Here is a 54,549-nt window from a genome sequence, read left to right as displayed (position 1 = left end):
TGGGAGATCAGCAGGATTTGTGTCCAGCGGCACCTTAGAGTCCAACAAGATTTTCAGGGCGTAAGCTTTCGAGAGTCAGAGCCAAGCTACAAGTGACACCTTACACAGGTTGGACACTAGTCGGCTTCCCTCAAGTTTTGATGGGAAATGTAGGCATCCTGGTTTTACAGCTCAGCTCTCCATTACAGCTGCAAGACCAGGACGCCTACATTTCCCATCAAAACTTGAGGGAAGCTGACAAGTGTCCAACCTGTGTCAGGCATCACTTGTAGCTTGGCTCTCAGAGCGCCCTTCTTCAGACACAGGTGGGAATAGAGATCCCTGGGCCTTTATATCCCAGCTGAAGGTGGTGGGATGTTACAAGGGAGGGCCTCAGGATTTAAAGATACAGTGCAGTTTGATTAAATGGGAGTGTGTAGCAGAGGAAGATGTCAGGATGTTAAGGTACCTCCTTTACAACATTAGAGCAGAAATTAGCATCTGTCGTGAGATAAGAATCTTAAGTCTCTGTTCAGAACTCCTGGAAAGGGGTGTGTGTGTGTGCTTGTTCTGAATTTGTGAATGGACTCTGTTTCAGCAATCTCATGTTGTAATCGCCCCTTGAAGCGTCTCTGTTTGGAGGACAACTACTTTTAGGTCAGCAATGGAAAGCCCTGGAAGGTTAAAATGTTCTCCCACTGCTTTTTGAGTGCTGTGATTTCGAATGTAAGGTTATGTCTATTTATTCTTTTGCACAGGGACTGATTTGTTTAATATAGAGTAGAAGGACATTGCTGACCCTTGACAGCATATGCAACATTGGAAGATGAACAAGTGAATGAACCTGAAATGGTATAATTGATGTTGTTGTTAGATCCAGTGATTGTGCTGTCAGAATAAATAAGGTCAGGGCTTATTTTCTGGGGAAAGAGGTGGTGGAACTCACTGGTACCATATGCATGCTCCAGGGACCGTTCAATGATGTCACTTCTGGGAAGTGAAGTCATCGTGCAGGGCGGAGCCACCCCCAGAGGATATAAAAACAAAAGATAAGGAGGCCGGGCTTGGCTTTCTGTGCACAGTTGGATTTTCGTTGGATGGACCTTTGACTTTACCTGTTGGATATGATATTATTATGTATTGTTTGATTAGATTGTGTGTATATTGATGTATTGTCGAAGGCTTTCACGGCCGGAGAACGATGGTTGTTGTGGGTTTTCCGGACTGTATTGCCGTGGTCTTGGCATTGTAGTTCCTGACGTTTCGCCAGCAGCTGTGGCTGGCATCTTCAGAGGTGTAGCACCAAAAGACAGAGATCTCTCAGTGTCACAGTGTGGAAAAGATGTTGGCAACATCTTTGAAGATGACCTGCCAACATCTTCTCCACAGTTTGACGCTGAGAGATCTCTGTCTTTCGGCGCTACACCCCTGAAGACGCCAGTCACAGCTGCTGGCGAAATGTCAGGAACTACAATGCCAAGACCACGGCAATACAGTCCGGAAAACCCACAACAACCATCATGTGTGTATATTCATGTTAATTGACTTTGCACTTTGGATGTTTAACACACTTAAAAATCCACACATCTTATAATTGTTATTTTCCCTGGCTGTGTGTATATAGTAGTCCTGCTAGTCCAGGGAACCCCCTCTGTTGTGGTTGTTAAGGACTCTTGTTCCAGCTTGTCTCTCATTGCTTGCTTTGGGAAGCGTATTCCTTCTCCTGCAGCCCCAGCACCTTCCACAGAGCCCCCTTCACCTCCTTGTTGCGGAGGCTGTAGATGAGCGGGTTCAGCATGGGGGTGATGATGCAATACAGCGTGGAGATCAGGGTGTCGATCTCCAAGGAGTAGCCCGTGCTGGGGCGGTTGTAGTTCACATTTGCCATCCCAAAGTAGATTATTACCACAACCATGTGAGAAGCACAGGTGGAGAAGGCCTTGCGCCGGCCAGTGTTGGAGCGAATGCGCAAGATGGCGGACAGGATGTAGACGTATGAGATGACAACGAGAAGGAATGGACTCAAGCCCACAAAGACACTGGCTGTGTGAAGGGCCATTTCGTTGACATAGGTGTCACTGCAGGCAATTTTCAGGAGTGGTGGGACATCACAGAATATGTGGTCAATCTGGTTGGCCCCACAGAATGTCAGATTCGTGGCCAAGGCTGTGTGAATGGCTGAGTCCACGAGCCCCCAGAGCCATGAAAAAATGGCCAGGGGGACACGGACCTGAGGGCTCATGAGATTAGTGTAGTGCAATGGTTGGCAAATGGCGGCATAGCGGTCGTAGGCCATGACGGCCAGCAAGGCACACTCTGATCCTGCGAACGTCATCAGGAAGAACATCTGCGCCATGCACTGGTTGTACGAAATAGTTGATTTCTGGCGAAGGAAATTTGTCAGGATCTTGGGGACAGTGACGGATGAGTAGCAGACATCCAAGCAGGACAAGTGGCTAAGGAAAAAGTACATGGGGCTGTGCAGGCGGGAATCCAACTGGATAAGAGTGACTATCATGATGTTCCCAATTATAGTAACCAAGTAGATGGCTAAGAACACGAGGAAAAGGAAGGCATGGCCCCTTGGGATACCAGAGAAACCGAGGAAGACGAACTCTGTCACCTGCGTCTGATTGCCACCTGCCATGTACTTCTGTAAGAAAATACCCAAAAAGCAACAGAAATTAATATGGGCAAAAGCAGGACTCACAATATTCTTTCTCTCTGTGCAATTCAATGCAGAACTGGTTGGTGATGATGGATGGCCGGCCTGACTCTGCCCCAGATGTCTTGGAGTGTGCCTTCGAAGCTGTGACTGGATGGTTGAAGCAGAGTGGGTTGAAATTAAATCCCACAAAGACGGAGGTCTTGCATGTGGGTCTGGAGGCCATGGGCACGGGACTGCGGCTCCCCGCTCTTGATGGAGTGCTATTTGCGCCGGTTTCGAGAGTGAGGAGCCTGGGGGTGATCCTGGATGTCTCCCTGACTATGGAGGCACAGGTCGCAGCGGTTGCCCTGTCTTCATTTTTCTATCTAAGACAGGCCCGGCAGCTTGTCTCCTACCTATCAACCATGACTTAACTGCAGTGATCCAAGCAATGGTCACCTCTAGATTAGACTACCGCAACTCACTCTATGCAGGGCTTCCCCTCGGCCTGATCCGGAGGCTACAGCTGGTCAAAATGCAGCTGCATGAGTAATTGCAAGGGTCCCAATTAGGGAACATATAACACCTATACTATGCCAGCTGCATTGGCTACCAGTTGAGTACCGGGTCTGGTTCAAGATTTTGGTGTTGACCTATAAAGCCCTATGCGGACTGGGCCCAGCATATCTGCAGTACTGCCTGTCCCCATATGTACCCCGAGGATGCTTCGTTCAACAAATAAACAACTGTTGGTGATCCCTGGCCCAAGGGAGGCCCGCCTGGCCTCGACCAGAGCCAGGGCCTTTTCGATCCTGGCACCGACCTGGTGGAACTCTCTGTCTGAGGACACCAGGGCCCGGCGGGATTTATTGTCTTTCTGCCGGGCCTGTAAGACAGAGATGTTCCGCCAGGCATATGGTGGAGGCTAGGTTGGGCCCCCACTGGCCACACTAAAGATCTGTCCACCACCCTACATATGAGCCAGGGCTTGAAAAGCAGTATTTTATCATCGCCATCTGAAGAGAAGCTGTATTGTATAAAGTTGTTTTAATGTTATTTGTATACTGTTTTATCTGTTTTTAACTGTATTTATGTAAATTGAAATGTTGTACTCCGTCCTGAGCCCGCCTGGTGGGGAGGGCGGACTAAAAATCTAATAAAATAAATAAATAAATAAACTGTACTCTCAGTACAGGACTATCTCTGTTTTTATGAAGAGAAGTATCTGGGACTTGTTAGTTAAGGGAAAGGGAATGGTGGGGTGACATGTCCAAGGGTTACCAACTTATGCATTGTGTGGAGAAAGTAGCCAGAGAGAGCCTTCTTTCTCTCCCTCCCAGAGAACTAGAACTTGGGCACCCTGTGAAGCTGGCCTTAGATAGACAGGCAAAAGGGAGTAACACTTCACACAAGAATACTTGTGGAATTCTCTGCCATGAGATGGAGTGATGGATGGCCGCTACCACAGATGGGTTTAAAAGGATGTTGGACAAATTTATGGAGGAGACGTCTCTTGTTGGGTAATTAGTGATGATAGATGGAAACAGAAAGATAGAGCTGGAAGGATCCCTAAGGGTCACCTAGTCCAGCCCCCTGAACAACATAGAAAATTCACAGATATCCCTTCCTCACCTCCCTCAATGACCCCTGATCTATGCCCAGAGGAAAGCAAAGAGCCTCCAGGATCCCTGGCCAGTCTGGCCTGGAGGAAGATCCTGACTTTAATGTGGCAATCGGCATTATCCTGGGCATGCAAGAAAGGGTCACGAGAGCCAAGCACCAGGTCGTCCCTTCCTGCCCTCCCTCTCCGGATATAACCAAAGAACCTTTTTTTTTGTTGTGTTTAGCATCTTTTGCAGTAGAAGAGCAAGGTTCGAGTCCAGTAGAACCTTAAAATCCAACAAGATTTCCAGGGCATAAGCTTGCTTTGACTCTTGAAAAATAGCACCCTGTTAATCTTGTTGGTTTTTAAGGTCTTTCCGGTGCCACTGGACTCGAAACCTGGAGGGGTGATCCTCCAAGCATGCTGGTCCTTGAGTATGGACGGCTTTAGACAGACAAGTCACAACCCTCAACTGAACCTAGTAGCAGAGCCCATTACAGTCATCCAGCCTTGAGGTTACGGATGGAAAGAGCAGTGTGGTCAGATCAGCTGAGAAGTGGAGAATATTTTCTAAACCAGATAGAACTGGGCAAAGGCCCTTTTTGGCTTGGATCTATTTCTCAGGTAGGGTTTCTGATCAGGCAGAAAAGAGGGATATACATAAAATAAATAAGGGGATCTCAATGCACCCTAAGGCACAGACTGTTGATCCCCAGATCCATCTCCTGCAGAACATCGGCTCTATCCATCAGCACTGCTGCCATCTATTCTGGAGCCTCTTTCCATCTGTTCTCCTGCCCCTTCCATTTGACCAACCACTTCCAAAACAATTTTTTGCCTTATAGGTCTAACTTTCCCCTTTGAACAGTGGATTCCCTATGCCAGACCCACAAATTGCTTTGGAAACTCCTCTTTCCCCTGTAGCCTGTGTATAGATCCAAAGTCTACTTTGCTGGTCAGCCCTTAGGTAGATCAGTGGGGCAGCTACCCTCCCTGAGCCCTGCTCTCCAAGGCCCTGGGCATGGTTGATCTGCCACAGGCTCAGCTGTACACCCGCTTTTGTTAATTCACACAGATTGCCCCTGGTTTCCAATCTAGGCACCGGCTGGGATTGCAGTTAAGAAACGCTGGGACTAGCAGGGGAGTGGAGCTGTCTTGGGTCCCTTTCTGAGGGGAGGCTGAAAGGAAGCCCCCCCCCCCCGGCTTGGCTTTTGCTAGGGAGTAAGCAGGAGGGGCCCACGCTGTGGGTGTCTTCTGGATGCTGGCGGGAGGGGGGCCTGATTCCCCTCTTCCTTGAATGCTGTGGGCAGGGGCCAGCAAGAGGAAGCGGCTGAATCCCAAATTGGAGCCGCAGTGGGGCTTACCTTTGAGGGAGCACGCAGAGGGTGGTGTTGGATTCTGTTGCCTTATGTTGCATTCCATATTATCTGTTGCTTTAAACATGTACTCCTGTATACTACTTGTTCTTCATGTTGTTTAATGTAAGTCCTAGAATTGATTAGGTTCTGTTTCAGCAATTCTTCAACCCCATATTGGATCCTTACTAATGCTATGTCTTTGTAAACTTGTATTTATTTACTTTGTTTATGCAAATGTCCTTGACACTGTATGGAAATGCCTGCCCTTGTCCTTGCCACTGATTGTACTAATCTCACACTATGTAATCTGCCTTGAGTCTCAGTGAGAAAGGCAGAATATAAATGACATAAATAAATAAATAAATAAATTGCTTGGCTTTCTAACCTGGGACATGGTTCAGTCCTTGATGTGGAATGGTGACTGTGGAATTTGCACCATCAAAGGCTGGAGAAGGCGTGGAACTCATGGGCCTACCCCTTGTGAGAAAGAAGCACCGCACGGCTAGGGTCTGTACAGCACCTGACACTCTGATAGCTGCTGATAGTTAAACCATCACTTCGGAACAATTGATGTTTATTCAGGCTGATTCACAGTGCTGTGAATTTAAAGTACGGTTACCACCACTAATACGACATGCCAGGATGACATGCCACGATGATGGACGACCCCCCCCCCCCGCCAAGTTTCAAAGGCTAACCCAGAAGGACTCTGCATAAAGAGGTTTTGCATGAGAGTAGGAGGGAACGGCTTCACTTGCTTGCAAATAACCTTCAGGAATATTTGGTCTACACAAACTGTTCAAGCCAGGCGAGGACAATCCTGAATGTTGAAGGACAAGACACAGAAAACCTTGTAGTACAATATTGGCGTATTTTCCTTTCAAGTCTAAAATTTACAGTGCTGTTAAAAATATACTATTATATTAAAGGAAGTTGGGGATTTGAGGGCACTCCGCTATGTCATGTTCTCCCTGAGCCTGATGTGTCAGGAAATAACTTCATCCATACCACTGATAAGGGCTTGGACAGGTGCCCTCCCTCCCAACTGAACAGCAGATTTCTATGCACTAAGAAAGTGAAATTTTAATTCTGCAAATGACAGAGAAGCAGACACTTCTATGAGATGGTGGAAGCACCTTTAGGGGTGCAGGATCTCTCTCTCTCTCTCTTAGGGGATCTGATGTGGGGCAGTGGATCTGCTTCCTTGTACGAGTGCCTCCTCGCCAACACCTGTGCTCTACTTGAATAGTAACTAATGCAAATGTTACAACAGTGCTACAAGAGTTCAATGCTTTCTTTCCTCCAAGGGGAGCCAGTCCTAGAACCTCTTGGTGCTCAGAGTGGATATAGAGAAGCCCAAGTTCAACATTGTAAACAGAGTAAAGCTTGACTACCCAACAAGGAAACTGGGTTTGACTTGGGGCCCATCAAAAATTAACCCCCTGGATTTTTTTCTATCTCCTGGTGCATTAAAAAAAAAACCCGTTAAAATTTGCCCTGAATTTGACCATTGAAAATGTAAAATGTCCATGTATTTCAATGAATCTGAATAAGCAAAGGAACAATTTCCCCCTGTGGCAAAGAGAAGCTTTCCTGGGGCTGGGAATCATGTTGCTGGACTCTCGCTCTGCTACTCACCTTTCCCCCTGTCAGCTGAAAGAAATTAGCAGGCTGCAGCTGGCTGAGTGAAGATGTTCAGATGGGGAGGTCTCTTCCGGTGGATTCCGGCAAGGAGGGAGCCAGATAGAAAGCCCTGAGATAACAGAACGATTGTCAAGTGGAGAGTCTGTTCCCAGGTTCCCTGCCCTCCTGCTGGGAAGTGGACGAAACTGTTCCTTGGAGCCTGCCCCACAGAAGGGTCTTCTTGGTTCCTTGCTGCCACCAGAGCTCCCATATCACACGCCCCAAAGCTAGGCTGCTTGCATGCTGCCTCGGTCACGCGAAGCCAGCATGGGCAGGACTGAGGGATTTTGCTTTAATGAAGACTGAGAGGTCCTTGGAGAGGAAGGTGTGTGCATCACAAGAACAACTGCGAAATAGTCCAGTAAATGAGATTGCCTCTTGGGGCTTTTTGGCTGGCAAGATTACACCTGAACGTAATGGATGACGACCCAGCCTGTGATGGGTTAGCAATGCTGGGACCTGAATCAGGTGTGTTTTGGGTCTGAGTGAAGACTCCCTAAAGTCCGCTAGATCCGTGATTTTAAAGCTTTTGGATATGTGGCCCAGAAGTCCAAATTTCCTTGGTCCAGTGACCCATCCAGGGTGGGCCCAAGGTTTTCTGGCGCTCCTACTGAAGTGTGACCTTGGGGCTCATCCAGTCCAGCCACCCACTTTCTACACCAGCCAGCCAGATGTTTTGAGAAACCAACAAATATCATCAAGCAAGTGGCATAGGAAGGCTACATTCCAAATTATTCCCTCTAATTCCCCTTAAGAGTCTAAAAAGTCTTTCTAATAAGCAGCAGGACACATTTTACTTGATCCTTTATCAATTAACATATTGATGTAGCGAAGAAAAAAAAATCAACTAATGTATGACATGGAGCCATGGACTCGAAAAATCCTACAGGAAGAAGAACTCAGTGAACACCCTTAAGCTCCGCATGAAGAGGTGGCATTACTGGTCAGATCTCCAAGCCAATCGCTCCTGTTTTCTAAGTATGGTGTTCATGAAAGGTGGTGGAGCATGACTACCAAAAGCAATTATTTGGGATATCAGCAAAATAGTAAAGAGTCCAGTAGCACCTTTAAGACTAACCAACTTTACTGTAGCATAAGCTTTCGAGAACCACAGCTCTCTTGGTCAGATGCAGAACTGTGGTTCTCGAAGGTTTATGCTACAGTAAAGTTGGTTAGTCTTAAAGGTGCTACTGGACTCTTTCCTATTTTGCTACTGCAGACTAACATGGCTAACTGCTCTGGATCTTGGGAGGTCAGCAGGATTTGTACTGAGGCCTAGTGGCTCCAGGGAAGCCTGTACTAGAGTGGCTACCGGGCCTAAATTTCCCAGGTCCGCTTTGGGCCCTTTTAATTGGTTAACAGGGGAGTTGGAGGGAACGATTGCACCAATAGAGAAGTAGGGGGGTAGTGCCTGGGAAGAAGGGATAAAAAGCCTGGCCATAGTGGGTGGGGTTCACTCCTGGGGAGCAGAGCTGGGGAGAGGCTGCTGCAGACGGAGGGACCCCCGTCTGGAAGGGATGAGTCACGAACCCTCGTCTCAGGCTTGGGCTGACCTTCTCCTACCCGGAGGTAAAACTTCTCCTCTCTAAGCCTATGAAGCTGAATACTGGACTGGGAAGCCTTTAGTAGCGTGGTTGAGATTTAGCTTCAACTTCCGGTTTTTTGTCCTGCTCTTCAGTAATAAGCCAGTTTGGTGTAGTGGTTAAGACAGAGCATGGAACTCTAATCTGGAGAACTGGGTTTGATTCCCCACTTCTCGGTTTGAAGCCAGCAGGGTGACCTTCGGCCAGTCACAGCTCTCTCAGAGCTCTCTCAGCCCCACCCACCTCACAGGGTGTTTTGTTGCGGAGATGATAATAACATACTTTGTAAACTGCTCTGAGTGCGTGTTAAGTTGTCCTGAAGGGTGGTATATAAATCAAATGTTGTTGTTGTTATAATAAGTAGTTACCCAGCCAAGTCCAAGTAAGGGAAATATCAGGGGTTTGCACTTCCCTTAAACAGAAACTGGCACACAAGGCTTGTGGAGATTCAAAATGAAACAGTAGGTTAATTTACAAGTAAGTAAGCATGTAGGCAGGTGCTTGAAACTGAAGTAACAGAAAGGTTTTTATACAGAACTCTGGTGTGAGACACAAAACACTTTGTATGGTTCTAAGCTGCTGGCTTCTTTGAGAGGTGTTGGTGTTGTCAAAGATTTTAAAATGAGTTCTTTCAGAGGTTGGCACTCCTTTTGCAAATGCTCCACTTTTGACACACAGACAGCATGGCTTCCCTTCTTCTGCAGACCGTAGCGTACTCAACGGAGTCAAACGCTTTCAGGATAATGGGCAGGCGTTATGCCCCAAGCTATAACCCTGTTCCTGGTGCCTAAGGGGAGACTCCCTTCTACCTACTTCAGTTCCCAGATCTCTTGTGTCTGTGCAGAAGTTAGTGCTGTCTTTCCCACTTTAGTCCCACAAGTGCTTCATGAACATAATGATTTTTCCTTAAAGGGTACACCTTCCCCTTCCTTCCTCTCACAGAGGACTCTCTGGTTGACCCTCTCTCCAACTCCCTCCACTCTTCAGTTTTCTCCAACTGTCAACCCTTCAACATTCCATCCCCAAACACCATTTCCGGCTAGGCACAAGGGGGGGGGGGTGCATGTCAATCATCCTCCCCTCTTTACTGCCCAGCAATCTCAGCATTTGAAGCTGAGTCTGTCACAGGGTGAGTCAGATTGAAGCCAAGAGACAGCTAGGAACAGTCTAGTTAGATGCATTAGGGTGCTTTATTTTGTTTGTTCACCAACCTTTACTATTCTCCTTATTCTACAAAGTTTGAACACCGGTTATTACTAAACCTTTTAAATAAAGTTGTTTATTACCCTGCCTGGGTCCTCATGCCTCATTCAGTCACACATAAAGTAAAACCTACTGGGAAAGAGTAAACAAAAATCGTTTGGGTTTTCTGGGACCTTCCAAGGAAACCTCTACCAGACTGGTGGCAGCATACAGAGAGCTTCCCTGGTCCCTTGCCTGTGGCAATAATTTTGCATAAGAAAAGTATACAAGCATTTAGGTTTTATACTTGGAGAGTATGAAATAATTTTTTAATCATTGGTTTACAAAATTTCCATCTCACTTTTCCACTCAAAATAAGAGATGGAGGATATTGACGCCATTGCAAATGAATGTGGTAGGCAAGCCCAATGTCAGAGTCAGCTTAACCTGGCATTGGCCAGGAATTGGGGGCCAAAATAGGCAGGGGGAGCATTCAGAGCTGACTGCTGATGGTGAAGAAGAGGAGGATCCACAGGGCTCTTGGCCAGGGTTGACAAAAAGCTGCTTCTGACCCTAAGGGTACAAATACTGACGAGTACTGCAAAGTTCTCCCTTACTGTCTGTGAGGATGTGTAGACCTTCCTCTGGCTTTCTAGACTCATCTTTAAGGTCCACTTGACCTCCTTGTTTCCAAGGTTGTAGATTAGGGGCTCGAGCGTTGGAATGATTATGCAGTACATGGTGGAGACCAAAGCGTCAATCTTTAAGGACCAATCAACGCTTGGATGGTTATACTTAAGTAATCCATTTCCATAGTAAATGATGACGACAGTGATATGAGAAGTACAGGTGGAAAAGGCTTTGCATTTGCCAGTGTTGGAAGGAAACTTTAAGATGGAGGACAAGATGAAGACATGTGAAAGAATGATGAAGAGGAAAGGTCACCCTCCACACTGTTGTGTATTGCCACAAGAAATTTTCATCAATGGTAGGAGATCACAGAAGATGTAATGAATCTGGTTGATTCTACAGAAATTGAATTTGAGGCAAGAGCTGTATGAAAAGCAGAATCTAGGAAGCCCCACCCCCAAATGGTAAAGGCTAGCAGAGTGTGCACCCTGGTGTGCATCAGGCGGGTTACAGATGGCAGCACAGCAGTCATAGGCCATGACAGACAGCAGTGCAGCCTCCGTCCCTACAAAAGACATCCGGTAGAACATCTGAGCCCACACTGGTTGTAGAAGATGGTCCATAACTGGTACAAAAAATGGCTGCTTTGGAAGATGCTCTGTATGGTATCATACCTTCCTGAGGTCCCTCCCCTCTGCAAACCTGACCCTCCCAAGGCTCCACCCCCAAATTTTCAGGAATTTCCCAACATGGAGTTGACAACCTTACTACAGAGATAAGTCAAAGCCGGAAGACATGGAAATTAAAAGACTTAAGACCTGTCAGAGGCATAGGACGTGATCATTCCTCTTATTGAATGTGACCCCTAAGCAACCTATAGGTGGCGAGAATTGGAAACTGGGTGGTTATTAGTGTGATATGGACTCTTGCTCCAGCTTTTCTCTCACTGCTTGCTTGGGAAAGTGGACTCCTTCTCCTGCAGCCCCAGCACCTTCCACAGAGCCCCCTTTACCTCTTTGTTGCGGAGGCTGTAGATGAAGGGGTTTAGCATAGGAGTGATGATACAATACATCGTGGAGATCAGAGTGTCGATCTCCAAGGAGTAGCCAGTGCTGGGGCGGTTGTAGTTCAAGTCTGCCATCCCATAGTAGATTATTACTACAACCATGTGTGAAGCACAGGTAGAAAAGGCCTTGCGCCGGCCAGTGTTGGAGCGAATTCGCAAGATGGCGGACAGGATGTAGATGTACGAGATAACGACAAGTAGGAATGGACTCATGCCCATGAAGGGCCATCTCGTTAATGTAGGTGTCGCTGCAGGCAATTTTCAGGAGAGGTGGGACATCACAGAATATGTGGTCAAGCTGGTTGGCCCCACAGAATGATAGATTGGTGGCCAGGATTGTGTGAATGGCTGAGTCCAGCATGCCCCAGAGCCACGAAAAAATGGCCAGAGGGACACGGACCTGAGGGCTCATGAGATTACTGTAGCGCAGTGGCTGGCAAATGGCGGCATAGCGGTCGTAGGCCATGATGGCCAGCAGGGCACATTCCGATCCTGCAAATGACATCAAGAAGAACATCTGCGCCATGCACTGGTTATATGAAATAGTTGGTTTCTCGTGTAGTAAGGTTATCATGATCTTGGGGACAGTGACGGATGAATAGCAAACATCCAAGCAGGATAAATGGCTGAGGAAAAAGTACATGGGGCTGTGCAGGCGGGAATCCAACTGGATCAGGGTGACTATCATGATATTCCCGGTTACAGTAACCAAGTAGATTGCTAGGAACACCACAAAAAGGAAGGCATGGCCCCTTGGGATACTAGAGAAACCGAGGAAGACGAATTCCATCACCTGCGTCTGATTGCCACCTGCCATGGACTCCATAGTATCCACCTGTAAGGAGAGAGCCAAGAAGGAACTGAAATCAATACAAGCAAAAGCAGAACTCACAAATCTCTCTCCTCTCTCTCTGAAACTCCATGCAGGACTGTGTTTTTAGTACGTGACTCTCTCTGTTTTTATGGAGAAGCATCTGGGGCTTCTTAGTTGACAAAAAGAGGAATGGAGGACTGACATGATAGAGCCCCACAAAATTATACGTAGTGTGGAGAAGGCAGACAGAGAGGTCCTTCTCTCTGTGTTGTTGGGTTTTTAGGAAGTGTCATCCCTTCTGTCATGAGTTAAGCTGATGGTCGTGTTAAGCTAATGATAACAAGATTAGCATAGGGCCAATTAGATCCAGAGTAGACTCTTCCTGCCACAAAAGGGGAGGTATTATTCTCAATGAAGTGATCCTACCATTGACTAATGGCTAATCAATTTATTGGGGGGGGGGCAATTAACCCATACTGCATGTATGAGGCTATCAGTTACTGTCCCAGTTACAGAGATGAAAGGATAGAGAGACAACGAGAGAACAAAAGGAATAAGATGGTTGTTATTTTCTTTACCTTGACTTCTGTAGTAAATTTTTTTCTTAGAAGCTAAACACAGATGTCTCTGGGCTGCCCTGTTCTGCTGTGTGCTTTTATTCACTCTTTACCAACATAAAGGTTATGGGTTCAGAATTTCTAAAAGGCAGCTGTATGTATGTTAGCTTTGCAGGCGACAGGGCACAGAATATTTTCAAAAGGAATTACTTTTGGATACATTTTTCCTAGCCCTTTTCTTTTTGACTTTCAAGCAAAAAGGATCTCATCGTTGAGCCCACATTTGAAGCAAGACTGATATATCTCTTTTTGCCTATGCCAAAGAAAGGAAGATGTGTGTATCAGGAGAATTTAAACAGCCCGCCTGAAGGGAGACAATGAATGCCGTTCAAGGAGCCAGCTCATCTCGGCAGTCTGTGAGAATGCTACTTCCTCCATTCAATACGTTCCCAAATTGAACAAGCACAATTATTTAATGTGGAAGTATAGATTTCTGTGTGCACTAGAAGTTCAGGATGTTATCACAGATGATCCACCCCAAAATGCTGGGGAAAGACGGCAGTTTTTCTTCAGCCTACAGGAATTTTCTTCAGCCTACAGGAATTGAATTTACCCTGGGAGAAATTAATGCATGTTTCTGAACAAATTTCTGGCCTCTTACGCAAATCAAATTTCGGTTTTGGAATCAAGGGACCAGATTGACGTAGATTGTACTTTGAATTACCTTAGAGATGAAGGGATTAAGAGATCAGTTAATGAAGCAGCCAGAGCAATGTCAGCTTTAAGAGTAATGCACAGAAATGAAGGTGTTATTTGTCATAATTGCTGCAAGAGGGGGAACTTTGCAAAGCACTGTAGAACAAAGCTGAAGGGATAACAAAGAGAAGCGCGTGGTCAATCACACTATATGTCCCAAAGCAACAGGAGGAATATAAATAAACAAAATAAAAACTTACATGATCTCAGATAAAGATTTAAATATGAAAAACTTTTGGCTGTTAGATTCAGGACGGAGCTTTCTCTCATGTTTGTCATGATGAATGTTGGTTTGTGGATTTGAAGGAAGAGAGTGAACATAGCCTAACTCAGACTGATGGGAATCCTTTGCCTATACAGGGATCTGGAAAAGTTAAGCTAAGAGTTTTAAATACTGCAGAAGAAGTTGTTGAAATTCGTTTGAAAGACTGTATCCACACTCCATGAGCTGAACAGAATATATTGTCTATTGGAAAGATAGTGAAACATGGAAGCGAGTTTTTGATCAAAGACAATGCATGTAGCATTTACCATCCCGAAGCTACTGTTCAAATATTGGGGCAAAAGACATGGCTTTTATTTTCTGAAGCACATTGGTGAACCAAAGTATTATGCAAAGCAAAGCAAATGTGTCCATTCTAATTGCATCACAGTATGGCAGAACAGACTTGGGCCGATTCCACATGGCTTATCTGAAGCTGGGACACTGCGGAGCATTGCGGATCATGCCAGAAAAAACGCAGAAGATCGCATTTTCTCACGCAAAACTTGTGTGATGTCGCGTGAGAAAACGTGATCTTCCGCATTTTTCCCGGCATGATCTGCAATGTTCCGCAACGTCCCGACTTCAAGTAAGCCATGTGGAATCGGCCTAGGTCATAGAAATGTTAAATCTGTGCAAAAGCTTTTTCAAGAATGCGATATTGAAGTGGCTGAATGTGATCAGAGGAAAGATGACTGTGAAATTTGCTTTAAAGTCAAAGAGATTGCTCCAAGATACAAAAAGCTACAGAGTGTGCATGGTGAGGCACTACTACAAAAAGTCTACATACATTTGGTTGGCCCTCAGTTGGAGGGAATAAATACATCTTAATGTTCTTAGATGCTGGAAGTCATTATGCTTATGTTTACCTGATAAAATCTAAAGATTAGGTGCTAGAGAAATTCAAGAACTATGTTGCTGTTGTGAAAAATAAGTTCAGTAAGGCTCCAGAGGTCAGAATGGGAGAGAATATTCTGGAAATGAGTTCCAAAGGTCCCTGGAGCAGGAGGGAATAGAGCATAATATGAGTGTGGCTTATTCAACTCAACAAACTAGCTCAGCTGAGCGCCTTAATAGAAGACTCCAGGAGATGGCTTGTTGCTTACTCCTGACCCCTCCCTGGGCAGAAGCACTAAAATACAGCAGTTTACCTCCATAATAGAGTCCCATCTAAGGCCACAGGAAAAATTCCATTTGAATTGCGGTTTAAGAAGAAGCCAGGCTCAAAGCACCTGAAAGCATTTGGCTGTAAAGAATATGCCCTATATCCAGGGAAAGAAGGGGAAAGTTGGACCCCAAAGCAGAAGTGGGAATCCTTGTGGGATATGCTTCTGGTGGAAAAGGATATAGAATTATGGACCCTAAAATGCTTTTGCTTAAACTATACAATGTGTTACATATTGATGAGAGCAATGTATTCCAAGCTTCTAAGCAATTAGAGTCCCCAGTGCAAACCAGCCAGGAAGCTGAAGAAGTCTCTTTCACTGATATGGCCAGAAGGCCACCTGCTGGGAATGCCAATCAACAGGAAGGGCAACAAGAGACCCACACAATCAGAAGGGGGAGACAGGAGAGGCTGGGTCAGAGGAGACTACTGTGAGACAGTCACAAAGAAACAACAGAGGAGTACCACCTCTGAGATTTTCCTTTTGTGCAAATGGGCAGTCTATGAATGAAGCATCAAGCTAGAAAGAGATGAACTGCCTGCACATGAATGAGACAGATGGATAGAGGCAGCAGAGGAAGAGTTCGAATCTTTGCGAAGGAATCAAATATGGACAACTTACTGAATTACCCTCAGAAAGAAAAACTATTGGATACAAATGGGTATTCAAGATGGCACACAATGCTGATGGAACAGTAGACAAATACAAAGCACGTCTGGTGGCTAAAGGGTTTACACAAAGGTCTGGTACTGACTTTTCTGAAATGTTTGTACCTGTTGTCAAGAATACACCAATCGGAACTTTTCTAAGTATAGTAGCATCAAGAGGGATATACATTGAACACCTGGATATTAAAACAGCATTTCTCGATGGCGATTTGACTGAAGAGATATATGTGGAACAGCCAGATGACTTTCAAGAGAAAGGAAAAGTGAATCTCATGTGCAAACTAAAAAGAGCCTCTATGGGCTTAAACAAGCTGCTCGGGCTTGGAATGAAAAATTGACGAAGCTGTTACAAAATCAAAATTTTCAACCAGGAAAGGCAGAGCCCTGCCCATTTACAAGACGGAAAGATGGACAGTGCTAGTATGTGCTAATCTTTGTGGATGATTTGATCTTGTGCAATCAAAGCAGAGAGGATGCACAAGACATTGCTGAAAACCTGAACAAAGAGGTAGAAACATCTGGGAGACGTGAATCATTACCTTGGAATACAAATTGAGAGGACTGAGAATGGATGAAGCAATGTCTTGTGCATCCTCTTTGCTTTGATTGCACAAGATCAAATCATCCACAAAGATTAGCACTTTCACACTTGGATAGGGCTATGCATGCTTGATTGTCTTCAAACAAGATTAGTGGCTTAGGTACATCCACACCAAAGCATCCACCTCAAGCATTCATAGCCCTATCCAAGTGTGAAGGCAAGAAGCAAGCATGTTGCTGTCAAATATCATGCTGCAGCAACAAGGGTTGATTGAACTCAAATATTGTCCTTCAGAGGAGATGGTTGCTGACATACTCACCAAGCCACTCGCCAGAGGGAAGTTTGAATACCTGTGCAAGAAACTGTGAACCTTCATGATTTCAGTATATGACAGTTGAGAAGGGGCTTTGGGGTTTTGCAAGTATCATCCCTTCTGTCATGAAAGAGTTAGGCTGATGTTTGTGTTAAACTAATGATAGCAAGATTAGCATAGAACCAATTAGGTGTGGAGCAGTAGATGCTTCTTACCACAAAAGGGGAGGTATTATTCTCAATGAAGTGAACCAACAATTGACTGTTGGCTAATCAGTTTATTGTGGGACAATTAATTTATACTGTCCTAGTCACAGAGTTCTAGTTACAGAGATGACAGGATAGAGAGAGAAAGTAGTGAGACAGAGAACAAAAGGAGCAAGATAGAGTTTAGTTAGACTGTTGTTATTTTCCCCCTATATCCTTTACTCTTACTTTTATAGTAAATATTTTTCGTGGACGCTAAACACACCGAGCTGTCTTATTTTGCTGTGTGATTTCATTCACTCTTCTAAACTTTACTAGCACTTGGGCATCCTATGAAGCTGGCAGAAGATAGATTATTTTGCTATCATCTGGTGGATTTTTTTAAAAAAATAAGCCATGCCCTGAATCTGAGAATGGAAATTTTAAAATGTTAACTGCCTATGTATTTCAATGAAAATTTTCCCCTGTTGCAAAAGGAAGCTTTCCCAGGGCTAAATGTCATATTGCTAAGCCTCTTGCTTTGCTACTCACCTTTCTTCCCCGTCAGCCGAATTAAAGTAGATGGCGGCTGTTGGCTGTGTGAAGATGTTCAGAAGGGAAGGCTTCTTCCCGTCATTTCTGGCAAAGAGGAAGCCAGGTAGAAAGCTTTGAGGGGGCAGAAATTTTGTTGAATGGAGAATCTGTTTCTAGGCTTCCTGCCTTCCGGCTAGGAAGTGGACCAAACTGCTCCTTAAGGTTGCCCAAGAGAAAGGTCTTCTTGGTTCCTTGCTGCCACCAGGCCTCCCACATCACATACCTCAAAGCTGGACCGCTTTCTTGTGACCTGTTTTAATGAAGACTGTGAGAGGCCCTTGGAGAGAGATCTGCATCACGAGGGAGAACAGCTAAGAACTAGTTCAGAAAACGAGATCTTCTCTTGGGGCTTCTTGGCTGGCAAGATTGCACCTGACCATAATGGATGGGGGTCCCAGCCTGCCAGGCCCTAGGAACAGTGGAAGCTGAATCAGGTGATTTTTGGCCATGAGTGCAGAGTCCCTAAAATCCACTAGACCAAAGTTTGGGGGATAAATAGAACTTACATCCAATGGTAGAGCAGATGATCGTTGCCACCAGTTTGAAACTCCCTGGGAATAGTCTCTAAACACTTGCTGCAAGCTCTGAAGCCTGTTCTGTGTAGGCTTGCCATAGCTTGTTTGTGCCCATGTCAGTTGCAATGAAGAGAATTGGAGTGGGTAAAAATGTCACACCAAAGGACCTCATGGAAAAGGAGAAGGTGAACTGAGCAGCTTGCAAGGACCAGAATGCAGATCCTCTGGGCAGGAGGTCCATCAGCATTTTCTGACAAGCTACCATCTACATGCCCACGGTAGTTGCATAAGTGATCTGTTCTCAGTGCATCTGTTTGGCACTGTGACTCCTTAATAGTTTGGATCCTGAGCTACACAAGGAAGAACTCTGTGAACACCCTCAAGCTTCCCATGAAGAGGAGGTATTGCTGGACAGATCTCCAAGCCAATCGCTCCTGTTTTCTAACTGTGTTGTTCGTGAAAGGTGGTGGAGCATGACTACCAAAAGCAATGTTTTGGGAAACATTACTGGAATTTCCAAGGCAGCCCTTAACAGGATGAACGACTGTCCTTAACCAATGGTGTTCTACTGCTATTTCGTTTGGGCATGTCTTGTAGCAGGTTATCTCTTGGTATTGTTCTGGATTTTTCAACTCAAATCTTGCTGTTCTGCTGGACTAAACTATTGGGAGAGGTGGTTTAGTTTCCTCACTGACTCCAAGTGCTGAGATGTTCTATGGCAGCCCTTCACAGGATGAATGAGTGTTCTTAAGAGAAGAGGCTATAGGAGACCTAAGTTCAAATTCTCACTCAATCTCTGATGCTCACCGGATGACCTTGAGCCTGTCATCTTCTCTTAGTCTGATATAACCCACAGAATTACTGTGAAAGTAAAATGGAGGAGAGTGAGATGTGTGCCTCCCCATCCTCCCAAGCTCTTTGGAGGAAGAGGAATGAAATCCTGCCATCAAGTCATAGCCAACTTATAGTGACCCCTGACAGACTAACAGAGGTGATTTGCCATTACCTGCCTCTGCAACCCTGGTCTTCGTTGGAGATCTCCCATCCAATTACTAACCAAGGCTGACTCTACTTACCTTCTGAGATCTGACGAAATCAGGCTCTCCTGGGGTATCCAGGTTAGGGCTCTTTGGAAGAAGGACAGCATAAATTGTAATAGACACACTGGCAAGCAATGTATACTTAAAAAATCCTGCTGGCTAGAACTCTCTGGATTTCTAACGGCTGCAACATGAACACCCTTTTCCTTTCCCATAAGAAAAGTATACAAGCATTTAAGTTTTGAATTTGGAGAGTATGAAATAATTTATTATTCACTTGTTTACAAAATTTCCATCTCACTTCTCCACACATAATTGAGTGGAGGATATTGAGGTCATTGTAAACTAATGTGGTAGGCAAGTCAGAGTGAGCTTAACCTGACATTGGCCAGGAACTGGGGGCCAAGATAGGCAAAGGGGGCATACAGAGCTGACCACTAGTGATGAAGAAGAGGAGGAGCCATGGGTCTCTTGACCAGGCAAAAAGCTGCAACCAACTCTAAAGCGTTCCAATACTGATGCGTATGACAAAGTTCTCCCTTGCTGTGCGTGTGAGGATGTGTCAGCCTTTCTTTGGCTTTCCAGAACCATCTTCAAGGCCCGCTTGACCTCCTTGTTTCTGAGGCTGTAGATTAGGGGGTTCGGCATTGGAATGATTACAAAGAGCATGGTGGAGATCAGAGTGTCAGTCCTTAAGGAGTAACTGGAGCTTGGTTGGTTATAGTTAAGTAACCCATTTCCATAGTAAATGACAACGACAGTGATATGAGAAGCACAGGTGGAAAAGGCTTTGTGCTTGCCAGTGTTGGAAGGAATCTTCAAGATGGAGGACAAGATGAAGAAATATGAGAAAATGATGAAGAGGAAGGGTCACCCTCACACTGTTGTGTGTATCACCACAAGAAATTTTCATCAGTGGGGGGAGATCACAGAAGATGTAATGAATCTGGTTGATTCCACAGAAATCCAAGTTTGAGGCAAGAGCTGTATGAAAGGCAGAATCTAGGAGGCCCCACCCCCAAATGGCAAAGGCTAGCAAAGTGCACACCTTGGTGTGCATCAGGCGGTTTACAGATGGCAGCATAGTAGTCATAAGCCATGACAGACAGCAGCACAGCCTCCATGCCCACAAAAGATGTCAGGTAGAATATCTGTGCCATACACTGGTTGTAGAAGTTGGTCTATCACTGGCACAAGAAATGGCTTCTTTGGAAGACGGACTGTATGGTGTTATATCTTGCGGAGGTCCCTCCCTTCCCCAAATGTGACCTCCCATCCCCAAATCTCCAGCAATTCTGCAACATAGAGCTGACAGCCTTACTAAAGAGTTAATTCAAAGCAAAAGGACAGGGAAGTTAAAGGACTTAAGGCCTGCCTGAGGTGTACAACTGGTGGCAATTACTGAGTATGACAGCTAAGCAACCTATATGTGGTGCGAATGGAAAGATGGGCATTAGTGTGGCAGAGACTTTCATTCCTTGCTTGGGATAGTGGAGTCCTTCTCTTGAAGCCCCAGCACTTTCCGCAGGGCTCCCTTCACCTCCTTGTTGCGGAGGCTGTAGATGAGGGGGTTCAGCATGGGGGTGATGATGCAATACAGCGTGGAGATCAGGGTGTCGATCTCCAAGGAGTAGCCAGTGCTGGGGCGGTTGTAGTTCACATCTGCCATCCCATAGTAGATTATTACCACAACCATGTGTGAAGCACAGGTGGAAAAGGCCTTGCGCCGGCCAGTGTTGGAGCGAATTCGCAAGATAGTGGACAGGATGTAGACGTACGAGATAACGACAAGTAGGAATGGACTCAAGCCCATAAAGATATTGGCTATATGAAGGGTCATCTCATTGACGTAGGTGTCACTGCAGGCGATTTTCAGGAGTGGTGGGACATCACAGAATATGTGGTCAAGCTGATTGGCCCCACAGAATGACAGATTGGTGGCTAGAGCAGTGTGAAGGGCTGAGTCCAGGAAGCCCCAGAGCCATGTAAAAACAGCCAGAGGGACACGGACCTGGGGACTCATGAGATTACTGTAGCGCAGTGGTTGGCAAATGGCGGCATAGCGGTCGTAGGCCATGATGGCCAGCAGGGCACATTCCGATCCTGCAAATGACATCAAGAAGAACATCTGCGCCATGCACTGGTTATATGAAATGGTTGGTTTCTGGTGCAGTAAGTTTGCCATGATCTTGGGGACAGTGACAGAAGAATAGCAAACATCCAAACAGGATAAATGAGTGAGGAAAAAGTACATGGGGCTGTGCAGGCGGGAATCCAACTGGATTAGAGCGACTATCATGATATTCCCAGTTATGGTAAGCAAATAGATTGCTAGGAACACCACAAAGAGGAAGGCGTGGCCCCTTGGGATACCAGAGAAACCGAGGAAGACGAACTCCGTCACCTGCGTCTGATTGTCACCTGCCATGGGCTTCTCAGCATCCATCTGTAAGGAAAGATCTAGGAAGGAACAGAAATCAGTACAAGCAAAAGCAGAATTCGCTAATCTCTCTCTCTCTCTCTCTCTCTCTGAAATTCCACGTGGTCTTAATTTGGGATTATTTCTGTTTTTATGACAGATGCTCATTGATCTTATCTTATGTGTTCTCGCTGTTCCCCTTGTTTTAGAAAGATCAAATTTTCAGTTTACATGCTTATGATTTTCCATTTTTCAAAAAAGCGTACTGAAAGTCCTCATCTAAATTTCAATTTGAGCACAGAGGTCTGTCTAGCTAGAGATCACTTTATCAAATACACAATTTTTTAAAACAAGGATCTAAATATGTGATCCCTCTGAATATTAGGCCCAAGGCAAATGGTCCTCCTGCCTCCCCCCTATTCCAATTGCCCCTGACTTCAATAGATAAATGTGATTGCAGCTAGTGCCTCTCATATCTCTTCCTTTTTTCCATATGGGCATTTTGCAAAATATTCCACAGGTGATAGTAAAGTTAACAGCAGGGTATCCCAGCTGCTGGTTCAAAACCATCAGAGAGCTGGGAGGGAAGGAGTTAACTATTGCCGGGAATGTAAAACGTGAGTGACAGGCTGCTCCCTCCTCTCTGATTGATCTGTTACAAACACACTGAAGGGAGTCAGTTGGTTTCTGACAGGATTGTTCAGAGTGTGTGTTAGAGTCTGACAGTTAAGGCCAGATAGGCTCCTCTCTTGAGTGAGGGAAGAGAAATCTTTTGCCTTAGCTATAACATTACTGTCCTAAGGAAGAATTCTATTTAGGAATTCAAAGTATAAGGAGTTAACATAAGCTGAAGCCCATTTGATACAGACACCATAGAACTGGGAATGTGTTTTGGCATGAGTGACTGAGTCGTAGGTTAGACTCCCTTTCAAGCCAAAAGAGAAAGGATTATATCTTCTGAAGAGAAGAAAATTAATTCCTGCTCATTTTCTAAAGGGGGTTTGGCTCTGAGGAGGACCCTGGGTCTGTTGAGAAGGGGAAAACAGTTTTAAATTAACTTTAGGAAACCTGAGCTGTCATAAGAAACTCTGAAGAATCATTGTTCCTGTAACTAAAGTATTAAGTAAATCATCTTTCACTGATAAGAATCAAGGATATAAGAAACTAAGCTTCAAGGAAACTGTTTTGCCTGTTACTCAAAATGTATTCTGTAGTACCAACAACATTTTACCTCAGCACTTTCATTGCCCAACAACACTTATCCTATCTCCGGCTGTTAAATAAAGTTATTTCCTTTTGAACATGATACAACAAAAGGAACTGAGCTCCTGCTTCTCCCGGTCAAGTTCCTGGACTGGACTAATAAACCAAAATTACACCTGACTGTCAGGATGGGGCATACAGACTTTCAAACCACAAGGATTAACACTTGGGGCTGCTCAGCCAAAGCAGGCAAACTTAATTTTGGCAGGAAAATCTTCCTCACAGTGGGAGATTGAAAGGGGGTCCGTCCTAGTGGAATTAACCTGTTTCTTAAGCCTGCAAAGTGGACACTCAGAGTGGTGTTTGGAAGGCAGCTTCTGCTCAACAGCTGTTTGAATTGTTTGGCATAAACTCAACAGATTCTGGGATTGGCTCACCCATTTTCGTGACAGCCAAGCCCCATCTACTTGGCTGTTGAAAATGTTTGCTGCAAAGTTCACAGCATCCATAAAGAACATATGAGCATGCTTAGACCTCTGTGGTCCATTCATTTCAGGATTCTTGGGCGCAGGGGCTGTCCCAAATCTCAGACAGAGATGCGTCTTTCCAATTCCTGCTTCCTAAGATTCCTTTAAATGGAACTGTCTGAGACTGAACCTGAAGCAGGTGTTCTTTGTCAGGAAAAGATTGCCAAACAGTATTAGATACATATTTTAGATTTTCAGTATGTTTATTTAGCAGGTGCCCTAAGGTCTGAAATTACAATACCAAAGCCTGCTGGCTGGAAAAGAGCAGATATACAGTTACTGGGACATGAAGACCAGCCTGCTCACAGTTAGAGAGACCCTTTTAGAACTGTGGGAAGGAGAAGATGGAGTTAGCTACTAGGGAGCATCTTGGTTAAGACCGGAGAAAAGGGAGTTGAGAAGAAAGGGGAAGGGTGTTACTTAAAGATGTGTGCCTGGGAAAACAAGGGCATTTTTCAGGTTCTGATGTCAGAAAAGGCATAAATACTAGTATTCAGTGGTATTCTGGCCATCCAGTACTGTTCTGAGGTTCAGGTTTTTCTGGGATTCTTGAATTTTTTGGGTTCCCTTATTCCCTATGGAGAATGGTGGGGCGGGGGTGGGTGGGAGGCACACAGTGGCTATTTTTCAAGCAAACTACAGCAAAATTGCATGGAACCTAGTTCTGCCTCTCCAATAAAGACCCCTCCACTTTTCAAGTGAATTGGACCAAGATATGCAGTTCTATGGGTCCCTGAATAAGGTGTCCTCATCCTACTTGCAGGGTACTGCTGACTGGGAAGGAAAAACAGCCCTGGAAAAGGGCCCCACCCCCATAACGGAGGGAGGGGAGAAGAGGAGCCAGCCAGACCCACACCTCTGCTGAGGAGACCTGCTCCTGGCTCACATTTGCAGGGAGCTGCCCTCCTTGGGCCAGGCACGACTTGTGCCGACCAGGTGCTGCTTCCTTGGGCCTGCGTGAAACTCGCAGTGTGAGCAGGCACTGCCTTCCCATTACCCAGGAACCTTGTTAAAGGGAGAAAAAACAGGTCTTGGATCCTTAAAACTCTGGCCTTGGATATGCCTGAATATTTCTGGAAATATATGAGCCCCCCCCCCCGTATACTGGTATTGCTGAGAATCTTGAAAACGACTTTGAATGCCCAAATAGACCCAGAAATACCAATAAGGTATTTTCCAGGTACATATTCAGACTGGATATATCTGAGCATACATTCCCTTTTCAATTTACAGAACAGAAAAGCTTAACAGTTTAACAGTTCAGAATTTGTTAGTGCACCAGGGACTGATTCAATTAGCCTGTGACCAGGCTTTGAATCATCTCACATGTATTTGGAATGTTTTCACTGCCCTGAGGCACATTTCAATAGGCTAGTCAAAATGTCGTGTGTGTGTGTGTGTGTGTGTGTGTGTGAGAGAGAGAGAGAGAGAGAGAGAGAGAGAGAGAAGGCCAAAGTTAGTGTTTTTCACAACTCTCGGAACCTTTTACAAAAATCTACAAACCAGATACACATTTATCCCTGAGGTAGAGAGTTTTTTGGAGTAGATTTGCTCTTTCCCTTTTACATATTGAATACCTCACACTGGTTCTGTAGAAGTAGGGAGGGAGGGAGCTCTCTTGACTACTAAAATCTTCTGGGATCAATGTTTTCTAGAAAAAACTCACGGTATATTTGAAAACCCTACATTGCTTCCCTTGTCTGGGATACTGATTTTTCCGGGTGTGTGTTATGCTCAAGGTGGCTTTTTTGTGTGTGCTTAATTAAAGAAAACTGTAAATGGAAAGTGGCTGTCCCGTGGGGACAATGTTTACTAACGCACAAGGGGAAATAGCCTCAAAGGTAAAAGTTGAAGCTATTGCACTATGCATTCTGCTCAAAAGAAAAAAAAAAGGTGGGGGGGAATCCCTCCCCAGAAGAGAAGCAAAGGTTTTTTAATCTAGATGGTTGAGTAGCTTGGACAGAGAAGTACTCGAACTTCTGAACCAGGCCACTAACTCATGTTGCTAAAAATTGCAATGGTGACGTAAGTCTGAAAAGTTGACTTTTAAAATAATAAATAGCTTCTTTGGTTTATAGTGTCTTGTGAATGACTCGTGCCTATCACCCCCTTACCAAAGAAAGGGCAGGAAATGGAAACATCACTATAAAGAATAACTAAGCTGATACTTGAACTCAAAGGGGCAGTTTAAAGCAATAGCTTAGAGTGGGGGCAGCGGCAAGGAAGGAGAGGTGGCCAATTCAGGCACCTGCTGGGAATGTAGATAAGAAAGGCTGGGATTAGGTCCCTTTCTGCGGGGAGGCTGAAAGGAAGCCCCTCCTGGCTTTTGCTCGGGGGTAGGCAGGAGGGGGCCAATGCTGCTGGCATCTTCTGGATGTTGACTGAAGGGGCGGGGGCTGATTCCCCTCTTCTTTCAATGGCATGGGCAGTGTCCAGCAAGAGGAATCCAAAACAGGAGTGTTTTGAATAAATGTCTTGACCGGCAGAATCTTAGAGGTGCAATGTTGCAGTTCTTGCTGTGCTATTGGATCACATAGTTTCATTCGTAGCCAGCCCTAAAGAGTTTACAGCTTCAGCAGGCACTTGGGTGGCCTTGTGCAGCTGTGACAGCACTGCAGGAAAGGGCAGAGTCCAGCCTGCCTTCCTCGGTCCCGAGTCTCTTGGCAACATCCCCTATAACTCACGGCTGCTTCTTTCCCAGCCCTACCCTGCACCCTCCATGGACACATGGAGATGTCTTCTACTCAGTCACAGCCTTGGTCTATCCAGAATGTTACCTGCCAAGGTAGAGATCTCCCTCCTCATCTGCTCCGTGATCCTTTTGCTTTAACTGGACATGGAACCTGAGATGTTCTGCATGCAAATTAGATGCTCAGTCCTGAGTCACAACCCCAAATCTGCACTGTGTTTGGCTCTCTGTCCAGACTGCCTCAGGGCTATTTCCGTCTGGGATTTGAGCCAGCGGGGCTTAGGCATGGGATGCCTTTCTACTGCATGACGCCCACCTCAGGTTATTTCACAAATGAAGTCATTTGGTGGGGGCTGGGGTTTGTGGGGTTTGGACGTTTAAAGGGATCCCCCCCCCGCGCCTCCTGCCAGCTGATAGTTTAAAGGGACCTGCTGCTTGCAAGCGGCAGGTAAAGTTTAAATGGCCATTTCCTTGGCAAAATGGCCATTTAAACTGCCCCTTTCCCTGCTGCTTTGCAGAGGCTCGGAAAGGGCAATTGCCCTTAAATACAAACCAAATGAACGAATAGACCAGTTCGTGGAAGTTCGTGGACCCATGCATGGGCTGGTTCGTGGGGGTTTTTTTGGGTGGTATTCAGGTTTGTGCCCATCTCTAGTCAAGAGTAGAGCAAGGAGAATTCTTTGAGCTGGAGGAAAGAGCCATTCTTTGAGAGATCCACAGAATTCAGACGGTTCAGTTTTGTTTCTGTATTCTAAAAAGCCCAATTGCATGGATATCATTGCATGCCTGAAGCTCAGATTGTGGCCAACAATTGCATTAAAAACTGCTTGTTTGCTTTCCCCACCATCAGGAGGGGTTGAGGTGCATTTTGAATGGCAAAATCCCATACAGAGGCCACATTCGGACCTGGGACCAACAGCACAGCAGAGGGTGCAGAGGTTCTTCTTAATTTCTTGCCTGACTACAGTTCAAGTCTCTCCTACTGGCCCCCACTTGTCCCTTTTATCACTCTTCATCAAGCTGACCCCCCCCTTAAAACCTCTTCCCCCAAACTCACACATTCAGCCAAGCCTTTCCCTGCCCCGTCCAGTGGCCCCTGCTCACTCCACTTTCTCAGGTCAATTCCCAACCATCTGCCCACTCAAACAGGCGGCGGGGTGTGTGTGTGTCAGACTGAAAGGGCCACGGGGGCCACGTTGCCTCTCTGACCAATACCCAATGCCCAGCGGCTAGCAAATTGATGCCAAACCACCTGCTCTGATTCAGTTTCTTTGAAATGGAAAAAAAAAGTTAAGAAATTGACCGTAGGGAAGCTCTCGGCGTTTAGAACATGAACAGGGTAGCAAAGGTGTTATAATGCTTTCATCCATTAATTCATTGTTATTACGAGGGGGGTGGGGGAGGGCTCCCAAAGTACGTTTCCTTCTCTATGGCATAGCATAGCCACGAGAAATACCCACACCTTGGGATTAGGAGTTGGGTTTCTCCAGCAGTTCCCAGGCTGGTTTCTGCCCTTTTAAGAACGAAACCTTCATTCCAAGTCTTCAGAGCCACTGGCAAGTCAACCCCTCCTAAGGGTGCACTCCGACACACTTGGGTTTGGAAGGATACTACAGGGATTCTGTTAGAGGCGGAGGACTCGATGCTGTCCCTTTCCTCAGGTTTCAGAGGGGGACAAACCAGAGGCTTAGAAAGATAAACAGTTCAGGGCATCTGTTTACTGCTTTACTGCCCTGTACTATCCTTTGATACGTAGCTTGATATCCTCAGGACTTCCTCCTTGTGACATCCTTCTCTTCCTGCCTTTGTCATACTTCTCTCTCTTCTCTCCGTCTTCGACCATGGATGCGGGATTTGTCCTGCCGTCCATGCCCATCCTTAGCCTAGATAGGTAGATCGAAATCTATCCTCCTTTCCTACCAGAGTATGGAGTTCCTATAATAATTAACTCTTACTGCTTTTCTAAATATAAGCGAAGTGTATGTTTGCTAACTTCTCTCTCACATTCACACCAACCAGCAGGCTCCACACTGCCATCACGTTCTCTCTGAAATCAGCACTACCCTGTTGAGGCCCAACTATGGATTCCTTTAAACTGGGCAGGGGGTTGGACTAGATGGTCTGTATGACCACTTCCAACTCTATGATTCTATGAAATAGGTTTCCAGGCTCACTCTTCAATAGAAGGGGCTTACTTTTGAGTAAGCATGCAGAGGATCCAGAGGAGTTAGCCATGTTAGTCTGTAGTAGCAAAATAGTAAAGAGTCCAATAGCACTTTTAAGACTAACCAACTTTATTGTAGCATAAGCTTTTAAGAACCACAGCTCTCTTCGTCAGATGCATCATCAGCTTTCAAGAACCACAGCTCTCTTCGTCAGATGCATCATCAGCTTTCAAGAACCACAGCTCTCTTCGTCAGATGCATCATCAGCTTTCGAGAACCACAGCTCTCATCAGATGCATCACCAGCTTTTGAGAACCACAGCTCTCTTCTGACAATGCATCTGATGAAGAGAGCTGTGGTTCTTGAAAGCTTAGGCTAAAGTAAAGTTGGTTAGTCTTAAAAGTGCTACTGGACTCTTTACTATCATACAGAGGATGGCATTGCATGGTTTTCTAATATGGGGCATGGTTCAGGTCTTGGTGGGGCTGAGGACTCTGCACTCCCAGAGACTGGATGAGGCCCGGAAGTCATGCCACTCATAAGGGCTTGGAGATGTGACCTCCCTCCCAGCTGACGAGCAGATTTCTATGCACCCAGAAAGTGAAATTTTAATTCTGCAAGTGGCAGAGAAGCAGGCAGGTGCTTCTATGTGTTGGCCGAAGCACCTTTGGGGTGAGGATCTTTCTGTCCCTCGGAGGATCTGATGCAGGACAGTGGATCTGCTTCCTTGTAAGAGTGCCTCCTGGCTGACACTCGTGCTCTACTTTTGAATAGTAACTAAAGCAAATATTGCAAAAAGAGTTCAGTGTTCTCTCCTCCAAGGAGAATCAGTCCTTTGATATAGAGAAGCCCACTCAAGCTCAACATTGTGAACAGAGTAAAGCTTGACTACCCATCAAGGAAAGCTGGTGTGACTTGGGGCCCGTGGAAAATTAACCTCCTGCATAATTTTGCTATTTGGTGGATTTTTTTAAAAAATAAAGCTTGCCTTGAATCTGAGATTTGAAAATTTTAAATGTCCATGTATTTTAATGAACTAGAGTAACCCAAGGAACAACTTCCCTCATTGCAAAAAGAAGCTTTCCCAGGGCTGAATGTCATATTGCTAGCCTCTTGCTTTGCTACCTACCTTTCTTCCCCGTCAGCCAAATTAAAGTAGATGGCTGCTGTTAGCTGTGTGAAGATGTTCAGAAGGGGAGGCTTCTTCCCATCAATTCTGGCAAGGAGGAAGCCAGGTAGAAAGCCCTGAGAAGGCAGGAAGGTTGTCAAGTCGAGAGTCTGTTTCCAGGCTTCCTGTCTTCCTGCTAAGAAGTAGACCAAACTGCTCCTTGAAGGCTGCCCCACAGAAGGGCTTTCTTGGTTCCTTGCTGCCACCAGCCCTCCCACATCACATACCTCAAAGCTAGACTGCTTTCTTGCTGCCTGGTCATGTGAAGCTAGCATTAGAAGGATGGAGAGCTTTTGTTTTAATGAAGACTGTGAGAGGCCCCTGGAGAGAGGTCTGCATCAGAAGGGAGAACAGCTAAGAAGTTGAACTAGCTCAGAAAATGAGATCCTCTTGGGGCTTCTTGGCTGGCAAGATTGCACCTGACCATAATGGATGGGGTCTCAGCTTGTCAGATAGGGTCCCAGGTGCCCGTTGGTGGTAGGTAAATTCCCAGGGGTTTTACTTCTTGCCTGACAATTCTCTAGTGATTGGTGGGAGGTGGCAAGCCCCCTGTAGGTTGCCTGCCACCAACAGATACCCCAAGAACATGTGTGTGTGGTGTAATGACATCACCACTGGAAATAATATCACTGCGCAAGCGCCGAGAGTGTGTGTATGCTTTGTCTGCATGCGACGAGAGACATGCTGGCAGCACAAGGTACATGCCTGGTACCTGCCAGAAGGGGAGACGGACTTGGCAAAATGGCAACCCTGTTGTCAGTAACAGTGGGAACTGAATCAGGTGGTTTTGGGGCCTGAGTGAAGACTCCCTGAACTCCACTAGTTTTGGAAATAAATAGAACTTACACCCAACAATAGCAGATGATTCTTGCAACCAGTTTGAAACCCCCTGGGAATTGTCTCTAAACGCTTTCTGCAATCTCTGAAAACTGCTTTCTGTGTCGACTTAACCAACAAGATGAATCACAGTGTATGAAACAGTTAGCTACAAAAAAATCCCTACTGTGATAAAATACAAGAAGTTGTTAATGACAATACGTTTATTCTTATCAAATATTTCATGTGTATTCTAATAGGAAAATAATATGACGTGCAATGCATACAATACAATCTACATACGTGTTCAAATTCCAACCAGATAGTCAATATATTATATCAAAACAGTTTAGAAACAGTTCTGTTTCTAAACACCTGTTGAGGCATTTAGAAACAGAAGTGAGCATCAAAGGATGTGCCTTGGACTGGTTTAAATCATTTCTCATGGAACGGACTCAAAAGGTTGCCGTAGAATTACAAAGTCACCTTAAAGGCACACAGCCTAATCAGTTGAACTAGTAATGTCCTCATTTTACAAAAAGCAGAACAATTCTAAATTTAAATTTAATCCGTGTCAAGTATCAGTCTTTAGTCTATATATCCAAAACGCTTATAGAACTTTTTGTACATCACACTTATTGTACAGATGTGACTCAAATTTGTAAAGCAACCAAAACTAATTCATCTGGACTATGCCCTTTGCCCCAAAAATGCAACTCCAAAGATGCTTCAACATTTTTGTTCCTTATTCATGACTTATGCTCAATAATTCTATTGTGTACTGTATGCATACCAGACCCATATAGAAAAGTTTGCATGGACATTTCAATAGATAAACCCCACATTTAGTGCCACAGTTTGAGAAATGGAGAAGGTCCTCTTCAAAACGGACCAGTGGGAAAAAGAAGTTTTTAGGTTTCCCATGCCAGTGGGCTTGCTGTAGAAGACCCACGTTTGTAGTGACCCTTTACATTCCCTCTATTACTAGGATTAGACATAATGTCAGATCTTATTAACATATTTTTAATACTTTTGGTCTTTCTAAATCCTATAAAGTGCTGTTCCCCACATCCTGAAATTTCAGAGATAATATGCCATTGTTTAAAAATTGTTCTCTTAATAGAGTTTGCTGAAGGGGTGCAATCAAAAGCTTAGTAGTCTGTTGTTTCTCTTGAAATAAAAGACTACAGTCTGCCAATTGAGCCCAATTTTTAGCCTTATTAATGATGTTCTGTGGATAGCCATGATTAATAAATTGTCCAACCATTTTGGTACATTCCTGATTAAAATCATTCTGATTGATTGAATTCCTTTTAATCCTTAAGAATTGTCCATAAGGAAAATTATGCCTCAGGTGTAGGGGTGGTGGAATGATTTAAAAAGAAGATAAAGTTCTAACTGCTAACATGCTATCTTTCTTATAAACAGTATAAACAGCTGACACACAAATTTAATTAAATCATGGATCGTGTTAAGCCACTCCATAAAGACATCCCTTGTCCCACTTGCCAAAATCATAAATATATCATCAATGTACCTCTTACATATTATTATATCACCACTAAAGAGATTGATACAAATTATCCTAATTTCTAAAGAAGACATCAAAAGATTGGCTGTACTTGGGACAAAGGAGCTGCCCATTTGCTACACCTTTAATCTGGTAATAGAAATCCTGATCAAACCAGTAGTCCCCCCCCCCCCCCCTAAAATCAGGTCAACCAGTTCCAACAAGAAGTAAGTTGGAGAATGGAAGTTAATACATTGGTCAAGTGTATCTTGAATAACCCATCTGGCTTCCTTGTGGGGAATATTAATGTAGAAGAAGAAACATCAAGTGTCATTAATTCCAAAGAACCAGGAACATATATATTCTCCACCTTACTGATAAAATTTTTCATATCTTTTAAATAAGAAGGGGACGTACATACAAAAGGCTGTAAAAACAAATCAACAAATTTTGACAAGGGCACTACTACTGAATTATATCCAGAAATAATTAGATGATCAGGGGGTGGAAATCTTGGTTTATGTACCTTTGGTAAAATGTAAAAAACCTGGACTCTGGGGAACATAATCAAATATTTAGACAAGGATAGGGTTGCCAGCCTCCAGGTAATGGCTGGAGATCTCCCGGAATTACAACTGGTCTCCAGGCCACAGTTCACCTGGAGAAAATGGCTACCTTTGGGGGTGAACTCTATGGAATTATGCCATGCCAAGGTCCTTTCCCTCCCCAAACTCTACTTTCTCCAGGTTTCACCCCCCAGATCTCCAGGAATTTCGCAACTTGGAGCTGGCATCCCTAGACAAGGAGTCCTCAATATGTCCCATAATAAAGGCTTCTTCTACTACTAATTTAATTAACCCAAAATATGTTCAGTAGAGTCAGAGGGAATAGGCACATAAAATGTCCTATCAACGAACTGGCAGTAGTTAGTCTCTCCCAGTATGAGCCCCAGAGGATGCTTCGATCCAGTGATAAACAGCTGCTACTGCCCCCTAGCTCCAGGGAGGCCCATTTAGCGTCGACCAGAGCCAGGGCCTTTTCAGTCCTGGCTCCAACCTGGTGGAACGCTCTGTCTAAAGAGATCAGGGTCCAGCTGGATTTGCTATCCTTCTGCCGGACCTGTAAGACAGAGCTGTTCCGCCAGGCATATGGTTGACGTTCTGGACCTCCCTGCCGGCCACCTAGAGATAGCCGTGCCCCTACAAAGGGTATCTACCACCTAGCCTTTGCCATATATTTCTGGAGGTGGTTGGGTGGTGGTTGCTGGTGAAATCTGCTGCCATATGTCTTTTAGAGTCTGCTGCTGTATTGCTTGTTGTGTGTGTTCTTTTTTAAATATTTAAGACGTTTATTGGTTTTAAAGATATTTTCTATTATTATATTAACTGGAATCCGCCCTGAGCCTGCTGATGCAGGAAGGGCAGAATACAAATAGAATAAACACTGGCAATAGTCAGTGTAGCTTAACACTGCTATCACTCCTCCCTTATCAGCATCTTTGATGACAAATGATTTGTCAGCAGCCAAATTATTAAGGATGGTATTCTCTGAGAGAGTGAGATTATACTTTGTTCTTCTTGTGGTGCCCTTTAAATCCTTCAAGTCCTTTAAACATTCAAAAACCTGTACTTAGGAGTCACTCGAACTAGATACAAGCATAGACTTGGGGCATTTTGAGAGTATAGAGAAAATTTAAACCTAAAAGGTTTTTTTTTAAATTTTAACAATCTGATCAATTTGAAAAAGTCTACTCTTTGAAAGGGATTATAAAGAGGGGTTGGAACAAAACCAAGTCCCAAATTGAGACATTGTTCCTCCTCTGATAACGCCCTGGATAATAAATTCAAAACTAAATTTTCCTCCTGCCCCTACATGGGGGGCAAAGGTGAAAAAAATTCTTCTTGGCATGTCTTTTCGTGTCCCTCTCAAGGCGTGGTCCAAAATAAGAGCCTTCTTTGCCAGAAATTGCGGCATAATCTTCCCCCTCTGTAGTCTCCAGATCAGATTGATCACTACAAGAATCAGCCTATGAAACTCTTTGGTAGTGTTTGGGAAGCTCCATTTATAAACTCTCCCTTGTGTATAATCCTTACTATTCCTCTCAGTTTTTTGGATATTGTTCTTCCTCATTTTATTCTCAAATTGCTTAAGATGTTCCTCCAATTCTTTTATACATAAATCAAAAGCTTCAGAAGAGGATGTCCCCTTTAGTTTGTCTTCCAAGGTTCTGATTTCATCCATCAATTTCTCAGAGTTTTGTACGGCCAGATCAATAATTAATAACATAAGGTCAAAAGCACATTTATTCAGAATGGCGATCCGTTGTTTTTGAACTCCTCACAGTCAAAAAACATTGCTGGAGCCTTTTGTATTCTTAGATTGCTAGGAATGTGGTTAGCTTTACAATAATAAGTGATGCCGCATACAAAATTAATTTTATTCTTTTTTCTGAAAGAATTGTAATTGTGTCTAATTTGGCAGACCATTTCCTGAATGATCTTGTAAGAATGTACGAACATTAGACAATATACGTTCCTTAACTTCTTCAGAGAATGCAAACATATTAAGTTGTGCAGTGTTTCCTAATTAAAGCAAAACAGATAAGAGGGCTGAATCCACATTACCTCCATGCGTCCCGGTGTTGCACTAAATGTTCGCTAAACACCTGGAAGTACAGCGTCTTTCAAACGCGATTTCTGAATCGCACTAGAAAGACGCTATACTTCTGGGTGTTTAGCGAACATTTAGTGCAACACCGGGATGTGCGGAGGTAATGTGGATTCAGCCCAGGAATCACAGCATATGAACCAGACAAGATATGCATACTTTGAAAACTGGCTACATCATGAATACCCTTTCCATTTTCCACAGGAAAAACTATGCAAGCATTTAAGTTTTGCATTTTGGAGAGTATGAAATAATTTATTATTCATTTGTTTACAAGATCTCCATCTCATCTTTCCACTCAAAATAAGAGATGGAGGATATTGAGGCCATTTGCAAACTCATGTGATAGGCAAGCCCAATGTCAGAGTCAAATTAGCCTGGCATTGGCTAGGAACTGGGGGCCATGATAGGCAAAGGGAGCATTCAGAGCTGACCACTGATGGTGAGGAAGAGGAGGAGCCATGGACCTCTTGGCCAGGGTTGGCAGAATGCTGCAGCTGAACCTGAAGGGTACAAATACTGACGAGTACTACAAAGTTCTCCCTTGATGTGCGTGTGAGGATGTGCAGACCTTCCTCTGGCTTTCCAGAAACATCTTCAAGGCGCGCTTGACCTCCTTGTTTCTGAGGCTGTAGATTAAGGGGTTGAGCATTGGAATGATTACACAGTACATGGTGGAGATCAGAGTGTCTGTCCTTAAGGAGTAACCGGAGCTTGGTCGGTTATAGTTAAGTAACCCATTTCCATAGTAAATGACAACGACAGTGATATGAGAAGCACAGGTGGAAAAGGCTTTGCGCTTGCCAGTGTTGGAAGGAATCTTCAAGATGGAGGACAGGATGAAGAAATATGAGAAAATGATGAAGAGGAAGGGTGCCCCACCCACAAACAGGCTTGCTATGCGGACGACCATTTCATTGGTGTGTGTATCACTGCAAGAAATTTTCATCAGTGGGGGGAGATCACAGAAGATGTGATGAATCTGGTTGACTCCACAGAAATACAAGTTTGAGGCAAGAGCTGTATGTAAAACAGAGTCTAGGAAGCCCCACACCCAAGTGGTGAAGGCTAGCACAGTACATACTTTTATGTTCATAAGGCTGGAGTAATGCAGTGGTTTGCAAATGGCAGCATAGCGGTCATAGGCCATCACAGCCAGCAGTGCAGCCTCTGTCCCCACAAAACACATCAGGAAGAACATCTGTGCCATGCACTGGTTGTAGGAGATGGTCTGTCGCTGGCACAAGAAGTTCACCAGGATCTTAGGGACTGTGACGGAGGAGAGGCAAATGTCTAAGCAGGAGAGGTGGCTGAGGAAGTAATACATGGGGCTATGAAGGCTGGAATCCAGTTGAATCAGAGTAAAAATCATGAGGTTCCCCAGCACAGTGACCATGTAAATGGCTAAGAATACCAGGAAGAGGTAGATGTGGCCGTATGGAATGCCAGAGAATCCCAGGAAGACGAATTCCACCACTTGCGTCTGATTCCTCACTCCCATTGAGAGATCAGAACTCATCTGTAAGGTGAGAAAAATGGTGAAGAAAATATGTCAGTTACTGTAATGAGGAACAGTACAGCATCAAACCACCTGTTCCTCTCACTGTCTCCACCAGGTATCTCAATGCATGAACTCATGCAGCTGAACTCCTTTGGAGGAGACAAAATTGCTCATAAAATCATCCCGATCTCCCCAAATCATACCACCTGGAGGAAAATCCTTCTCCAACTTTTATAATATACTAGTCAGGCAAGCCTCAATGCACGGCTAATTCCTGCTTTAGGCCCCAAACAAACTTGTTTGATCTCAGCAGTTCATTGAGTAGATTTGTAAGATCTGATAAGCAAGGCAGGAAGCGTCCCACAAAATTTACCATTCTCAGAAATAGGCAGATTTATTGTCGAAGGCTTTCACGGCCGGAGAACGATGGTTGTTGGGGGTTTTCCGGGCTGTATTGCCGTGGTCTTGGCATTGTAGTTCCTGAACATAGCCTAACTCAAACAGGGCACAGTATCTTATTCCAGGACACCAAAATACTGGACAACACTTCCAACTACTTTGTCAGACTGCACAGGGAAGCCATTGAAATTCACAAGCATAAGCAAAACTTCAACAGGAAAGAAGAAACCTTAAGAATGAACAGAGCATGGGCTCCAGTTCTGAAAAACACCAGGCCAACAAAACACTCCACACCCGACAATAGCCCTGCAGAGAAGATTAGCACATCAAGCACCAATCCATATGCAAAAGAACCTCCTCAGGATTCAGTGAAGCCTCCCGCCATTAGCATTCCACACCCTGGGAAACTCTTACAGGATGACTCAGCTCAACCCCACCCCTCCTGAGTAGATACAAATGACCTACATCTTTTCCACACTGTGACACTGAGAGATCTCTGTCTTTTGGTGCTACACCTCTGAAGATGCCAGCCACAGCTGCTGGCGAAACGTCAGGAACGACAATGCCAAGACCACGGCAATACAGCCCGGAAAACCCCCAACAACCATAGGCAGATTTCTTTGACAAATTGTGGAATTGGAAATTTCTCAGTTGCTTTAGTGACAAATGTTGTAAACGTCATAGAATTTGCTTTCAAAGGCGTTTGCCTAATCCACCATCAGCTTCCAGTCCAGAAAAGGAATTGCCTTCACTGCCATCAAGTACCATTCCTTTTCCACAATTCTGTTAAGCTGTGTTAAATCAACACAGACGAGTACATCTCTATTTGGCTTAATGAGGAAAACCACAGAAGGACACCAATTTCTGGGCTCAAGAACGAGTTCTATGACTTCCCTTTCATTAATTTCTATCAGCTTTTTCTTGACTTAGGAGCATGATAGGTCCCCTTGTCTGGGAACTCTGGTGGATAACAGTTTAGAGTCTGATTTTAACTTACTCTCACAGGCCGTTTCCACATGGCCAGAGTTTCCAGAAGATCGCTTGAAACTCATGGAATAAAGCGTCTTCCTAGTGCCATTTCTTGGCACTATCCCATTTAATGGCATGATTTCTGACATCTAGGAAGACGCTTCATTCTGTGAGTTTCATGTGAACTTACGGGTGTGCGTGAAAATGGCCACAGAGTCTCTTTCTGTTGTGCTAATGGTGCCCCTTCCCTCTGGCATATGGACTCTTTTCCTAAGTCAAGAGTAGAGCAAGGACAATTCCTTGAGCCGGAGAAAAGTGCCATTCTTTGAGAGGTCCACAGAATTCAGCCCATTCAGTTTTCTTTCTGTATTCTAAAAAGCCCAATTGCGTGGGCATCATTGCATGCCTGAAGCTTAGATTGCTATAGTAAATCTGTGGTCATGTGTGGCCAACAATTGCATTAAAAACTGCTTGTTTGCTTTCCCCACCAGCAGGAGGGGTTGAGGTGCATTTTGAATGGCAAAATCCCACACAGAGGCTACATTCGCACCTGGGACCAACAGCACAGCAGAGGGTGCAGAGGTTCTTCTTAATTTCTTGCCTGACTATAGTTCAAGTCTCTCCTACTGGCCCCCACTTGTCCCTTTTATCACTCCTCTCTATTCATCCAGCTGACCCCCCTTCAAACCTCTTTCCCCAAACTCACACATTCAGCCAAGCCTTTCCCTGACCCATCCAGTGGCCCCTGCTCACTCCACTTTCTCAGGTCAATTCCCAACCATCTGCCCACTCAAACAGGCCTGCTCTGATTCAGTTTCTTTGAAATGGAAAAAAAATGTTAAGAAATTGATCGTAGGGAAGCTCTCAGTGTTTAGAACATGAACATGTTATAATGCTTTCATCCATTAATTCATTGTTATTACGAGGGGGGTGGGGGAGGGCTCCTAAAGTCCGTTTCCTTCTCTATGGCATAGCATAGCCTGAACAAATACCCACACCTTGGGATTAGGAGTTGGGTTTCTCCACTAGTTCCCAGGCTGGTTTCTGCCCTTTTAAGAATGAAACCTTCATTCCAAGCCTTCAGAGCCACTGGCAAGTCAACCCCTCCTAAGGGTGCACTCCGACACACTTGGGTTTGGAAGGGTACTACAGGGATTCTGTTAGAGGAGGAGGACTCGATGCTGTCTCTTTCCTCGGGTTTCTAAGGGGGACAAACCAGAGGCTTAGAAAGATAAACAGTTCAGGGCATCTGTTTACTGCTTTACTGCCCTGTACTATCCTTTGATACGTAGCTTGATATCCTCAGGACTTCCTCCTTGTGACATCCTTCTCTTCCTGCCTTTGTCATACTTCTCTCTCTTCTCTCCGTCTTCAACCATGGATGCGGGATTTGTCCTGCCGTCCATGCCCATCCTTAGCCTAGATAGGTAGATCGAAATCTATCCTCCTTTCCTACCAGAGTATGGCGTTCCTATAATAATTAACTCTTACTGCTTTTCTAAATATAAGCGAAGTGTATGTTTGCTAACTTCTCTCTCACATTCACACCAACCAGCAGGCTCCACACTGCCATCACGTTCTCTCTGAAATCAGCACTACCCTGTTGAGGCCCAACTATGGATTCCTTTAAACTGGGCAGGGGGTTGGACTAGATGGTCTGTATGACCACTTCCAACTCAATGATTCTATGAAATAGGTTTCCAGGCTCACTCTTCAATAGAAGGGGCTTACTTTTGAGTAAGCATGCAGAGGATCCAGAGGAGTTAGCCATGTTAGTCTGTAGTAGCAAAATAATAAAGAGTCCAATAGCACTTTTAAGACTAACCAACTTTATTGTAGCATAAGCTTTCGAGAACCACAGCTCTCTTCGTCAGATGCATCATCAGCTTTCGAGAACCACAGCTATCTTCTGACAATGCATCTGATGAAGAGAGCTGTGCTTCTCGAAAGCTGACGATGCATCTGCTGAAGAGAGCTGTGGTTCTTGAAAGCTTAGGCTACAGTAAAGTTTGTTAGTCTTAAAAGTGCTACTGGACTCTTTACTATCATGCAGAGGATGGCATTGCATGGCTTTCTAATGTGGGACATGGGCCAGGCCTTGGTGGGGCTGAGGACTCTGCACTCCCAGAGACTGGATGAGGCCCGGAAGTCATGCCACTTATAAGGGCTTGGATATGTGACCTCCCTCCCAGCTGAAGAGCAGATTTCTATGCACCCAGAAAGTGACATTTTAATTCTGCAAGTGGCAGAGAACCAGGCAGGTGTTTCTATCTGTTGGCCAAAGCACCTTTGGGGTGAAGGATCTTTCTGTCTCTCGGAGGATCTGATGTGGGACAGTGGATCTGCTTTCTTGTAAGAGTGCCTCCTGGCCGACGCTTGTGCTCTACTTTTGAATAGTAACTAAAGCAAATATTACAAAGATATTACAAAAAGATTTCAATGCTCTCTCTCTCTCCTCCAAGAAGAACCAGTCCTTTGATACAGAGAAGCCCATTGAAGCTCAACATTGTGAATAGAGTAATGCTTGACTACCCATCAAGGAAAGCTGGTGTGACTTGCGGCCTGTGGAAAATTAATCCCCTGGATAATTTTGCTATCATCTGGTGGATTTTTTAAAAAAATAAAGCTTGCCCTGAATGAGACTGGAAAATTTTAAATGTCCATGTATTTTAATGAACCCTGTTGCAAAAAGAAGCTTTCCCAGGTCTGAATGTCGTATTGCTAGCCTCTTGCTTTGCTACTCACCTTTCCCCCCATCAGTAGAATGAAATTAGGTAGCTGCTGTTGGCAGTGTGAAGATGTTCAGATGGGGAGGTTTCTTCCCGTGGATTCTGGCAGGGAGGGAGCCAGGTAGAAAGCCCTGAGAAGGCAGAAAGGTTGTCAAGTTGTTTCCAGGCTCCCTGCCCTCCTGCTAGGAAGTGGACCAAACTGTTCCTTGGAGGCTGCCCCATAGAAGGGTCTTCTTGGTTCCTTGCTGCCACCAGAGCTCCCACATCACACGCCCCAAAGCTAGGCTGCTTGCATGCTGCCTGGGTCATGCGAAGCCAGCATGGGCAGGACTGAGGGCTTTTGTTTTCATGAAGACTGAGAGGTCCTTGGAGAGGAAGTTGTGTGCATCACAAGAATAACTGCAAAATCAGTAAACGAGATTGCCTCTTGGGGCTTTCTGGCTGGCAAGATTGCACCTGAACAGAATGGATGGGGTCCCAGCTTGTCATGTAGGTTCCCAGATGCCCGCTGGTGGTGGGCAACTTCCCAGGGGTTTGACTCCTCGCCTGATGATCCTCCAGCAATTGGTGGGAGGTGGCAAGCCCCCTGGAGGTTGCCTGCCACTGACAGGCACCCCAGGAACATGTGTGTCTGAAGTAATGATGTCCTCACCACTGAAAATAACGTCATTGCGCAAGCTCTGAGAGTGCATGTGCACTTTGTGCGCATGTGATTGGAGACATGCTGGCAGCACAAGGTAAGTGCCAGGGCCCCACCGGGAGGGGAGAGAGACTTGGCAACCTTACTGTCAGGCCATAGTAACAGCGGGAACTGAATCAGGTGTCTTTTGGGCCTGAGTGAAGACTCCCTGGACTCCCCTAAACCAAAGTTTTGGGGATAAATAGAACGTACATCCAACGGTAGAGCAGATGATTCTTGCAACCAGTTTGAAACCCCCTGGGAGTTGTCTCTAAAAGCTTTCTGCAATCTCTGAAAGCTGCTTTCTGTGTAGACTTAACCAACAAGTGTATGAAAGAGTCAGCTACAAAAAAAATCCCTACTGTGATAAAGGTTGCTAAATACAAGCAGTTAGTAATGACAATACGTTTAGTCTGATCCAATATTACATGTGTATTCTAATACGAAAGTAATATGACATGCAATGCATACAATACGATTTACATACATGTTCAAATTCCAACCAGATAGTCAATATATTATATCAAAACAGTTGTGACTCATGTACAACCAAATAAAATTTAAACACTTCATGTTAAGTACAAACACTCCAAACATTCTCAAAAACTCTCCTTTGATCTTCCTCCTCCTTTTCTTGATGAGCTTCTTGTCAAGAAAATATATTGTTATGATGAGTTAGCTTTAAGAGCTGTCTTATGAGTAAAGTCAGCTTCACATGCTTGAGAGAGGGTTCAGCAAGCAAATTGCCTGCACCTGTGTGACTTTGGCATTGCTTGTGTGTTAGCATGCCTATCTTTTCTCATATGTTTCTCGCAGTAGTAATTGGCAATTGGTGTGTTCCCCTGATTGGTTGGATTTGCTTTAACTTTACTTTATTTGGTATTTAGCCCACCCTCCCCGCAAGCGGGCTCAGGACGGGGTACAACATTAATAAAATACATAATTATATAAATACATTTAAAATCATATCATAAAATCATAACTCAGATGGCCTATTGCATATTCCTGTCCTCAAATACAAAGAGGGAGACACTCAGATGGATGGAATGTCATTGGATACAAGAAGGCGGCGGGAGGCTCAATGATGGTCCTAATACTGTCCTCAAATATATGCCCAGCGAAATATCTCCGTCTTGCAGGCCCGTCAAAATGATACCAGATCTTGGCGAGCCCGAGTGTCTTCAGACAGAGAGTTCCACCAGGTTGGGGCCAGGACCAAAAAAGGCCTGGCCCTGGTTGAGGCCAAACGAGCCTCCCTTTAAGACATGACTTTTCAGCCATGGGGGGGCTTCCTCTCTGGTAGCTGCTGGACCGTCACTGTGTTTGGAATGCCATCATCTGGGAGGCTTTTGGACTGTATCAGCTTCCTTCTTTCCAGCATTGCAAGCCCATCCTACCCTGCTACAGACTCACTCTATTGGTGAGGCCCAGCAGTGGAGTCATTAGCCAGCCAGTTTATGAAGATAGGCATTTTTATCGGTGATCTTAGTAAAAGTTCTAACTGCTAACCCAAAAACTTAATGATGTTATTATTGTGCTGCCACATAAATCTAATTGAATCATGGATCATGTTAAGCCACTCCACCAAAGCATCCACTCTTGTTGCACTGGCCAAAATCATAAATATATCATCGTACCTCTTATATATTATTATATCACCACTAAAGGGGTTGATTTCCCTGTTAAAAATTATCCTAGTTTCTAAAGAGGACATGAAAAGATTGATTTATCAGCAGCCAAATAATTAAGGATGGCATTCTCTCGGAGAGTGAGATTATACTTTGTTCTTCTTGTGGTGCCCTTTAAAACGTCCAAGTCCTTTAAGACTAAACAGTCAAAAACCTGTATTGAGAAATCACTTAATCTAGGTACAAGCATAGACTTAGGTTTAAATTTTCTCTATACTTTCAAAATGCCCCAAATAATTTTGGGACTGGCCTAAATGTGTTTTAATTGAGTTGTCCTGTTCTGAGTTAAATTATCCAATATGTTTACATTTTATATCCTTACTGTTTTATATTTGTATGTTTTATTTTGGCTGTACACCGCCCTGAGTCCTTCGGGAGATGGGCGGTATAAAAATTTAATTAAAGTTAAAGTTTTAAAAATTAACAATCTGATCAGTTTGAAAAGGTCTACTCTGGTTTCAAAGGGATTATAAAGAGTGGTCAGAACAAAACCAAGTTCCAAATTAAGGAGATGTTGTTCCTCCTCTGATAACTCCCTAGATAATAAATTCAAAATAAATTTTCCTCCTGCGCCTACATGGGGGACAAAGACAAAAAAATTCTCCTTGGCATGTCTTTTTGTGTCCCTCTCAGGGCATGGTCCAAAATAGGAGCCTTCTTCGCCAGAAATTGTGGCATAATCTCCCCCCCTGTAGTCTCCAGATCAGGTTGATAACTACGAGAATCAGCCCATGAAACTCAAATTGGTTGTGTTAGGGTAGCTCCATTTATAAACTCTCCCTTGTGTATAATCCTATTCAGCTCAGATTTTTGGATATTAATTTCCCTCATTTTATTCTCAAATTGCTTAAGACATTCCTCCAGTTCTTTATACATAAATCAAAAGCTTCAGAAGAGGATGTCCCCTTAAGTTTGTCTTCCAAGGTTCTGATTTCACTCATCAATTTCTCAGAGTCTTGTATGGCCAGATCAATAATTAATAACATAAGGTCAAAAGCACATTTATTCAGAACAGCGATCCATTTGATTTTGAACTCCTCACAGTCTAAAAACATTGCTGGAGCCTTTTGTACCTTTAGACCACTAGTTAGCTCTACAACAGTCAATAAGTGATGCCACATGCAAAATTAATCTTAATTCTTTTTTTTCTGAAAGAATTGTAATTGTGTGCAAATTGGCAGACCATTTCCTGAACGACTTTGTAATAATGTAGGAAGGCTGGACAATATGCGCTCCTTATCTTCTTCAGAGAATGCAAATGTATTATTAAGTTGTACAATGTTTCCTAATTAAAGCAAAACAGACAAGAGGAATCACAGCGTATGAATCAGTCAGACCACAAATGAGTACTCTGAAAACCCTGCTGGATAGAACTCTCTGGGTTCCTAATGTCTACATAATGAATACCTTTTCCATTTCCCGCAGGAAAAAAAGTATACTAGCATTTAAGTTTTGCATTTGGAGAGTATGAAATAATTTATTATTAATTTATTTGCAAGATTTCCATCTCACCTTTCCACTCAAAATAAGAGATGGAGGATATTGAGGCCATTACTAACTCATGTGGTAGGCCAGTCCAACATCAGAGTAAGATTAGCCTGGCATTGGCCAGGAACTGGGGGCCATGATTGGCAGAGGGAGCTTTCAGAGCTGACCTTTGATGGGGAGGAAGAGGAGGAGCCACTTGTCCAGACAAAAACCCTCAAGGGTACAAATGCCAATGAGTACTACAAAGTTCTCCCTTACTGCGTGTGAGGATATTTAGAGCTTCCTCTGGCTTTCCAGAACCATCCTCAAGGCCCGTTTGACCTCCTTGTTTCTGAGGCTGTAGATTAGGGGGTTGAGCATTGGAATGATTACACAGTACATGGTGGAGATCAGAGTGTCAGTAACCAGCGCTTGGATGGTTATAGTTAAAAAAAACCATTTCCATAGTAAATGATGACAACGGTGATATGAGAAACACAGGTGGAAAAGGCTTTGCGCTTGCCAGTGGTGGAACGGATCTTCAAGACAGAAGACAGGATAAAGAAATATGAGAAAATGGTGAAGAGGAAGGGTGCCCCACCCACAAATAGGCTTGCTATGCGGGAGGTCATTTCATTGGTGTGTGTATCACTGCAAGAAATTTTCATCAAAAGGGGTAGATCACAGAAGATGTGATGAATCTGGTTGGTTCCACAAAAATACAAGTTTGAGTCAAGAGCTGTATGAAAGGCGGAGTTTAGGAAGCCCCAGATCCAAGTGGCAAAGGCCAGTACATTGCACACCTTGGTGTTCATGAGGAGGGAGTAATGCAAAGGTTTGCAGATGGCAGCATAGCGGTCATAGGCCATCATAGCCAGCAGTGCAGCCTCCGTCCCTGTGAGAGACATCACGAAGAACATCTGTGCCATGCACTGGTTGTAGGAGATGGTCTGTCGCTGACACAAGAAGTTCACCATGATTTTAGGGACAGTGATAGTGGAGAGGCAAATATCTAAGCAGGAGAGGTGGCTGAGGAAGTAATACATGGGACTATGAAGATTGGAATCCAGTTGAATCATACTAAAAATCATGAGGTTCCCCAGTACAGTGATCAAGTAAATGGCTAAAAATACCAGGAAGAGGTAGGTGTGGCCGTATGGAATGCCAGAGAATCCCAGGAAGTCGAATTCCACCACTTGCGTCTGATTCCTCACTGCCATCGAGAGATCAGAACTCACCTGTAAGGTGAGGAAAATGGTGAAGAAAATACATGTAAGTTACTGTAGTAAGCAACAGTTCTGAATGTTGATTTATGATTTCTCCAGAGGATTAAAGCTATCTATTAAAGAAGCGTTGCCCTCCATAGATACCAGTTGTATAGCTAATAAAAGACACAAGAAAAGGACTTGTTGAAATCTCGTCAGCCTTCTTCTTTTTCTCAGACTCTGTATTTTCTGTTTTCAATACTTTGCTGTCCTGAATTTTCGTTCTCCCCTCTCTCCCAACAAACCACCCGTCCCTCTCACTGTGTCCACCATTCTCAATACATGAGCTCCTGCAGGTGAACTCCTTTGGAGGAGAACAAAATTGCTCATAAAATCATAAAATCATCCTCACTTCCAGATCTCCCCAAATCATATCACATGGATATGATATCATACCGTCTTTTATGATATACTTAGGCATGCCTGAATGCATGGCAAATTCCTTCCTTGGGCCCCAAACAAACTTGTTTGATCTCAGCAGTTCATTGAGTAGATTTGTAAGATCTGATAAGCAAGGCAGGAAGTGTCCCACAAAATTTACCATTCTCAGAAATAAGCTGATTTCTTTGACAGATTTCAGAATTGGAAATTTCTCAGTTGCTTTTAGTGACCAATGTTGTAAACGTCATAGAATTTACTTTCAAAGGCATTTGCCAATCCACTGTCAGCTTCCCATTCAGAAAAGAAATTGGCTTTGTCTAGCTGCCTTAATGTGTGCTTCACTGCTAGCATCAAGTGCCATTCGTTTCCTCACAGAGGGGAGTACATCTCTGTTTGGCTTAACAAGGAAAACCATAGGAGGACACAAATTTCTGGGCTCAAGAACTAGTTCTATGACTTCCCTTTCATTAATTTCTATCAGCTTTTTCTTGACTTCTTAGGAGCATGATAGGTCCCCTTGTCTGGGAATTCTGGTGGAGAAAAGTTTAGGGTCCGATTTTAACTTGCTCTCATACAGGCCGTTTCCACAGATAGACACCCTAAGATCACGTTTCAGGTAGCCAGATTTGGTTGGATTGCTTCAAGGATCAGGAAATCCTTAGTGTCTAAGTGAATGATTTTATTGTACCACTGAGAATTTTAAAGTTTATACTATTGTATCATGAATGATTTTACCCAGGTATTGTGAATGGTTTTATTGATGTTTTATATTTTCTTCTGTGGTACCTTTTATTGGTGTTTTTGTAAATTGCTGGTCTCTGACTGTGGAAAATAAACTACTACTAGTAGTAGTAGTTCTGCAATACAGATCACACGGCCAAAACCTCCAGAAGATCATGCAAAACTCACAGAACGAAGCGTCTTCCTAGTGTGATTTCCCGGCACAATCCCATTTACTGGCGTGATTTCTGACGTGCCATCATGCCATTAAAGGGGATTGTGCCAGGAAATCGCACTACGAAGATGCTTTATTCTGTGAGTTTCGTGCGATCTTACGGGCACATGTGAAAACAGCCACAGAGTCTCTTTCTGGTCCAGCTCCTGGAAGAGGATGGACTATTCAGCCTGTGGCTTAACTATTAACTTAATGATAGATACCATTTGTCCCAAATGTTTAACCAACTCTAGGTCTTCACATGCTTTGAGTCACCACAGGAATCTTTCCACAAACAATTTCACTGATTTCTTTCCTCTTATACTGCATGTTTGCTTTGAACCTTCCAGCTGTGCCTAAGAGTTCCGCTGAAGGTCCTTTCAGGTTCTCGTCAGATTCTAGCAGGCACAGTTTTGGCTATCTTCTGGCTACAGATAACGGAATAGCTGTAACATCTGCCCAGCTTGAGTTCCACTAGTAGCCCGTTAATCTTGATTTCTGCTGTTCACATCCTTGTTCCCCTTGCTGGACTCGCTGTCGCAGAGCTCAAGTTGGATTCGTTGCAGTTTGTATTCCTGCTACACTTGCCATTGAGGCCTTTGCAAAGTGGCCTTTTTTAAAAAGTTATGGGATTCAGACTCTTTTGCTGGTCATCTTTTGGTCTTTCTTCCCATTACACTTCCTCATTATGTAGTGCGTTCACATTCTAGGCTACCCTTGTTGCATGCATTCGCTGGACCTTTACTCTTTCTCTCTGAATATGAACTCTGGGGGTGCTGCTGCTGCTGTCATGGGGGACTAATTGTTGCCCGAACACATTCATGCAGCCGCACATGGCTGAGATCTTCCTCTAGTAGCTTGTCAGACAATCTGAGGTGCCTTACCTTCCTACAGCGATGCTCTCTCACATATGGGCCCACATTCACAATACTCAGCGAGTATAAAGAGGTAATGAGGTAATCCTCAGGCTCAATTTCATTTTGAACACATGAATTAAGAGTGATCCAGCAGTGGACTCGGTGGCCTGGGGATGTAATGGGTTCCATCTCGTTGGCAGTCTCCAAGGAGTGACTGAACGAATCCTTGTTGGAGATGCTTTGGGCGGTTCCTGCATTGTGCAGGGGGTTGGACTAGATGACCTTAGAGGTACCTTCAAGCCTATGATTCTGTGAATGAGATGTGTCTCACTGGCTATGGATATCGGTTCAACAGCCCATAACTGGGAAAATGGCACTGGACAAGTGCCCATCTGTGCTGGAGGAGGGGGGCTTTCCACTTAGCAGGAGGCTGCACGTGGGTCTGTGTGAAAAGAAAGAGAGGCATTTTTAGATGCTAGGGGAGGGAGGATGCTACTGCTGGAGGGGCATGAGCTGTCTTTCTGGGTTTATGAAATGGGGTGGAAAATCTGTTGCAGTGTGGGAGGGCCTCAGGCCTCGAACGGTGCTATACCTGTACATTTGCAAATGAATCAATATTGCAAAGGCACCAGAAGTCGGCAGTGCTTTCTTCCTCTGAAGAAACAAACTGGATAAGCGCTAGACTAGACTCTAGAACTTCTCACCATTCAGAAAATAGGGAGTATGCAATGCTGGTGTCAGAAATGGGATTGTGGAGAGGAATAGTGGGGCGGGGGGTGACTGAGCCAGGATGGAGAACCAGACACTCCTAGAGCAAGCACAGCTGAGGTTAAAGCAACAGAGCTAGCAACAAAGCCAGTAGAGAGAAGATCAAAGGGAGCAAACTGCTAAACTTAAAAGCTGTTCTGAATTCGAGTCCCAGAAAGCTTCTGAGCAAAGGGAGGCACTGATCCAGCACAGACAGGTGGGCTCCCTACTTCTCCAGCCTTTTAAAATTATTAGTATTGATTCATCATCTTTATTGCATTCGTTCAAGCGGCCCAAGTGGCAAAGAGCCTTAACTGTTGTCCTTCATTCCACAATATTTCACCATCCTGGGAAAAATAAATGCAGGCTCCATTCCATTCTAAGGGGAGGTTTTCAGATCTGAACAAACCGTAAGAATGACTAGCTCAGGGAGGCTCTGCTGGAGTGGCTGTTGCCTGCCAAGGGGCCTGAGAAGATGCCACCTTCCCTGCCTGCTATTTGAGAGGGGAATGCCCAGCAACTGGAAGTGCAGCTGGCCCAAAAACCCTACTCACCTGGGCACAGTCAAGGTTGGATTCCTGCTCCTCTAGGCTTCCAGCTCCTGTTCATCCTGTCTGCGAGAGTGGCTCAGCCTAAAGTTTTCAGGATGCTGCTGCATGCTGGCCCCCAAATGTGAGACCTACAATAGGTCTGGAAAGCCCCTCTTTGCCTCCAGCATGAAATCTCTGATGCCCCTGAGCAGGTCTCTGTGCAGCTGCCTGGTGGGGAGAATCCTTGACTTGGCCTGGGGGCCTTGAGGATGCTTCAGGGCTGGAACCCCCCAGGGAGAGAGTTGTAATGGCTGGAAGCTCAGAATTGTTTTCGATCATATCTCACAATCCCAAGAGATGGATACATAATTTATTCCCAGGGAGCTGCCCAGAACAAGTGAACAAGCCAAGGGCTGGCCTAGCAGTTTTGTCCTCAGTTTTCTCCCCCAAACTGCTGCCTTGAGCTGCAAATGGAACCTCGTTTAGACCGAAGTTTTCTTGGGGCTCACGATAAAGATGTGCTCAAGCACCTCCTCCTGTGCTGGATCTGGCGAGCTCTGCAGAGGGTGTGCCTGGAAGGGGCATGTCTCCTCTTGCTGCTCCCCGGGCAGCATTCAGAATGGGTTGCAAAGAAGGACAGGAATGGCAGTAGGACAGGAGGTGACAGCAGGGACTAGCCACACGCTGATCACCTCCCACCTCACTGTCCCCTTTAGTTGCTTCTTTAGCAGCCCCTTGGGTAACTCAGGCAGTAACTACACTGTGAGTCTTTTCCTGCTTTTCTGCCTCTCTTTTGTCCAAAGGCCTATCCTGAGATTCCAGACCCAAATCCTGCTACACCCATTCATTCATTCATGAGGAGAAAGTGAGGTAGAATTAGCGTTGCCAACTCCAGGTTGGGAAATTCCTGGAGACTTGGGAGTGGAGCCTGTTGAGGGAAGGTGGCCCCTTTTGAATTATGCCCCACTGAGGTCCCTCCCTTCCCCAAGTCCCACCTTCCCCAAACTCTACCTCACCCAAATCTCAAGGAATCTCCCAGTCTGGAACTGGCAGCTCTAGCAGGTTTGGCGAGGGGAGGGAGTCGGTGGGTTATGAAGCCGTAGAACTATCCTCCGAAGCTGCCATTTTCTCCTGGGAAACAGATCTGGAGATCAGTTGTAATTCTGGGAGATCCCCAGACGCCACCTGGATGTTGGTAACATCTGCTGAAAGTTGGGTTACCAACTGCAGTTTGGGAACTACCATAATATAGGCTTCTTCTACTACTAATACTCTTTCCATTTCCCACAGGAAAGAAGTATACAAGCATTTAAGTTTTGCATTTGGAGAGTATGAAATAATTTATTATTCATTTGTTTACAAGATTTCCATCTCACCTTTCCACTCAAAATAAGAGATGGAGGGTACTGAGGCCATTGCAAACTCACATGGTAGACAAGTCAGAATTATCTTAATCTGGCATTGGCCAGGAACTGGGGGCCAAAATAGGGAGAGGGGTGTAAGCGGTCGGCCCAGCCTCTGCCATTTTAATAGCAGTTTTATACGGCTGCTTGTGATATTAAAAATGTTCAGGCCTCTGGAGTTAAAATGGCTGCTCTATTGCCGCGAGAGAGCCTCTTAACAGTTGCTGAGTCCCACCCAGGAGAACATAGCATGCATGGAATGCTGCACAGGAATGCGGAGTGATTAAGAGGCGATTGGATTTACTATCCTTCCAGCCCCAAAGGAATCCAGTGCAACAAAAGTCTCGCAGAGTCATCCCCACTTAGCATATTCCTTTCCCTCCTTCCATTATGAGTTCGCCTGTCCTTGATTGAGGAGCTAATCAAATGATATTCATAAGTATATACAGTTGTTCCTGGGAAAGTACATTCCCCTCCTAAATTCATTAACTTAGATCCAGTGGACTTAATCAGCAAACTATCCTTTTTTGTGGTGCTAGAACTAGTTTTACATTTGCATTCACACGCCTCAGCAGCTACCCATCAAGGCAATCAAATCCTTTGTTAAACCTAGGAACCGACCGTTGGAGCGTTTGTTCTAATGGCTAGGTGGGCTATCCCACCTCAGGGCACATTTCCCCTATAAAGATAGGGCCCTGGCCTCATTCGAATCGTGCACGCTTCCTGGCTGCTCCCTTAGGGTCACTTCCTAAGCCTCTTTCTCTCTTGGCTGAGGACTCTGGGTTTCGAAGTTACTCTCTTCCTCCACGGACTAGAGCCCTCTTCAGGATATGTAGATATACGTTCTCCCCTCAATCTATTCCCAGTCTCTGGCTAAGCTTCCTAGGACTCTGTTGTCACAGCTACAGGCCCCTGGTGCCTCAACCCAGCTAAGGGGAAGAGCCAGCAAAGGTCTATCAGCTGGGCTAAACAAAATTATCAAACTGGCAAGAGAAGGAAAGCCCCTCAAATGCCCTCAAATTCTGCCACCAGTCCCTCAGGGTTCCCAAAGCTTTAGGAGGGGAGGGACACCCCCCAAGCCTATAAGGGAGCCAAATGTAGCAAAGTCTACCTTGCAAGAATATTGTTGCAGGCAGAGTTCACAACCAAAGTTAGTTACAAGGTAGGTGGTTCACGAGAACTTGCAAAAATAGGTTCGGCAAAGTACCTTGAGTTTTGAAACCGAAAAGACACACCCAAACACAAAGTATAATATAATTATTTATTAAGGTACAAGGTCACATCAAAATATACAAGACAGACTGTGAGGATTAAAACAAAAATACCTATAGCTTTATTTGCTCTAACTTATACATACCAATATCAAAGCAGAAGATGATTTTCAAAGTTGTTAAGAAGGCAAAAGGCAAAATCTCTGGTCACAGAGCCAAGCTACAAGTGACGAATTACACATGCCTGGCAAGTGAACATACTTACTTGTAGCCTGGCTCACAGAGGCAAATCAGTCAGGCTTCATAGCACAGCAAAATGGGTGGGTTCAGGAATGTCCATCCCCTGACAGAGCCAGATTTTGAGATACTGAGCGAGTTACAATAGGAGTTACTGCAACCCACACAGGTCTGAATCTCCATTATGGATAATGGGTTTTTATGCCATTTTGACCACCTGAGCGAAGGGGGCCCGTTCTCCAATCAGCTAGCAAGAAAGTGATATCATAGTCAAAAGTGACTGTGTGCAAAAAGGAGGTAGGCGCAAAACTGCAGTCACCCACATCCTATCTTGCAGGTGCAATTAGTTTCATAAAGCAAGAATGTTAATTGGTATAGTGTCCGGCTATGGAGGTTCTCTTGCTCTGAAGGTCTTATCTAATCTGCAAGGTCAGAGCGTTAGGGAAGCAAAAGGCATCTCCGTTCTCAAGAAAAGCGGTTAGCAGCAGAAAGGGGGAGTGTGTGGGCTAAAGAATGTCTTAGAAAAACAAGGCCTCTAGTCTTGACCAAAGTTTTAAGCAACTATTCTACTTCTGAAAAGCTAAATACAAAAATAGTTAAGCATTTTTCTCTACATCTGTGTGTGTGCAATTATTTTTACCCCGTAACTCTGAGTGTTTGTGCATGCAGTTTTGTTCTTTAATGAAAGTTATTGTTTGATGTTAAGCACCAGCCTCGTTTGTTCTATGGGAAGGGACTCTGTAGAAATTGGCGATATATTCCTGCAGTTACCGGCCTCTCGCACAGCTGTCTTCCTTGCTTGCTAATTCCCCCACAAATTCTCTTACTTGCAAGGAGACCAATCCCAGTAAGAGGGGGAGCATTCAGATGAGGAGGAGGAGGAGCCACAGATCCCTTGGCCAGGGTTGGCAGAAGGCTGCAGCTGTCAGTACAAATACTGACAAGTACTACAAAGTTCTCCCTTGATGTGCGTGTGAGGATGTGTAGACCTTCCTTTGGCTTTCCAGAACCATCTTCAAGGCCCGCTTGACCTCCTTGTTTCTGAGGCTGTAGATTAGGGGGTTGAGCATTGGAATGATTACACAGTACATGGTGGAGATCAGAGTGTCTGTCCTTAAGGAGTAACCGGAGCTTGGACAGTTATAGTTAAGTAACCCATTTCCATAGTAAATGACAACGACAGTGATATGAGAAGCACAGGTGGAAAAGGCTTTGCGCTTGCCAGTGTTGGAAGGAATCTTCAAGATGGAGGACAGGATGAAGAAATATGAGAAAATGATGAAGAGGAAGGGTCCCCCAGCCACAAACAGGCTTGTTATGTGGGTGGCCATTTCATTGGTGCGTGTATCACTGCAAGACATTTTCATCAAAGGGGGGAGATCACAGAAGATGTGATGAATCTGGTTGACTCCACAGAAATACAAGTTTGAGGCAAGAGCTGTATGTAAAACGGAGTCTAGGAAGCCCCAGATCCAAGTGGCAAAGGCCAGTACAGTGCACACCTTGTAGTTCATGAGGAGGGAGTAATGCAAAGGTTTGCAGATGGCAGCATAGCGGTCATAGGCCATGACAGCCAGCAGCGCAGCCTCCGTCCCCGTGAAAGACATCAGGAAGAACATCTGTGCCAAGCACTGGTTGTAGGTGATGGTCTGTCGCTGGCACAAGAAGTTCACCAGGATTTTAGGGACAGTGACGGAGGAGATGCAAAGGTCTAAGCAGGAGAGGTGGCTGAGGAAGTAATACATGGGGCTATGAAGCCTGGAATCCAGCTGAATCAGAGTAAAAATCATGAGGTTCCCCAGCACAGTGACCATGTAAATGGCTAAGAATACCAGGAAGAGGTAGGTGTGGCCGTATGGAATGCCAGAGAATCCCAGAAAGACGAATTCCACCACTTGCGTCTGATTCCTCACTCCCATCAAGAGCATCTGTAAGATGAGAAAAATGATGAAAAAAATACATGTTAGTTACTGTAATGAACAACAGCTCTAAATGCTGATTAAGATTTCTCCAGAGGATTAAAGCTGTATGTTGTTTGGAGGAAGAAATGTTGCTCTCCATAGATATTAGTTGTAGAGCTAATAAAAGGCAGATGAAATGTAATTGTTTAAATCTTGTCTGTCTTCTTCTTTTTCTCAGGCTCTGTATTTTCTGTTTTCAATACTTCCATGTCCTGAATTTTCATTCCCCCTCGCCTCTCCCAACAAACTACCCGTCCCTCTCACTGTCTCCACCAGATTCTCAATACATGAGCTCATGTAGCCGAAAATCTTTGGAGGAGAACAAAATTGCTGACTTTTTTACTCACTGTAAAATCATCCTCACTTTGTGATCTCCCCAAATCATACCTCTTGGAGGAAAATCCTTCTCCATCTCTTATGATATACTTAGGCAAGCCTGAATGCATGGCTAATTCCTTCCTTGGGCCCCAAACAAACTTGTTTGATCTCAGCAGTTCATTGAGTAGATTTGTAAGATCTGATAAGCAAGGCAGGAAGCGTCCCACAAAATTTACCATTCTCAGAAATAAGCCGATTTCTTTGACAGATTTCAGAATTGGAAATTTCTCAGTTGCTTTTAGTGACAAACATTGTAAACTTCATAGAATTTGCTTTCCAAGGTATTTGCCAAATTCACTGTTAGCTTCCAGTTTAGAAAAGAAATTGGCTTTGTCTAGGTGCCCCAGTTTGTGCTTCACTGCTAGCATCAAATGCCATTTCTTTTCCACACTTCTGTTAAGCTGTATTACATCAACACAGATGAGAACTTCTCTATTTGTCTTACCAATAAAAACCGTAGGGCACCAATTTCTGGGCTCAAGAATTAGTTCAATGACACTGAGAGATCTCTGTCTTTTGGTGCTACACCTCTGAAGATGCCAGCCACAGCTGCTGGCGAAACGTCAGGAACTACAATGCCAAGACCACGGCAATACAGCCTGGAAAACCCACAACAACCATCGTTCTCCGGCCATGAAAGCCTTCGACAATACATCAATGACTTCCATTTCAGTAATTTCTATTAGCTTTTTTTTTTACTTCTTGGGAGCGTGTTAGGTCCCCTTGTCTGGGAATTGTGGTTGCGAAAGGTTTAGGGTCTGATTTTAACTTAATCTCACACAGAGTCTCTTTCCAGTCCAGCTCCTGGAAGAGGATGGACTATTCACCCTGTGTCTTAACTGTTAACTTAATGATAGATACCATTTGTCCCAAATGTTTAACCAACTCCAGGTCTTCACATCCTTTG

General features: G+C 44.7%; 5 protein-coding genes and 3 pseudogenes across 5 annotated transcripts; all 8 read right to left on the bottom strand.

The window, feature by feature from the left end:
• Positions 1–1,669: 1,669 nt before the first annotated feature.
• On the bottom strand, positions 1,670–2,626 carry LOC129335760 (olfactory receptor 1086-like). The gene has a single exon (XM_054988551.1). The coding sequence runs from the start codon at positions 2,624–2,626 to the stop codon at positions 1,670–1,672; it is 957 nt and encodes a 318-aa protein (XP_054844526.1).
• Positions 2,627–10,472: 7,846 nt separating this feature from the next.
• Positions 10,473–11,509, bottom strand: LOC129335759 (olfactory receptor 5V1-like; annotated as a pseudogene).
• A 99-nt stretch (positions 11,510–11,608) lies between these two features.
• On the bottom strand, positions 11,609–12,548 carry LOC129335758 (olfactory receptor 5V1-like). Its single transcript, XM_054988550.1, is given in 2 exon segments — positions 11,609–11,951; positions 11,953–12,548. Coding segments are annotated over 2 exon segments (939 nt in total).
• Positions 12,549–13,351: 803 nt separating this feature from the next.
• On the bottom strand, positions 13,352–20,311 carry LOC129335757 (olfactory receptor 5V1-like; annotated as a pseudogene).
• A 302-nt stretch (positions 20,312–20,613) lies between these two features.
• LOC129335755 (olfactory receptor 5V1-like) lies at positions 20,614–21,588 on the bottom strand. The gene has a single exon (XM_054988547.1). It carries the CDS (start codon positions 21,586–21,588, stop codon positions 20,614–20,616), a length of 975 nt encoding a protein of 324 aa, XP_054844522.1.
• Positions 21,589–34,835: 13,247 nt separating this feature from the next.
• LOC129335754 (olfactory receptor 5B12-like) lies at positions 34,836–35,807 on the bottom strand. The gene has a single exon (XM_054988546.1). It carries the CDS (start codon positions 35,805–35,807, stop codon positions 34,836–34,838), a length of 972 nt encoding a protein of 323 aa, XP_054844521.1.
• An 8,225-nt stretch (positions 35,808–44,032) lies between these two features.
• On the bottom strand, positions 44,033–44,958 carry LOC129335753 (olfactory receptor 5V1-like; annotated as a pseudogene).
• Positions 44,959–52,250: 7,292 nt separating this feature from the next.
• LOC129335751 (olfactory receptor 5V1-like) lies at positions 52,251–53,222 on the bottom strand. The gene has a single exon (XM_054988545.1). It carries the CDS (start codon positions 53,220–53,222, stop codon positions 52,251–52,253), a length of 972 nt encoding a protein of 323 aa, XP_054844520.1.
• Between the last annotated feature and the right edge of the window lie 1,327 nt (positions 53,223–54,549).

Source organism: Eublepharis macularius, chromosome 9 (genome assembly GCF_028583425.1).
Source record: "Eublepharis macularius isolate TG4126 chromosome 9, MPM_Emac_v1.0, whole genome shotgun sequence".
Classification (NCBI taxonomy): Eukaryota; Metazoa; Chordata; class Lepidosauria; order Squamata; family Eublepharidae; genus Eublepharis; species Eublepharis macularius.
This window is presented reverse-complemented; position numbering and strand designations above follow the sequence as displayed.

What these genes read in the sequence shown, in the direction of transcription:
- LOC129335760 (XM_054988551.1), bottom strand. Translation starts at nt 2,626, where the DNA reads ATGGCAGGTGGCAATCAGACGCAGGTGACAGAGTTCGTCTTCCTCGGT.
- LOC129335755 (XM_054988547.1), bottom strand. Translation starts at nt 21,588, where the DNA reads ATGGATGCTGAGAAGCCCATGGCAGGTGACAATCAGACGCAGGTGACG.
- LOC129335754 (XM_054988546.1), bottom strand. Translation starts at nt 35,807, where the DNA reads ATGGGAGTGAGGAATCAGACGCAAGTGGTGGAATTCGTCTTCCTGGGA.
- LOC129335751 (XM_054988545.1), bottom strand. Translation starts at nt 53,222, where the DNA reads ATGGGAGTGAGGAATCAGACGCAAGTGGTGGAATTCGTCTTTCTGGGA.